The 63,410-nt window shown below is 37.7% G+C and overlaps 2 protein-coding genes and 1 long non-coding RNA gene across 5 annotated transcripts; all 3 read left to right on the top strand.

Annotated features, from left to right (window-relative positions):
- The first annotated feature begins 4,849 nt into the window (after positions 1 to 4,849).
- LOC120067519 lies at positions 4,850 to 5,296 on the top strand. The gene has a single exon (XM_039019069.1). The coding sequence runs from the start codon at positions 4,850 to 4,852 to the stop codon at positions 5,294 to 5,296; it is 447 nt and encodes a 148-aa protein (XP_038874997.1).
- A 1,250-nt stretch (positions 5,297 to 6,546) lies between these two features.
- On the top strand, positions 6,547 to 8,853 carry LOC120067825. Its single transcript, XR_005479027.1, has 3 exons — positions 6,547 to 7,001; positions 7,172 to 7,246; positions 8,617 to 8,853. It is a non-coding gene; the product is annotated as an uncharacterized LOC120067825 (long non-coding RNA).
- Positions 8,854 to 14,316: 5,463 nt separating this feature from the next.
- LOC120067090 (pentatricopeptide repeat-containing protein At5g47360) lies at positions 14,317 to 19,674 on the top strand. Of its 3 annotated transcripts, none has more exons than XM_039018489.1 (5): positions 14,317 to 14,577; positions 14,678 to 16,692; positions 18,277 to 18,333; positions 18,764 to 19,234; positions 19,467 to 19,674. In XM_039018489.1, the coding sequence occupies exon 2, from the start codon at positions 14,730 to 14,732 to the stop codon at positions 16,155 to 16,157; it is 1,428 nt and encodes a 475-aa protein (XP_038874417.1). In that variant the 5' UTR covers positions 14,317 to 14,577; positions 14,678 to 14,729; the 3' UTR covers positions 16,158 to 16,692; positions 18,277 to 18,333; positions 18,764 to 19,234; positions 19,467 to 19,674. The 3 variants fall into 3 exon arrangements, with proteins under 3 accessions (XP_038874417.1, XP_038874415.1, XP_038874418.1); XM_039018487.1 differs by having other exon boundaries at positions 18,450 to 19,234; XM_039018490.1 differs by lacking the exons at positions 18,277 to 18,333; positions 18,764 to 19,234; positions 19,467 to 19,674 and adding an exon at positions 18,022 to 18,270.
- The last annotated feature ends 43,736 nt before the right edge of the window (positions 19,675 to 63,410 follow it).

Genomic DNA, 63,410 nt, shown 5'->3' with positions numbered 1-63,410 from the left:
CTGAGTTAGGTTAAACCGATTTTATGAGCATGCGTGAGTGGTGTGAGGTAATAAAATTTGTTTATCACCTAGACATCGTAGGTTAAAAATCCAGTATAAAAGTTATACTTAGATGAATCACCTAGACTTAGGATATGTTTAAGTTAACCGAAATATGTCGCTAAGTATTTTATACCCTAACCGTCTAGAACACTTCAGCTGGATAGAAGTAATATACTTTTAGCTCTAGCGTCCCTAAGAGTTCACATCGTGAGATTCATGCTTGGCTTTGGGCCGCCCTGGGAGCAGACTCCATTCGGAGAGTGTTTGCATGAGTCAATACGAAGGTGAATAGGGGAAGTTGTTCATAGTAAGTTAGAGAAGGAAGTGTGTCAACACATCCTACAGTCTCTTCCATTAGGTCGCACCGTGAGATTCCTATAATGCGCCTGCATGTTTACCCTGGAGTGACCTTACCAATCGGAGGGTTGTATTATCGGATTCGGAACTCCGCGAACTCTAGAAATTGATAGGGTCTCTCAGGTTCGTTTTCATTCTTGTCTTTTCAACTTCAGAAGCATAATGATTCCGATCTTTGGGGTCTGAACATGGAGGGTCACACTTACGAGAATTACCAAGTGTTAGTAAATTCTTGACCAAAGTAGCGATAACTAAGTTACTATAGGAATAAGAGTTATTCTGATGATAGTATCTAGTCAAGATAGTCTTGGTTCAACGAAGGAATAGTTGATCATCCCTCAGTGAAGGTTATTCTAAATCGTTGAAATATCGTTGCAAATATAATAATGATGGGTACATTGTTTTTTTTTTGCTAAACTTGATTGGATTTTAAAGATTAATGTTTTTTTACTAAAAAGGATATGTTTTTCTTTTCAGTATGACTAGCTCTTTAGTTCAACTAATAGCTTATGAAAAACTTAACGGCGACAAACACTCAACATGGAAAATAAATTTGAATACAATACTAGTAATAGATGACTTGAGATTTGTCTTAACTGAGGCATGTCCTCAGGCCCCTGTTGGTAAAGGGAAGACTCCCATGACAAACAAGGGAAAGAAAGTTGCAGAAAAAAGAAAATGTTTCCACTGCAACCAAAATGGGCACTGGAAGAGGAACAGCCTGAAATACCTTGCTGAGAAAAAAGCAGAAAAAAAAGCACAAGGAAACTAGTTCCTGGAAAAAGCTTGAAGAAGGCGAGATCACCCTCAAGGTTGGAACAGGAGAGGTTGTCTCGGTCGAAGCAGTGGGAGACTTGAAGTAGTTTTTCAACGATAGATATATCATACTTAAAAATGTTTTGTATGCTCCTAAAATGAGACGGAATTTAATATCTATCACATGTATATTGGAACAAATGTATAAAATATCTTTTAAAATTAATGAAGCATTCATTTTCAGAAAAGGTATTCAAATTTGCTCTGCGATACTTGAAAATAACTTATATAAGTTAAGACCAACTAAAGCAAAATTTGTCTTAAATACTGAGATGTTTAGAACAGCCGAAACTCAGAAAAAAAGACAAAAAGTTTCTTCTAATGCCTATCTATGACATTTAAGACTTGGCCACAAAAAATCTCAAAAGGATTGAGAGATTGGTTAAGAATGGACTCCTAAATCAGTTAGAAGACAATTCTTTACCTCCATGTGAGTCTTGGTCCAAGTGGGAGCCTGTTGGATTCTATGTCCTAAAACTCGTAGTTTGTAAATTAATAAACATATTCTGTTTTGTTTTTCGATAAAATTGTTATTGAAATTGTAATGTTGAATCTAATAAACTAAGGTCCTGAGGCTGTTTAATGTAGACTTGAACTTTATGTGATGACATAAAACATGGATCAAGTTCGAGTATATAGCCTTAAATGGTCTATAGTACAGGGATAAGGTTGGGCGCCTTGTTCTGGGGACACTATGGATACGACCTACTTTGTAGTTAGTACAAACGATATGATCCTGAATCATTCATATAGAGATATGTGAGTGGAGACATCCTATGCAATGAGTTTGTATAAGACTGGACCACGACTTAGTCACTTTTGCTTTATAACACTGTTTACTGTATAAAACTGACTAATTCAAATTTGATGACCTAGGTAACTCGATCTCAATCCTGAGCTAACTATGAACTCCTGTTTATTTAGGATTATCCTTAGATCTGCATGGGTGAGAACAGTTTAACAACGCTGCTCAATAAGGCTCCCATTTCAGGGGTAAGATCGAGTAAATAGCTGGGGACATAGGGTGCAAGATGGACTTCACTCCTACCCATCTCTAGTGGTAGAAGATAGGTTGTTCTCTTAAGTACTGACTTTGAAATTAGAACAAGGGCCCCACCCTCTCACTAGGCTGAGAGGGACTCGATTTGTTGGTTGGACCACAAATCAATTGTTCTTTAAAGGTTCAGTGGGACTGAAGGAACAATAAGTGTTCTCCAGGGTAAAATGGTATTTTGACTTAGACAAGCCACGAACAACCTGTGAAAAATTGACTTACTAGTTATGGTTATATCAGATGGACAGAAATATATCTATAGTGAGGGGAGTGCAACTACGGGACTTTAGTGGAATGACCCGTTAGTTAACAAATGTTGATTAATTAGGTTAAAGATTTTACCGGTTAATCTCGGATTGTTGAAGCCCATGATCTGTAGGTCCATTAGGTTCCTCTTCTAGCTTGTATGGATTAAACTTAGAACAGTATGTTGGATTAATCAAATTGTTCGAATTAGGAAAAAGGATTAAAACCGACAAATATATGTGATATCACTATTGATTTTTTGTATGACACTCTATATCCAAATGTGATTTGAATTTTGAAAATATGAATGAAGATTCATGTTCGGGAGGTAAAAATTAGTCAAAAGGGTCAAAACTGTAAAAAGTCAAAGGGTTGACTTTTTCGTTAGGGAAAGTCAAAGTTTGACTTTGACCAAATGGAAGAAGACCATTTTGTCCTTGACTAGAGTTAATGGAATTATCCAACATTTTTGTTGGATAATCCCATTAACTTACGTAGACTATATGTAAACATTATAGAATGACACATAGCCCACTTTGGTTTAGTGCTTTGTGAGGTGTTGATTTTTGGTGAGTTTTTACATCCATTAGATACATGTAATTTTTTTTAAAAAAGGAAGTTTTATAAAACAAATTTCTTCTTCTTCTTTCTCTTTTAACAAGCTGATTTTTCTATAATTTTTTGTTTTCAAATTCTCACCAAAAATTTCCTTTTTCTCACATTAACCTTGAATCTCCCTTTATTCTCTTTTCATTCCTTCATTCACCGGGTCCCACAACCCGGTTCTGAGTCCAGAGAATAGCAAGAAAAATCTAGTGGTGGTCCGGTAGAGTTCGAATCGAGATTCAACGAGAAGAAGCATTTTTCGGGAGCTGCAAAGGTTGTACATTATCCCTTTTAGTTTACATTTTTTTTGTTTACTTTTGCATGCTAATTTCCTTGTAATTAAAAGCAATTAGAGTGTAATTAGATCCTTATTCCGCTGCGTATATCTCGTGTTCCATCAATTAAATAGGTATGTTGAGGTTAAATAACATGAGGTTGATGAGGAAATTTTAGAGGACTCAGGATTAAGTGAATGTTATATGTAATATGAAGCTAGATGAAATCTCTTTTCCTTTCTAGACTATGTGGCTGCATGAAAGTGATGTATGCCCGAGGGTGCTAGTATATGAAAGGGATGTACTAAGACTGTGTGTATGAAAGTGATACATACCTAGAGGGTACTCGGGTGTACAAAAGAGGTACACACTAAGTGGGTTATGTGTATACGAAAGAGGTATATACATAACCATGTGTACGAAAGAGGTATGCATCCTTACATTCATATAGAGAATCTGGGGTGTATGAAAGAGGTACACACTCAGTAGGTTATGTGTATACAAAAGAGGTATATACATAACCATGTGTACAAAAGAGGTACACAATCAGTGGGTTATGTGTATACGAAAGAGGTATATACAAAACCATGTGTATGAAAGAGGCACACACAGTTAGTGGGTTATGTGTATGAAAGAGGTGTATGCATAACCATGTGTACAAAAGAGGTACACGTCCCTACGATCATAGAGAGGACCTGAGGTGTATGTAAGAGGTGCAATCTAGGGGAAAGGAGAAAGAGTGAGCCATGTAAGGGAAATCTTCGTGTCCCATTAGTAGAGAGCTTCAGTCCATGTTGCATTTATTGGACATAAATGCTTAGCCTGACCCCAGTAGAGGGGTTACTTACTGAGTATTTTTTTATACTCACTCTTCTTTATGTTTTTTTTCAGGTAAGGGTAAGAGCATGCCGACGAATGACAAGCGAAATCTCGAAAAGTCAAGTCGTTACAGTTGGTATCAGAGCCCATGTTTTGGGTTCTGTAGATTGACTTACTACGTAAGTCTAGGTAGTCTCTGTGGCCCAATAACAAATTCCTCTTCATCGTCAGATATGTCCTACTAATGAAAGTTTTCAGTGCATATATGAGATTAGTGATATAATGTTTTAGTAGTATGATTTCTGAGAAAGACCCAGAGATAGATAGCTAATTTATGAGTTCATGACAAGACATGACAACTAAACCTATAGCAAGGAAGACTGTTAGAGGAGGGGTGTAGGAAGAGGGAGCTGAGAGTAGCCAGACTATTCCGACAAATCCAAATCCACCTATGACCCAAATCGATGAGAAGGCAATGGAAGCAAGAATTAGTGAAGCCGTTGCATCTTCCCTAATCGAAAAACTGCAGGAGCTGATCCGTAACACGATGGCAGGACAGACTATGAAGAACTAGGCTTAGGAGGAATCGGTACCACCTGAGCAGTTATAGCAGACTCAACCGTATAATAGAGACATGCAAGGCCTGTCTCTTGAGGCTAAGCATCTGAGGGATTTCAGGAAGTTTGACCCTCGCTCCTTTGATGGATCGTTGGGGGACTCCACTAAAGTAGAGATGTGGTTATCATTTATCGAGGCAATTTTTCGTTTTATGAGGTGTCCGAAAGAGCATAAGCACCAATGTGCAGTTTTCATGTTGACTGGCAATGCAAAAATCTGGTGGCGTTCAATAAAAAAAATGATTGATACTGGTGGGGAACTTGCAACTTGGGAGCAGTTCAAGGAGCATTTTTATGAGAAGTATTTTTCGGCCAACACCTGGTATAACAAGCAGATAGAATTCTTGGACTTGAAACAGAGAGTTATGTCGGTTGAGGAGTATGAGCAGGAATTTGATAAGCTGTCCCACTTTGCTCCTGAACTAGTAGCCACTGAGGCAACAAGGACAGAGAAGTTCATCTAGGGTCTAAGGAGTGAACTGCGAGGTATGGTACATGTCTTGGACCTCAAGACGTATGCTGCGGTTCTGCGGGCCACCGTGAGGATTGATGCTGACTCCCAGGTAGGAAAAGAGTGCAGGAGGTCGCTCGAGGTTGGGACTTCTATAGGTTAGAAAAGAAAGGCTGAGCCCAGGGCTCTTAAGCATCAGTTGAGGAACCAGAACACAATGAATGCTCCACATCAGTGGGGACAGTAGGACTCTCAAGCTGTGGCTGTTAAGGAAGATAAGTCGATTTGTACTACTTGCAGAAAGCATCCCTAGGGTCGTTGCTTAGCTGGAGCAGGGGTGTGTTATCGTTGTGGATAAGAAGGGCATATGACATATGGATGCCCTATCAGGAGCTCTACAAATGGTAGGGACCAACCTTCGGGCTCAGAATTAGGGGGTTCAAGTGGACAACAATAGCGAAATAGGAGCAATACAACAACTTGACACAAGACAGAGAGGTCAAACGTTGTGGTGAAAGGTAAATTTACATTCTAGATCTTGACACTCTAGTGTTACTTGAGACTATGGTTACTTGCCTTCTTTTGTATGCTTAGTTAATATAAGAGACCATGTATTTTCTATTACCCCTATGCAAAGCTATTATTTTGGGTATGGAGAAAGGAGGAGGCATGAAAGGTTTGCTGGCGTAATCAAGGATGGTTGTAACCTTGGTAGCTGGTTATGAAGAATTTAAAGTTATTTAGTCATAGATTGGTTGAGATGAGAGGTCAGTACCCAAAGATTTTTTTAGAAATAAACTTTCAAACTTTTAAGGATGAAAGTTTTTTAAGGAGAGAAGAATGTAACAACCCAATTTTTTTTTGAGTTAATCTTTACTTTAAATATCTTAAATTATTTGAGTGTTATTTTGGATTTTGAGGTTAAATTGGATTTTTGTAAATATATATACATATATTTTGAAGAAGATAGTTAGAATTAAATCAATTGAATTGAGATGATTGATTAAAAATTATTTTTATTATTTTTATTATTTTCTTTTTTTTTTCCAAAAGGATTTGGAATTTTATTTATTCATTTTTTTTTTAAAGATTTGGAATTTGAGAAGAAATTTAATTGAAAAGAAGAAGGAAAGAGTTTTAAAAATATATACAATTATATACATCTTTGGTATTGAAGGAAGCGAAAAAGAAAAATAAGTAAAAAGGGAATAAAATATAAGGAACAAAATAAAATAAACTTTAATTTATTTTATTAAAATATTTTTTTATTTCTTTTTCTTTTCTTAAAATAAAATTGTTCCCCTCTCGAGACCCTTTCCCTGGCGCACACCTAGCCACCGCACGCCTCGTCAGCCTCCGTGCACCTCCAGCCGCCATCATCGTTCACGTAATCACCGACCAGTAATGTCGCACGCCATAGATCTGCCAAGCCGCGCGTCGATCTCCATTTGCCGCCCCATCCACCAGGTCTGAAACTGAACACCAACCCTTGCACCGTCGCTTCAGCCCAATTGCGTGGTTGCCGCCGCTTCTCCAGCTTTTGTGCGCCACCAGATCGAACGGAGTCCCAGTCGCGCACCACTCCTCGTCGGGTTAGTCATCGGCGTCGACTGCCACCGGTCCGTCGTCGTGTCTGGCTGTCGTTCAAGCCTGGCCTCGAGTCCTCACTGTCGTCCCTTTGGGTTTCCGCAGGATTTTGGAGATAAATTGTATTTTGGGTAAGATTTAAATTATTTTGAACAATTAATGGTTTCTTGTGTTTGGTCTTGGAATACTCATAAAATTTTGGGTTAATTGAATCTAGACCCCAAAGGACTGATTTGAATTATGGGGATTCATTACTTTGGGGTCATGGTTGCTAAATTAAGTTCTGTAATTTCTGTTTTAGGTTTTTTCTTCAAGGTTTCCAAGAACCAAGAGGGATTTTAGTTGGTTGAATAAAATATCTTAGTCTTTCTTCGAGGTAAGTAATCTTACTACTGGAACCACTTTTATGCTAGACGATAAACTGTAGATTTAATATTGAGGATCTTGCAACTGTTTTCGAGGATAATTTTGATTGGTCTGAGGTTGAATGGACTGTTTAGGAAGGATATATGAGCATGTAATAATATATCTGAATATGATTATGTATGAGCTTCATTTATAATTTTATGAGTTATATTAAAATGATGATTGAGCATGACCTTTAAATTATGAGTTAAGTGACACTCCTACTGGAATGTCTTAAAGCTAGATGAAGATTAGACATTTATTGATCTATATAGTATGCGATTTATTATGAGAATGTGTAGATTGTACGATATATTATGACATTCCGAATACTTTATTATTTACATGATTTAGTGCATGAAAGTAATATGCTACAGTTGATCCATTTAAAACTAGATTAAATACGTATGCTGAGGTTAATTGACATGAGGTTGACGAGGATATTTTAGAGGACTCAGAATTAAGTGAATGTTATACGTAATATGAAGCTAGATGAAATCTCTTTTCCTTTCTAGACTATGTGATTGCATGAAAGTGATGCATGCCTGAGGACGCTAGTATATGAAAGAGATGTACTGGAGCTGGTATGTATGAAAGTGATACATACCTAGAGGGTATTGGGATGTACGAAAGAGGTACACATTCAGTGGGTTATGTGTATGTGAAAGAGGTATATACATAACCATGTGTACGAAAGAGGTATGCATCCCTACATTCATAGAGAGGATCTGGGGTGTACGAAAGAGGTACGCACTCATTGGGTTATGTGTATATGAAAGAGGTATATACATAATTATGTGTACGAAAGAGGTACACACTCAGTGGATTATGTGTATACAAAAGAGGTATATACATAACCTTGTGTATGAAAGAGGTACACACTCAGTGGGTTATGTGTATACGAAAGAGGTATATACATAACCATGTGTATAAAAGAGATATGCGTCCTTACATTCATAAAGAGGATCTGGGGTATACGAAAGAGGTACACACTCAATAGATTATGTGTATATGAAAAAGGTGTATATATAACAATGTATACGTAAGAGGTACACATTCAGTGGGTTATGTGTATACGAAAGAGGTGTATGCATAACCATGTGTACAAAAGAGGTACACGTCCCTACGATCATAGAGAGGACCTGAGGTGTATGTAAGAGGTGCACTCTTGGGGAAAGGAGAAAGAGTGAGCCATGTAAGGGAAATCTTCATGTCCCATTAGTAGAGAGTTTCAGTCCATGTTGCATTTATTGGACATAAATGCTTAGCCTGACCCCAGTAGGGGGGTTACTTACTAAGTATTTTTTTATACTCACTCTTCTTTATGTTTTTTTTTTTCAGGTAAGGGTAAGAGCATGCCGACGAATGACAAGTGGAATCCGTGATCGAGCCATGGGGACCAGACATATGCTTCCCTTCATGTTTTTTTAGGATTTGATGTCTTAAAGTTTCTAGATTTGATGTTTGGACTTGAAATTTTGGTATTTGTACTTTCAAAACTTTTCATTAGGATTTTCTAGTTTGTCTTATGGTGTTAAGGGTACTCTGCTACTTGAAAATTCAGTTATTTAGTTTTAATAAAATTATTGGTTTTATGTTATTTATTTGGTTTTACTAAGTTATAAAAAGATGTCAATTTAAATTCCATGCATGCATGTCCATAGTAACGATCCATGTTAGAGATCTCGAAAAGTCAGGTCGCTACATTAGGCTACACGATACCACCAACCTTTGGTCTTCTTCCTCGATGAGAACCGCATCTTCATACTTCAAAACTTCATCACGAACGACTTAACAAACTCAAACACTTTGAATTAAAGACTCAATTGCTTGTTAATTATGCCAAAAAACGTAAGGGCCTTTACAAATTAACACTTTGTATTCGAAAAGAAAGCTTTAAACAGAGGAAATTAACCCATAAACATTCATCAACATCCATCCACAAATGCATTTAACACTTAAATGCAATGCAAAAACCTTAAAACCCACCACGATTGTAAAAGAAATACAAAACAGAAGCAAAATTTGGAATATCAGAATAACTTGGCTCTGATACCAATTGAAAGAAATCAAGCATGAGGAATTCCATGAGCAGCGGAAGGATCGTTCCAAATTCCATTCGAAATTGAACATAAATAATTATAGTACAAGAACGGAAACTTATAGGTCATGCACAACAAGAAATTACAGCATGCATGCTTTAAGTATGTCAAGGGATAGAGTATGCATATCTTTGAAGAAGCATTCTTCAAACTCCCTCAAACAGACTTCAAGCATCCAAGAACAGAAATGCTTGAACTACAACAACCGTTGCAACACGTACACCAGCATGACCACAATGAACACAACGACCACGGACCCAACGAACGGCCTCCAGATCCTCGAAATCAACCGAGTTGAGTGAGGACACCACCATAATGGTTACCTTGGTATTCTCGGTGTGAGAATCCAGGAATTGTGGGTCGTGTATGGACTTGGTTTGAGAAAGAGACAGGAGAAACAACAATCGTATAGACGATCAAGCAAGTGGTAGATAAGAAGCTATCTATCATATAGACGATGTGCTCGATTATGTAGTAAATGGCAGCCTATCGTATAGACAATGCCACGCGATTGTTTAGCTACAATAAACTGAATGAACTATCGTATAGTCAAAATCCACAATCGTATAGTCTCTCTATGGCTATCTCTTAGTGAAACAATTTCACTTGATAGCCTTCTCTGTGAGTTTCTTTCCAAATTAAGTTACTCTTAATTTTAGGAAAACATTTTCCCTTTTATCTCACGGTTACCATAAAACCATCAATAACTTCCCACTCAATTGGTTATTAGAGAAAAAGAGATAATAATTAATATTATTATAAATAAATATGATAACCAACTTACCATATTATATTTATAACCTATAGTTTTAATATTTCATCTCATGAAACATATAAACCATATTTATTTTTCTATTTTATGGTACTTAATGTAAATCATATTTACATTAATCTTCCACTTGATGTATCTCATACATCATACCAATTATATCATATATAATTGAATTTCCTCTTGTCAGTTTGAATACTTCAAACTAACATAAAAAATTGATTCTCAACTTGAATCCATTGAGCTACCAAGAGGACCTTATGGACCTGTAGCTTGAAGCTTCAACGGTACGTGAATAACTGACTAAAGTCTTTAGTTACGGGATCCACCATTCGTTAACTGCCGGGCACTCCACTAAAGATCGACAGCTGCACCCTTCTCACTACAGATATATTTCTATGTCCATATCAATCAATCAACAGCGCGATAATCCTTCACAGATAGCTCGTAAGTGTAGCTGAGCCAATTTTCCATTTTGCCCTTATAGTTACATCTAACTCCTTAAATACCACTGATTCCTCCAATGAACATAAGTCATAGTTCTATTATGACTGAGTCCTCTCTTCCAAAGGGAGGATGTGACCACTATGTTTAATACCCTAATACCCCCACAATAACATAAAACTTTCAAAAGGTTTCGACTTTTCTACAATTCCTAGGAATTTTCTATGTTTTCGTATATAGAATTCTATACAAAACATATTTGACCTTCAAACAGCGAGACATATTCACCAGATAAGTCTAATCATAGTTTTGGAATCAATTGTTTTATAGATAAGAAAAATTTTCAACCATAAATATCATTGTTATGACATTTTTTGTCTTACATATATTTTTTCGTCTAATGATTGCCATAGATTTTCACCAAATCCACCACTATAAACATTATATAGTGTGTTACCTAGTCAGTTCAAAATGTAGTTCATGCATAACTATTTTGCATGTTTCTATGCCTCAAGTACATGCTAGCAATTTTCATTTGTCAGCTTCTCCTTCAGACATTACAACATCATCTTCTTTCACAAATCTTGCCACATATTGAAAGTTGTGAGGCAAAATAGAATCTCTTCTTGCCATCATTTGAGTCAGAATTTAAATTTCTCATAAATTTTCTTCATGATTTCCACTAGTATGTAATGAACAATTTGGCATTTTTTATGACATTTTTGTGAAATAGAACACCACATATTTGTGAAACAAAATAAATAACTTATCGAACAAGTTCTCACAAAATAAAATTAATATGTCAACAAATAAACTTGAGACATTATTCATTATACTTGAGACGTACAACGACATGAGGACATTAGCTTAATACCATTATGCATAATATAGCAAAATAAGCCAATAATATCAGAAATAATACAATAATACTCATGACTTAAATCATCTTTCTCATACACATAACTCTATAAATGCAAAACTAGTGCAGAACATCAAACAATGATCAATTGCACATATGTCAAATGGTGAATTCATATTAAAAGAAACATTGGTCTCGATCTATGGGGAAAAATATGATAAAAGGATAACCAGCTCTTCTAAAACAGAATATGAAATATCCCATTCTCAACATAAAAAAAAAAAAATTATGCGTAAAATAAAGGATAATATAACTTCACTTCCAGAACAAAATCTAGGCAAAAGAAGAGATTTATTATTTTTTGCTAAAAAAATTCACAATAATTCAAGTTTACAGAACAAAAAAACTTGAACAAGTATTAGTAACAATAAACAACACACTTGTATCTCATGTATGCATAAAGCCTGTAAAAGAAAAAACTAAATGCATATATCATTTAAAAAAAAAAAACGTAATAATTGCATTTCCATAAAACCTTTTTGAGAATAAAATAATAAGGAAAAAGCAAACATGCACATGAATACCGATGACCCCTCTGGAACAATACAAGATTTAATAAAAATCGCCTTGATTATTGGCGATAAATAAACCCACCATAGTTTTACATAAATTCAAATGAGTAAAATTATCTTTAAGATTATTTATATAAATAATAACCTCACCAAAAATCAGAAAATATAGAATCTGATATATCGGAAAAAATTTGTGTCCAACGACTTCACGTTATCTCTTTAAGATAATTTTACCCACTCTAGTATCTGATTTCTTGAGTAATTATCTCTCAAGATAGAACAAATTACATTTCTTATGAAAGTAGTACTTCGTTCACAAAATCCAACGAACTACACCTTGTGGAAATAAAACGAACTTCAAAAACTATATAAAAGGAGAGAAAGTTGAGAAAAATGTTTATGAAAAATTGTTCTAAAAAGTAATTTGAAGAAGAGACATGTTTATAGATTATTCGTGGTCATTCGAATAGCCACAACTCTTCTTTAAGTTGTTATTTTTGAAAAGACATGTTTATTCATGAAACAGTACAACACTACCCGAATGGTCACATATCATTTATTTCAACAAGTATATCAATGACAGAGGATATTTTAGACTTACATTTTTAAAGTTTGGGTTGAGTCGATGTTTTGTTAGATCTACAATATAAAACAGTGATGGCACGCTTGCAAATTTCATAACTTATTTTGCCATGCAGGTAACTATCCCCTTTTCATATGTTAATTAAGCTTTTCAAATTCCATAATTAAAAGTTAATGATCAATTATAATATAACTACAACTCTGGTTAGAAATTCATGCATTGGGAAAAATGCTCACAACATTTTTTATTTCATTTTTGTCAATATAATTGATTCAGGTGTGGTAAAAACTATGCTAATATGTGGTCTGAAACTATTTCAAAATAATTAGAGTAATTTCAAAGGAGTATCATTCACAAAACTCTTGTTGAAAAATATCAACAAATGAAAAGTATAGATGTATTGAGACTCATGATCCTGAATTTATGAAGGAAGATGTAATTGCACATTTTTCTTATTTTTTAATGTTTATCATTATTTGAGATTTTTTTCTTTAAATAAATACTCAACAATATATAATTTCATAATTTGAAAATATACTAACATTATTCTATTTTCAAACTATATTTGAAAAGGTGCAAAATACTGAAATTGTGATATTTCATTGAAATTTGTCATCAAGTTTTTTTCTCAGTCTATGAAGATTCAAATTACTCAAGTTATCAATACTAATTTATACATATTAATAAACAAAAAAAAATTAACCATAATAATTATAAAAATATGAAAAATTATTTTAAATGACAAAATTATTAAGAATATTTATAAATAATAGTAAAATATTACAATATGATAGATTGCAATAGACAACGATAAACTACCATATGTATCATGACACAGATAAATATAGATAATAGTCTATCGCGATCTATGATAGATAGAATGTGATATTTTACTATTATTTATAAATATTTTTGTTCATTTTTTTTATATTTAAAAAAAATATAGAGTAACATTTAAATATAAAATAATTACAATTTATTGTTACAGTGTTAATATTTTCCAGTGTTTTTAAAGGTAGGTATTTTTCATTTTCTACCGTGGGTCGTCTATGCAGACAAATTTCACAAAATGACCCAAAATCCAAATTTTTTTTTACCAATGACCTCTTTCTAAAAACTTTTCTACCACTATCCTTTTGCCCATGCGAAATACCAAAATTACCCACAATTTTTAAAAAGCCTTTAGATCATTTGGTAAACGCGCGTCTCTACAAATACTTTACGACGATAGGGTCTCCCTCCATTTCGTTCATTTCTTGAGAGAATACTAACTGATTGGATAGAGAATACTAAGCGAGCATTTCAATATTACTAAACGATCAGATAGAGATTACTAAGCAATCGTATAGGGAATACTAAGCGATTGTTTAGTTAACTGTTACGCAATCGTTTAGACATTTGTTATGCGATTTTTTAGCTAACTGTCATGCAATCATTTGGCTATCTGTTACGCGATCGTTTAGATATCTATTACGCGATCATTTAGTTTTTGTTACGCGATCGTTTAGATATTTGTTATGCGATTTTTTGTGGAATGTTGGTATTGTATTGAATGCACATCGAATGAAGGATTGAAGAAATCGTGGAAGGAAAAGAAATGTGGTGCTCTCTGAAGATTTTTTAAAAATTGAGAGTAATTTTAAAATTTCGGAGGAACAAAATGTCAATGGTAGAAAAGTTTGTAGGAAGAGGTAATTGCTAGAAAAGTTTTGGGGTTTTTTGTAAAATTTTTCCTGTTTTTTCGAGAGAAAACCCCAGCACCCCTCTCTCTCACGTTTCAGTCTTCACGCCGGCTCCTCCTCCTCGCCTCCGGGCCTATCGCGCTCGGTGCTGGCTTGCCGCCGGTCGCAACCTAACTTACCGTCTGCCCACCGCACGCCACAACCGCCGTCTGCTGCTTCCCGTTGCGTACTCTACTTTCGTGGACAACAACTAATGAAATCGAAACAAATCGAGCCGGATTGCAATCCTTGGTATTTATCGATTTATTGTACTCTTTTTTTGTTAAATATAGATTTTTTTTTTCAAAGAACAATTACTATGTCTTCAATATTTTATCTAAATCGTTTGCAGCTGCTGCGCGTTGTAAAAGAAAGCATATTGTTGCGCTGGAATAACCCCATCAATGGTTCTCTTTCGAATCTCTTACCTCCGATCGTCATCATTTCGTCTCAAGATCTCCACCTTATCTACCTTGCAGCTAAGTACAATCTCTTCTGCCGATTTATTCTATGACCATCTGCAGAAAAACAATGGTAATGTGGAGAAAACTCTTGCTAATGTAAAGACCAAATTGGATTCTAGATGTGTCAACCAAGTATTACATAAATGTTCCTTCGAAATATCTCAAATGGGTCTTCGATTTTTTATATGGGCTGGTCGACAGCCTAATTATAGGCATAGTTCTTTTATGTACAGCAGAGCTTGTGAACTGATTGGAATTAAGGGAAGCCCATGTTTGCTTTTTAATGTTATTGAAGATTATAAAAGAGAGGGTTACCTTGTTGATGTTAGGATGTTTAAGATTATTTTAAACCTATGTAAAGAAGCTAAGCTTGCCAAAGAGGCTTTGTCCATTTTAGGGAAAATGCCTGAATTTCATTTGCGTGCTGACACTTCAATGTATAATCTGGTTATAAGCTTATTTACTGAGAAGGGTGAGATGGATATGGCGATGGAGTTGATGAAAGAGATGGATTCAGTTGATATACATCCTAACATGATCACTTATATTTCTTTGCTCAAAGGATTCTGTGATGTGTGTCGTTGGGATGATGCTTATGGGTTATTTAAGGCTATGAAGGAAAGTGGATGTCCACCCAATACAGTGGTTTACTCTGTGCTACTTAATGCTGCCAGTCGGAATGGGATTATGGAAAGGCTAATGGCAGTGTTGGAGGAGATGGAAAAACAAGGGGGAACTTGCACTCCAAATACTGTCACATACACTTCCATAATCCAGAGTCAATGTGAACTAGGCCGGCCTCTGGAGGCATTGAAGATATTGGATAGAATGGAAGAGTTTGGTTGTGCTCCAAATCGTGTTACAATTAGCTGTTTAATCAAGGAATTTTGTAAAGATGGTCACGTGGAGGAGGCTTACAAGTTGATTGATAGACTTGTTGCAAGAGGTGGTGCTTCATATGGTGATTGCTATAGCTCACTTGTGGTATCTTTGGTTAAGATGAAAAAGATTGCAGAGGCAGAGGAGCTATTTAGAAACATGTTAGCCAATGGGGTGAAGCCAGATGGTTTGGCTTGCAGTCTCATGATCAGGGAATTGTGCTTAGAGGAGCGAGTGCTAGATGGTTTTAACTTATGCTACGAAATCGATAGGAATGGATATTTATCTTCCATTGACTCTGATATTTATTCTCTTCTTTTAGCTGGACTTTGTGAGCATGACCACTCTGTGGATGCTGCAAAACTTGCAAGGTTGATGCTTAAAAAAGGGATTCGTTTAAAACCGTACTGTGCTGAAAGTATCATCAAACATCTAAAGAAATCTGAAGACCAAGAGTTAGTTATGCATTTGGGTGGAATAAGGAAATGACAAGCAAAACTAAGAACTTAATTATGGGATTGGAGGTGTTAATTTTCACCAACATTTTAAACAAAGGCTTTTAGCAAGCTTAAGTTGATTCAAAACAACCAACATGTAGATTCACTCATAGTGGATATGGATGTCAACTCAGTAGTAATTGCAGGTTATAAGTTTGGTGGCATACCACTCAAGAGATAGAATCTGTGACCTTTCGTATGGGAGAAAAGAGGATTTTCATGACTTTGTGACCCTTAAATGTTTCACTCTACTGATGACAGCAAAGGTGTATCAAAAGTCCTTCCGAACAACAAATCACATCTTAGGAGTTGGAGGTTAATTCTGTTTCGGTAGCCAACCCGAAGTACATCTTGCTAGTTTCTCAAATTTCAATATTATTCAATCAAGTGAAGATGCTTTAAAAATTTTGATATAGTCAGCCTGAAGTACATCTTATTAGCACCGAGCAACTCTGACCTCATGTTCAGAAGGTGGCTGTTACCCAAGGTCCTGCTGCAGATTGCTGGAGTTCTGGATGTCTTAATATGTAAGCTGGGTTACGTTTTAATTGTTGAGAAAATGATTTTAAACTACGACTTTACTTGAATAAGATTGGTTCTATGGGTTTTACAATTGTGTCTTTGAGTTCGTTCTTTTTTTCTTTTCTTTTTTATTTTTTGATAGGAAACAAACATGTATATTCCTAAAAGGATCATAGGGTGGGCAAGGGGTTGAGGAGACCCCTCCCCAAAGAGCTGCGGTAGAAAAGCTTCCAATTGTTAAAAATCATGGATAGGTTATAATTATAAAATAAATTGGTATAATTAGTCCACCACCGGCTGTGTGTTGAACAACCATGCCAAAAGAATCAAAAGAACTGAAGAAGCACACTTATCTTAAAAAATTCTACTAATTCTTTTCTTCCAAATGCACCAAAGGAGCGATCAAGTAGCACATCTCCAAATGATTTTACCTTTTCCATCGAAAGCAAAGCAATCCAGCCCCTCAACCATCCAATCATCAACCCTGTTTGGCATGCAATAGTCCAACCCAAAAGTTCTAAACAGAAAAGTCCAACACTTGGTGGCAAAGTCACAGTGGAGGAACGAATGATCTAAAGACTCCTCAGATTTCAAGCAGAAACAGCATATGGAGGGGTAGAAGGAAGAGCTGTTAAGCTTCCTTTGCAATTTCTCATGAGTGATTAAGTTTCTATAAGCGAGGGACCACAAAAAGAATTTAACCTTTTTTTTTTTTTTTTTTTTTTGGAGATTTTGAGCCTCCACACAAGAGACACTAAAGGAAGAGCAGGGTTCTCTTAGTGAGGTTCAAAAAAGTAGCTTTTGTAATAAACTTCTCCTTTGCATCTAACTTCCATTTGAGGCGGTCATGAGTATCTTGAGGTGTCCAAGAGTTTAAGGTTTCCAATATAGCCACCAAATCACCTAGCTCTCTATCAAAAACTCGTCTTCTGAGGCCCAAGTTTCAGGATTAGCTAGACACACACCAGCAATCTCCAAAGAATATGATTTTAAAACCAGTGTACACGGGTGGGTGCACCCACTGACCCACTTCATATCTATTTCCAAAAAAAAAAAAAAAAAAATCAGTGTACAGAGACCTTTGGCACACATTTGTGGTTTTATCGTTGACTGAAGTGAGAATTGTCTAATTGTCAATTCTAGATTGACATTCATAATTTTTATTTGTCAAAAATATCAATGAGTCAATTGATATTTTTTGTAAAATTGATCGAGATTAATTGACTCAAACATTTGGAATCTTGAGAATGTAAAATCAACTTTATCCAGCTGTGTATGAAGAAAAGTGTTTTCTTGAAAATGTTAATGGATATAGGTTATTCAATTTAATGCAGGTATTTCTAAGGCATTTTTTTGTCGGCATTGGATTGTGTCGTTTTGTAGTTTAGATGACTACTAGAATGGTTTCATGAGAGTAGCTTGCCCCGTAACGAGGAAGTTCGTTGACTGCACTTACTCTTATTAGTTGTTTGTTGAATGTTGTAATTTGAGAGCATGTCCTCCAATATGTCAAGAAATCTTTTGAAGCTTCTCATTTCAAGTACGAAATTGCATTGATGGAATCTTACTACCATTATTCTAAACCACAGGCAAATTGGATCTCTCCTCTGATTGCGATTAAACCAAGTCAATCTTCCAGATTCCTGGTAAGAATTTTAGCATTGCACCCTCTATAATATTTGCCTTATTGTTTCTGACAATGGCTCCGATTCCCACATTATTATCTTCAGTTCTGATTTCAGCATCGGTTTTTCATTTGTAGATCTCTTGGTTTGGCGCTTTCCATCTGACCACGTCATTTTTGACCCTTCTGTTTTTCCTTCCTGAGCTCTTTGAGATTAAATTGTATTAGCTGTTTTTGAGCTCTTTAGGAATTATATTAGGTACTTTTGAGCTCTTTTGGAAATCTGCTCGGTATGATAGAAAGTGAATTTGGATAATATTGTTATTTTTATCGTTCGAAATCGTCCAGCTTATTGTCATAAAATGCTCCAAATTGTCCACTCTATGCTTAGGCTCTCCTGCATATTATAAATTAAATAAAGAAGGTATGAGCACTGTTCAATGATATTGCAGCATGTGGACATACACAAAATATCGCTCTATATAAAAATATCTGGAGAGGCCCCACCCCTGGAAGGATTCGTTTCTTTTTTTGGGAGGTCAGTCACAGTAGTATTGATACAACTGATGTTCTTATCAAGAAGGCTCCTTGAATTGTTTCTACGCCAAGCTGGTGTGTCCAACGTCACAAGAGAGGTGAATCTGTTATGCACATTCTGCTTCTGGTGTTTTGTGACTATGCTTAATCATGCTGGATGAGAATACTGCCCTACCCCAAGTATCATGTGGTTTTTCGAAATGACCCTCTCGTCCTTTTTAATATGCGCCTTATTGGCCATCCGTGTAAGAATGAGAATGCTATTATGTGGACCTTCATCATCAAAGCCTACTTTTGGCTCATATGGAATAAGTGGGATCAATTTGAAGATAAAGAATCAGATTTCACATATTTTTTTATCACCTTTTGTATACATCTCTCTCATGGTAAGTTATACTTCTTTTTGTGATTACAATTGCACATCTCTAGTTATATCTCAATGAAATAATATTATGTAATCTCTCGTGCCACTCATTACCCTTTTGTAATTTTATATAATCATTGAAATTATGATTGTTTGAGAACATCATAAAAGGAAAAAACGCATGTTCAATCATATAAACATTAAAATTCAAATTTCTTCATTCACAATCTTTTTCTTCCACAAATGTTTTGTAGGTAGATGAAACTCAGGGCAACATCTCCAAGCAAATACATTCAAGTAATTCATGCATCCCTTATGCGGGTGAACGGTGAAACATTAATTATAATTGGTAAACAAGCTCATTGACACCCATCATTCTTTAGTTCACATTTGATTCTTTGTTTTTGTGGCTGTTGAAAACCTTTTGTCTATAAATGGATGACGGAGAATGGCTGCTGAAAACCCTTTTATCTGCATTTTTCTTGTTATCTGCCGATTAATTTGTTCTGGCTGAAATTATGTGGGTTTGGAAAGATATCTATCCAAAGAAGATTGAATTTTTTTTCTTGGAAACTTAGTTTTCATGTGCTCAATACTACCAATCGTTTTTAACGTTGTATGTCTTATATGTCTCTTTCGCCTTCATGGTGTTGTATGTCTTATATGTCTCTTTCGCCTTCATGGTGTTCTATGTGTCGATGCAATAGTGGAATTCCTGTTTATCTTTTTGTGTATTGCCCTTTTGTTTCTTGATTTTGACAATCATTTTGGAGGCTTTTGGTTGGTCCATGCCTTGCTCTAATCGTATCTTCTATATATTTTCGCTTCCCGCATGGGGGTCACCCTTTTCTTGGTATTAAAAGTCGATTTGATTGGCTATTTTGTGTGCTTTTTCTTGGACTCTTTGGTGCGAACAAAATGACCGTATTTTCAGAGATTCTTTCTCCCCTTTCGATAGTTTTATGGATTTGGTATTATCTATTGCTTTTTATTAGTAAAAGGATAAGCACACTTTTTTAATCATGTTAGTTTGTCTTATTTAGTCTCGACTGGAGATGCTTCTTGTGATTGCTTATATGTGTGAGTTTGTTTGTTTGTTATGGTTTTTTTTTTTGTTTTTGTTTTTGTTTTTGTTTTTTTTTTTTTTTTTTAAAATTTGATTTGACTTTCTTTAGGCTGGAGGGAAAGGCTCTCTATTAAGTTCGAAACTATCTTTTTTTTTTTCCTTTCTTTTTTCTTTTTTCTTTTTTCTTTTTTCTTTTAAAAAGACTACCAGTTTACCTGCTTTTAAGTCTCTTGTTTCTTTTACCAATTAGGACATTGAAGAGTCTGAAAAAGGCTAAACACACTACAAGAGAAATAACAAATGAGAAAGATTCATTTGAAAATATGATAAATTATTTTGATAATTGGAGAAATAGCAAAATAATTTAATAAATCACTAATTAATAATTTACAAATGTTAAAAGTATCCTCAATGCGAACTTAAAAAAAAAAAAACATGATAACGGGATAGATTCTTTTTGGTTTTAAAATACCCTTCGGATAAATTATGGAGTTATTAAACAAATAAAAAAAAAAAAAATCATATTTTTGTAATTAAAAAACTAAGGTGTAATCAATTGACTTTTTGTTTTTGTTTTTGTTTTTTTTCTTTTTTTTAGAACTAAGCATGTGGACTAGTTTTTATCTCTAAATTTCTTGATTTGTTATCTATTTTTTAATTGTAAAAAATTGTAATAAATAAAATAAAAGATTTTTTTTATTTCTGTTTTTTTAATCTATTTTTTTATTTTATTTAAAACAGTACAGTTCTTTTGCTTTAATTGTAATAAACTTGGACACGTGACTAGGAACTGTAGGAACATGCATCGTTCTGCTGGTCAGGCAAACCTGACAGAAGAATCGTTAGTTGCCATGATTACATAAGTAAATGTGATCAGTGGTTTTGAAGGGTGGTGGATAGACATGGGTGCTACACGCCATGTCTGTCACGACCTTAGTGTCTTTAAAACTTATACCGAAACTAAGGATAAGAATATTTTATTGGGGATCACCACTCCACAAAAGTTTTTGGAACCGACGAGGTGGAGTTGAAGTTTACCTCCGGGAAGACCCTTAAGTTGAAGGANGAGGTGGAGTTGAAGTTTACCTCCGGGAAGACCCTTAAGTTGAAGGACGTCCTACACACTTCGGAGATAAGAAAGAACTTGGTCTCGGGTTATCTCCTCAACAAAACCGGATTTACTCAAACCATAGGAGCAGACTTATATACACTTACCAAAAGTAATGTATTTGTAGGGAAATGGTATGTAACTGAGAGAATGTTCAAATTGAATTTAGATCTTAATAAAATGAAATCTTCTGTGTATATGCTTGAATGTTTGACATGCTAGATTGTGTCTTGTTAATAAGAAATTAATTAGTAACATGATTAGTTGAGAGATCAAGATCCAATAGCCTCAACTCAGGCCCAAACCCCTTAGAGAATGCCACGTAGAGAACCATCACAAATTATCTTGTCATTTCTTCTTTTTTGTCTAACATGATTAGCCTGGAAATGATACCTAAGTTATCCATGAATGAATTTGATAAATGCGAGTATTGTAGTCAGGCTAAAATTACTAAAATTCCGCATAAATTTGTACTTAAGATTGATGAGCCTTTAGATTTAATTCATTCTGATTTATATGAATTTGGTGGCATCTTGACTAGGAACAGTAAAAGATATTTAATTACTTTTATTGATGACGACTCTGATTTTACTTTTGTATATTTACTAAAAAACAAAAGTGATATGTTTGATGCCTTCAAATTATTTGTTTCTGAAGTAGAGAATCATTTCAATAGAAAGATTAAAAGACTTCGTAGTGATAGGGAAATTGAGTACGACCTAGACAACTTTAATGAGTTCTTTAACTCTCATGGAATAATACACGAAAAGACTGTACCTTACTCTCCTGAAATGAACTTGAAAAGCTGAAAGGAAAAATAGAACTTTAGTTGAGCTAGTAGTTGCTATTTTACTTAGTTCAGGAGTCGCGTCTTATTGGTGGGGTGAAATCATCCTTACCGTTTGTTATGTTCTGAATAAAATCCCAAAGTCTAAAAGCACAATTTCACCCTATGAAATTCTCAAGAATAAAAAAACCAAATTTGTCATATTTTAGAACATGGGATTGTCTAGCTTATTTAGTGTTCCAGACCCTAAAAGAAAAATGCTAGTTAGTAGAGCCTATGAGTACGTCTTTATAGGTTATGCCATAAATATTAAAGCCTATAGGTTATATGATCTAGGAAACCAAGTTATCATTGAGTCAAACGATGCTGATTTCTTTGAGGATAGATTTCCTTTTAAATCAAGAAATAGTGGGGGCTCAGGATCAAGTAGTCTAACCTCTGTTAGAAATCCTACCTCTATAGAGGAAACCGACCCAGAACCTAGAAGAAGCAAAAGAATAGAACCACCAAGGATTTTGGGCTTGATTTCCAAACCTATAATGTAGAAGAAGATCCCAAAGATCTAAAAGCTGCTTTGTCCTCTGTAGATGCCAACTTATGGCAAAAAGCCATAAATGATGAGATGGACTCTTTTGAGTCAAAAAGGACTTGGCACTTAGTAGATCTACCTCCAGGTTGCAAGGCAATAGGGTGAAAATGGATCTTAAGGAAGAAACTTAGACCTGATGGAACAGTTGACAAGTTTAAAGCCAGGTTAGTGGCAAAAGGCTTTAGACAAAGAGAAAACGTAGACTTCTTTGACATCTTCTCCCTTGTCACTAGAATTACCTCAATCCATGTCCTATTTTGTCTCGCTGCCCTTTATAACCTCGTAGTACATCAGATGGATGTAAAGATCGCCTTCCTAAACGATGAACTTGAAGAAGAGATTTACATGAAACAACCTAAGAGTTTTGTAGTCCATGGTCAAGAAAATAAGGTGTGTAAATTAGACAAATCTCTCTATGATCTGAAACAAGCTCCTAAGCAATGGCATGGAAAGTTTGATAACCTAATCCTATCTAAAGGTTTCAAGGTTAATGAAAATGACAAATGCATCAATCATAAGGTTGAAAATAATCTTTTCACTATCCTGTGTCTATATGTAGAGGATCTGTTAATCTTTGGGTTGAACTTGCACATCATAAATGATGTGAAATCTGGATTGAATGCAAACTTCGACATGAAAGACTTAAGAGAAGCTAGTATAATCCTAAGCTAAAAGTGACTAGGTCTGAAAAGGGAATCTCTTTGGATCAATCTTACTATGACGAAAAGATTCTAAAGAAATATAATTACTTTCAATATGAACCAGCCTATACTTCTTATGATCCTCGTGTTAAGTTGTTCAAGAACACTGGTGACAGTGTTAATCAATCCGAGTATGTGTGTTAATCAATCCGAGTATGTGAGCATCATAGGCAGTCTTAGATACGCTGTTGACTGCACTGAGCCTGACATAGCTTATGTTGTAGGATTACTTTGCAGGTTTACAAGCAGACCTAGTAAAGAGCATTGGAATGCTATAGATAGGGTTATGAGGTACTTGAAGAAAACCCAAAACCTAGGATTACATTATCAGAAGTTTTCTACTGTCCTAGAAGGGTTCAACGATGCTAACTGTAACTCCCTTTCGGATGATTCAAAGGCTATAAGTGGCTATATCTTTAATATAGCAAGCGGAGCTGTCTCTTGGAAGTCCAAGAAACAGACTATTTTAGCCCAATCTATGATGGAGTCAGAAATTATCGCACTAACGACAACTAGTGAAGAAGCAGGCTGGCTTAGAAGTCTGCTATAAAGGTTCCCTTATGGGAAAAGTCGGTACCAACCATATTGATCCATTGCGATAGTACTTTAGCATTCGCAAAATTTTAGAACCGTTACTACAATGGAAAGAGACGAAAAATACGTCGAAAGCATAGTACCATTAGAGAGTTTCTCACTACTGGTGCAATTAGAGTGGATCATATACGGACTGATAAAAATTTGGCAGATCCTTTGACGAAAGAATTGGCCAGAGAGAAGGTTTCAGAACCTCAGAAAGGATGGGACTCATGCCTATAGAAAGATGAATCACTGTGAGGAAAAATCAACCTGTAGACTGAAGATCCCAAGAAACAAGTTCAACGGATAATAATTGATAACAAGTGATATGTAGTGAATCATGCTAAAACAAACATAGAGTTCCATTCCTATGACTTTAGAGATTGAGCATGATATTCTGAAGCGTAAAAGAGGTTGAACTCAGTTCTTAATGAGATCTATATTTGATGACAAGTGGGATACCTAGCTACAGGAGTACTCTTGATAGATTCACCTATGTGAATGGAGAAGTGGGGGCTGCTACCTATGGAGTTTTTAGGCTAACTCTCTAGAATGTTCACTAAACTGGGATACACGTGTTAGGCCTTAAAGCACAGGCTTTTGAACTACACACTAGTGACACTATGTGTGAGATGTTGTTAGAGATAAGAGTTTAAAACCAAGGGTTACTCTAGTATATTCTGAATCATCTATACTATGTAAAGGTTCAAGTCGTATGATACCTTTGCTTATGCATAGTGTTGTATAGACTGAAACTGCTCGATGAAAAATTTGTTTCTTCTTATGTTTAAATTTTCAAGTGGGAGATTGTTGGGTGAAAATTTAACTTTATTTTTTAAAAAGAAAAAAAACTAAAGGGAACCAACCTTTGGTTGAGAATCCCACATTGGTAGATTTTGAAAAGGGAGACTCTTTTGTGTACTCCAACCTTGGGCTATGGGTTTGGGCCCCAAAGGGTACCCATGTTCTGAAGGGAGTGATGAGATAGACCAATGTGGGTTCGCTCCGCCGTCTGTCCGATCGGACGGGCATGCGTGTGTCATTATTTTTCAATAAAAGAATATTATTTTTTCATTATTTTTATTTATTAAAAAGAAAATTTTTTTGTCAGTTGGCCTTCTCGGTCTTCCGCCCCGCTTTTTTCGTCCGCATCTTCTGGTTGTCTGCCTTCCATGCTCACGTTTAGAGGCTGAACACGTTTCGTCTCATGGCAGTTCAGCTCTGAAGGCCTATAAAGGCACATCTTTCATCAGTTTAGAGCACAACATTCATTTTTATTCTCTTCCATTCTCGATCGCTCTCCTCTGTTTTTTTCTTTCCCCCTTTTTGTTTTTTCGAGCATTCAGTCGAAAGGTGTGTGTTCTAGTCAGTAACGGTGCATTTTTTATCGAGTTTTTTTGTTGTTTTATCCTGGGACGTGGGCAATAATTCTTGACCTGCTTGCACACTTGGATAGAGTTGCGAAACGTCTTAAAGAGAGCGAGCTCCACGAATCAGCCTATAACGAGCCTTTGTTTTGTAGGTTTCGCTCCAGACTGTTTACTGCTATCCTGATGGTGTTGCCATTTACAACAATACTTGCTCAACTCAAGATCAAAAGAAAAAAAAAAAAGAGAAAACAATGGAATGAGGATGCTCAAAATGAAGAAACAAGTTGCTATTTATAGGATAGCAACTTACTAACTCTCTAAAATAATAAAATAAATACAAAATTGAAACATTTGTCAAATTTAACTCAATTGAGTGTTTGTTGACCAAAATCAAACATAATTCATTAAAATTGAAGAAACTACAAATTTAACTTCCATATATGTTAAATTTGTACATGAAACGTCATCTAAATTGATGGTTTTCAATCTAATTTTGAGCTTCTAAGCATGAATTTAATCTACACAATCAAATCTTTTTTATGTTTGAATATTCAAGAATGTTTCATTTTCTTTCACTGCATTATAATTATCCAACAACCCCCATATGAAAGAAAGTGAAAAAAATAATAATAAAACAAAAACTGTTGAGAGGAAACAAATCAAGCTATACATCAGGAAGGTGTCGAGGTGTTGTTTGCATTTAGGCTGGAATTCTTGAGCATCTGAGCTCGGACTATGTGTGCATGAATGCTTGTCTACTCAATTGCTTATTTGTGTTATTATGATAGTTGATGAAACACCTTCCTTATGACTTTGTTTTCTTGAGATAATGTTTGAAGAGAACAAACATGATTTTGAGCCCATTTAAAATTTTTTTTTTTAACTCTCATGCAAGTCTAAGTTTTTTTTGTTTATCTACAATGGGTCATCTTTTAGGCTTAGAGTTATAATGTTTGACCTATTTTTTTTTGTTGTCACTTCGAAAGGCCTTGGTGATATATGTTAGGTTGTCCAAACATTCAATTTAGTGATACATGTATAGAAACTTAACCAATCAACCTCCTTATTTATCTATTTTAAAAAAAATTGGTTCAGAATAAGAGAAGAACATAAGTATTTAAGAGAGGACTACTCTTTTTTGGAGGTACAAGTAGCCATGGGTGATTATGACACCCATAGTTTCTTTTGCACGAACATGTCTTCGAAAAATGAGTAAGTTTAAACGTCTTTAAAGGATATGCAACCCTTAGTTGGATGTGAAGAGATTGAATCCCAAGCAAAAGTGCATAAATGCCATACGATTTTAATTTTAGTTTGATACATGAATGAAAATGCAGAGAAAAATATAAAGAATATTTTTCACAGAATAAACACAAAGGAAAAATTGATAGCATGCTTGAGAGGAGAAAAGTGAAGAAATTCTACTTACCCTTGTAAAATGCACAATCTTCACGTGTCCTCTCCCGATTTCAGGAACGGTAACGATCCTTCCCTGATCTCATCTTCACAACCGCAACAAAGGAGAAACAACTAATGGGCATCAACACAAGGCCTTCCCCGTTATTCTCAAGGTTAAGAACCGAAGCGGAGTTTTGGGCTCGCTTTGGTTAATTTTTGGAAAAAGGGGAGTAGATCGTTTTGTGAGAGAAAACCACCAGAGATTTTTCACATAGCGTTTTTTCCCTGAGAGAAAACGTAGGAGGAAAAAGAAGAAAAATTCCTCATAGAGTTCACTACTTACTCAAGATTCAGGTCAAGTCACCTATTGTCATATTGGTGAAATGTAAGTCTCTTTTAGCAACGGTGTTATAAAGAGAGATTATTCATTTCGTAGTTTGGTCTTATACAAACTCTTTGTATAGGATACTCCTGCTCACATGTCTCCACATATATGATCAAGATCAGATCATTAGTAGCACTTTACAACACTCGTAACAACTACAAAACGAGCTATATCCGTAGTGTCACTAGGATGAGGTACCCAACTTTATCTATACTACAGACCATTCAGGTTATCATTTAAACATGATCAACCTGTATGTCTTTACATACATGTTTAAATTAGATAACTGAGGATCTTATTTTATTGGATTGAGCTAATGCACATAAAATAATAATTATTTTATTAATAACAATTTGTTACAAAAGTTCATAAACTACGAGAATACAAGAGATTTAGGATACTAATCCGAACAAAATGGTCATTAACATAACCTATGTAGGTAAGCCAAAACAAAATTGATGTATCCAAACAAGGTCTCTTCTCCAAATAAATAAAAAAGAGAATGATGAAAAGGAATGAGACCCATTGTCTTTAAGCATGTCATTTCCATTTTGAGTCTAAGAAGCTTTAACACTAATTCTTTCGAGTCATAGTAGAGGAAAAACATTGAGAATCATACAAAACCATTCCAGGTGTGTTAGATTTAAGTGGAAAGGTTTTACACTCATTCATGCATGAATAGGTTAGGAAAACTTTTAAGGTTGCCTCATTGATTCATGAATGTTGTTGAATGACATTGTCTTTTGCAAACTTGATCTTAGACGAATGTTAAAAATTTGAGTAAATATCCTTGTAATTAAGTGCACCTATCTTGTGTAATTGTGTGTTTGTACCTTGTTTGAGAGTGATCAAGAATCAAGTTGGGGTGATTTGATATCACTTATAATGTACTATCTCATTCTATTTAATACGAGTCCATTCATTTGTTTTATATGTTTATTTTGTGAGTTTGTAAGTCTCGGGCGTAAAGAAGGTAGAACGGGCTCTTAAAGAAAAAACTGGGCTATAAAGAATCAAAATGGGGCCCTAAAACATCAATCGAGCAAAGAAGAAAAAAAGTATGACAATGCCCTTGAGAGCAAGTGCCACAGTGCCTTGGACAATAGCAATGCCAAGCAAGGGTGTTGCAACGCCCTTATAGTAGCTGCAAATGAAGACAGGGGCAACAGTAGTGCCATGACGATCGGGAGACGATGCACGCTACATGCAGTGCTGCAACACCAGTGCCTGCACGTAGCACTAGATTATATAAATGTTTTTAAGCCAGTTTGGTCATTTTTAATCAGAAACTCAGGTCCCTAACCTGAATATTACCCGTCATATTTCGCTTTTAATCTATTCTTTCCATTTTTTGGTCTGTATTAATGCACAAAGACTCTTCCCCATTGATTTTGAAGACTTTTATGGGCTAAACAAGTAAGTTCTAGCTTCGATTTTAGTGGTTTTACCCATTTTTTAAACTTGTGAGATTTTACTAAGCTTTTCTAGTTTCAATATTGTCTCTGAATTTTCTCCTTGCCGAATCTTCATGATTGTATTTTCTTAAGAATGTCTGATAAATTAGTCAAGTGGATATAATCAATTGCTATAGATTTACACTTAATTTGTGTCTTTAAGTCACTAAATTATCAAGTAGCAAAGGTTAAAAGTAAACTTGTGGATTGTATGACAATCATCCGATTAACATTTTTTAATTAACCTAGAGGAAAATCGTATTGAATGGATAAATAGCTTAATCCCCTATCTTAATGAGGTTAGCTCATGTATTTAGCATGGATTTCATCTTACATGTTAGCTAATTAGGTATTTAGGACATCCATTTAGCATTACTAAATGAATTGGCTAAGCTTAGGGAAGAAATAGGAATTAATCTACATGAACTCGATGATCAAGTGAAAAATTTGATGATACCTTGAAAGCCTGAGCTAGATGCTTTAATCGATAGTATTTTCTCATCATTCATGCCAATGCCTATACTTTATTTTTAAGCATATACATTCCGATCACTTCTAAATTCCTAAACATAATCAAACAAACCATTACTTCGAAACTATAATGATTCGTAGCATATATATTCCAATCACTTATAAATTCATAAGCATAATAAAAAAAACCCCTCCTGGTGGATTGACCCGTACTGCTTTTGCTACATGTTTTAGTAGGCATGCAATTTATTTGGTTAAGGATATTTGACAAACCTTTGTGACCAAATTGGCGCTATTTCCAGGGAACCTTATAGTTTCTCAATTAAAAGGCTTACGATTTCTTGTCTGTTATTTTACATATTCTTTTGATGTATGGCCCAATCCTCTGAAGATTCTAGATTGTTGCATTTTGTAAAAATTTACAGAGAGGAGAGGAGAATCAAGAGAGAAATAAGAGCGCAGGTGGCACATAACAAAAAAATCCTTGTTGAAGACACATAATAAGAAGATTCAATGAAAAAAGAAAAGAAGAGACGGTGATGGTGACCCCTGAGTGTACCTTGAGAGATCTAATAGCTCTTGACATGGCTCAACAACTATTGTGCATCACTGAGCTGCACCTAAATTGCGCGTTATTTGTCTTGGATTTATAATAGTTTTATATGATTTTGTTAGATTTGTTAGTGATTTCTAGGTTTGTATTTGAAATTGAGATTCAATGTCAAAATGAGCTAAAAATGACCCAAATATGTTCGAGAAAGTCCAAACCAAGCCAAAAATTAAAAGGAGAGAAGAAAAGAGGAGAAAAATTAAGGTTTTTCGAAAAACAGGGTAGCACCACGACATAATTTCTAGTAGCATAAAAAGTTGGAGGTCTACGCAGCGCCTTCGTAATACTGCGATGTTGTCCAATACCACCACGGTGGAAGGGTTTATTTTAGGAAAATGAAATTGTTTTGGAAATTTTCTTCTATATAATGTCCTAGTGTTTTGGCTGTCAAATCAATTCATTACACCACGAAGTAAGAAAGCCTTAAAGAGTGTTTTAGTTAGAAAATAAGAGTTTAGAAAGGGAGGTTCGTTTGGAGGCTGTTTGAGATTTGGAGGTGCCAATTAAGGTCATTCCGATGTGTCCATCGACGGGTTTCACCATGAGAGTAGTGTTTCTTTTCACTTTAGTCTCTTTTGCAGATTCATGGTTGTTGCAATATATGAGAGTATGTAGCAATTATAAGTGCCTAACATTATGGTTCTAGGGTGTTGATGAACTTATTATGGATTTAAGTTAATGCATATTATTTCCTATGGATGTTGTGTTCTTGATTGTTTTCCAATATTATTGTGCTTAATTCATTGTGTTCCTCAATGCACATTAAATTAAATGTTCAATTTGATAGGTTGTATGTTTAATTGGGTCTATAATATTAGATTGTTATCAAGCTATCATGAAAATAGTTAGGTTGGTGATGAAAGTTGATCATGACTATTTTTAATGCCATGCTCCTTAATTTTGATTTCAAGTGATTAGTAATCAATTATGTTTGCATGAGAAAAGATTGTTATTGAAAGATAATAATCCAAAAAATAGTTTCTAGACTTGAACATATCATTAACACAATAATTCATAGGAATCTTTGCATGACTTAATGAAATAATTAAGGAAATCAACACCCTTGAACGTTTTTGTTCCTTGAATTTCACACTTGCCTTTACTTTGTTTTTATTTACTTCCAAAATTCAAAATCACACATTGCAAGATCAATTCTTAGATAAAATCAACACAATTTTGGAGTAGTTAAGCATAATTCTGACATTTGATCTCCAGAGGACGATACTTGGTCTCTCAATCGTTTTACTATACTACAACTTGATACGTGTTCTTGCATTACTATACTATAACTTGATACGTGTACTTGCGTTACACCAAGTTTGTTGGCATCAATTACATACCTTGAGACAAAAGACACATTCAAACACAAACTAGAGCCTATCCACTTACTACCTAGTTTCCATGGTCGTGCAAGAGAGGATTGACACATGCACTTAAATAATTTCATATTTTGTTCGATGGTATGAGACTAAACGGTGTTATAGAGGAACAGTTTGAATATTGAGCCTTCTGTTCTCTTTGAAGGATCATGTCAAGAACTAGCCTTACTACCTACCATTGGGGAGCATCACGACTTGGAACGATTGAAGAAGTAATTTTTGAAAAAGTTCATTCGAGGCTCCAGAGCAGTTAACATATGGAAGAAGATATTTAAGAGAATATGCACCAGTTTTCCCATCATCAAATTTAAGACCAACTATTAATTGAATGTTTCTATGAAGAATTGTTATGGTAGGACAGGAGCACGATCAATGCTGCCAATGGAGATGCACTAGTGAACAAAACTCCCTTAGAAGCGAAAAAGCCTTTTTCCACCATGGCGGAATTTTCTCAATAGTTTGGGACAAGAGCTCGGGGTAACACTACGTCCAATGCCGAGGTAAGTGAATTGTGCACTCAAATTTCTAACTATACTTGTTTGATTAAACAGGTAGCATTTGATAGAGCTTAACCAGGCCAAGTATGTGGAGTTTGTCGTGAAGGAACTCTTAAACAAGAGAACCATTGAGTGGAAGCAAGATCGTTCCAAACTCATTCTGAATGAACAAAGCATTTACAAACAAACAACAACAGTATTGCATCTTCAAGTAAATTACAACATGCTTTTAAGTTAAATACACACGGAATCGAGTTACATACCATTGAAGAACTCTCCTTCGAGTATTCCCTCGATCAACACATGTCCAACATCCAAGCAAGCTCGATCAAGTGCACGAACGAAATGAACAACTAGTTAATAGCACGAACTGTCAAAACCTCGAACACAATTGAGTAAAACTCGACCCTCGACCCTTGAACAGAAAACTCGACACTACCAAGAGGCTACCTTGGTATTCTCAGTGTGAGAATTCAGGAGGTGTGTGCTCTGTGTTGATTTAGTAGAGGGAAGGAGGAACTAAACGATCGAGTAAGTGCGAGAATGAGAAACATCTATCATATAAAGTTAGATACTCGATCGTATAGCAAACGAGGAGCTTGATCGTTTATTCTCTCAAAGGCTATCATATAGCTTTTCTCTTCACCTGATCGAAATGAATTGCCTCTTCAAAAATGAACTAATTTAATTATCATATATAATCAAATTCCCTCTTGTTAATTTGAACACTTCAAACTAACCCAAAAACTGATTCTCATCATGAATCCATGAGCTACCAAGAGAACCTTATGGACCTGTAGCTTGAAGCTCAAACGATTCGTGAATAACTAACTAAACTCTTTAATCACGATATCTACCATCCGTTAACTTTCGAGCACTCCACTATAGATCGATAACTACACTCTTCACACTATAGATATATTTCTATATCCATTGGATATAACCAATCAACAGTACGATGACCCTTCACAAATTGCTCGTAAGTAGAGCCAGACCAATTTACCATTTTGCTCCTGTAGTTACATCTAACTCCTTAAGTATCATTGATTCCTCTAATGAACAATACATCATAGTCCCACTATGAGTGAACACTTCTCGGGTCATGAGAATGTGTGGCGTCACATTGTTCAGGCCCCGAAATCAGCCCTTAAGGGAGCAATTTATCTACTTACCCCTACTTCGGGAATGAGTGAATTCCGTCTTGTGTAGCTGAGTTCCCAGCTCTCCAATCAGATGAATCCTCAAAGTGGTAGGTTTGAGTCGGCAATCTGGCCACTTTTACACCCATGAAAAGCAAAGGATCGCCCTCATAAGTAGGAGTTCCCAACGCACTCAGGATTAAGGTTATGTTACCTATGGTCATCTTAGTGAAATGAAAGTTTCTGTCATGAATGGCATTATATAACGAGACTAAACATTTCATGGTTCAGTCTTGTACAAACTCCTTTGTATAGGATACCCCTACTCACATGTCTCCACATGAATGACCAGAACAGATCATTTGTACCACTTTACAATACTTGTAGCATCTACAAAGTGGGCCATATCCGTAGCGTCACTAGGATAAGTATTCCTTCCTTTATCCATATACTACAAACCATTTAGGTTATCTCTTAAAGCACGATCCACTTGTATGTCTCCACATACATGCTTAAGTTACAAAGATAACTAGGGATCTAAGTTTATTGGTTTGTGGTTAATGCAACTAAAATATCTCATATTTTATAGACAGTAGTGAATACAATATCTCATATTATTACAGTAAATAGAGTTTGTTCATACAGATGTTTACAAACTATAGGACCCTATGAGATTTAGGGCATTAACCCCAAAAATCTCCCACTTGTCTTAAAGCTAGTGAGGTGTACAAGATGAGTACAAGTACAAAACAATAAACTAAAAGGCCCAGTACAACAATACTCCCATTTGCCCTAGTTCAACCGCAGTTGGTCCCGTAGACCCATGCTCTGTAGGTGACCCTCAAACACTGTAGCCGTGAGAGCCTTCATAAACGGATCAGCAATGTTGTGCTCCGAAGCTATCTTTGTGACAATCACGTCCCCTCGATGCACAATCTCTCTGATGAGATGGTATTTTCACTCTATATGCTTGTCACACTTGTGACTCCGAGGCTCTCTGATATTCGCCATAGCACCACTATTATCACAATAAAGGGTGATGGGTCTAGACATTTTTGGAATAACTTCCAGATCAGTCAGGGACTTCTTGGGCCAAACGGCCTTCTTAGTAGCTTCACAAGCCGCTACATACTCGACCTCCATGGTGGAGTCATTGATGCACCCTTGCTTAATACTTTGCTATACTATAGCTCCTCCATTAAGAGTGAACACTGATCCTGAAGTGGATTTCCAAGAATCCTTATCAATCTGAAAATTAGAGTCCATGTATCCTGTAAGGATCAAATCCTTAGAACCATACACAAGCATGTAGTCCCTCGTTCTCAGAAGATACTTGAGGATGTTCTTGACGGCTGTCCAGTGACCCTATCCTGGATTAGACTGATGTTTACTTATTATCCCCACAGCGTAACAGATTTCAAGTCTAGTATATAACATCGCATACATTAAACTACCAATGATAGATGCAAAGAGGACCTATCTCATTTCCTCAACCTCTTGAGGTATCTTAGGACACTGCTCCTTAGACAAAGTAACCCCATGCCAAAAAGGCAAAAGGTCCCTTTTGGATTTTTGCATCAGTACTTAATCAATATCTTGTCAATGTACGATACTTGAGACAGTGCTAGCATTTTGTTCTTTCAATCCCGAAAGATTTGAAACTCAAGAGTAAACTGAGCCTCTCCCAAATATTTCATTTGGAATTGGGTCGCTAGCCAGTACTTAACTGAAATCAGTAAACCTACATCATTCCTAATGAGTAGGATATCGTTTACATATAACACTAGGAAAACTACTGAACTGATGATGATTTTCTTGTAGACATAAGGCTCATCAACATTTTGGTCAAAGCCGTAAGATTTGATCGCAGTATTAAACCTTATGTTCCAAGATCGAGATGCCTGTTTCAATCCATAAATAGACCCATTCATGTTGCAAACCTTTTGCTTTTGACCTTGGGCTATGAATCCCTTGGGTTGCACCATATAAATGGTCTCCTAAAGATTACCATTCAGAAAGGCAGTCTTGACATCCATTTTCCATATCTCATAGTCATAATATGAGGAAATTGGTAGGAGGATGTGGATAGACTTCAACATGACAATAAGCGAGAAAGTCTCCTCATAGTTAACTCCCTCCACCTGGGTATAACCCTTTGCCACAACTCCAGCCTTGAAAGTTTACACCTTCCCATCAGCACCCCGTTTCATCCTGTAGATCCATTTACAACCTATAGGTTTAACCCCATTAGGTTGATCTACAAGATTCTATACAGAGTTGAAGTACATAGACTCCATCTCAAGATCCATGGCTTTGACCCATTCATCTCGGTTAACATCCTCTATTGCCTTCTTATAAGACAACAGATCCTCAATCTCGCCATCGGCTACCATAGCCTGGATTTCAGTTAAACCCATATAGCGAATAGATGGGTTCACAACCCTCCCACTATGTCGAGGTTCTCTCAACTCTTAAGATGGATTTGAACTACGAGATGAACTTCCATCAACAACTTTCGTTGATGTAGTAAGCTCTTCAACAACTCTTGTTAAAGTTTCAATAGTTTCATTGGAAAGCTTATGTAACACGAGTTTGCTTCTTGGACTGTTGTCACACCTCGCAAAAATGGCTTTTCAAATTGTGCCAATAGAAGGCCCAAGGCTTCTTTAGCACCGCCAAGAAGGAGTCATGACCTGTCGGAAGGCCTCCCCAAGTCGCTACACATGGCCCACAAATTGTGCCAATAAAATGTGGCATGCCAAGACACAGATAGGCACATGCTCGGACAGGGGCCCAGCCAAGCGTCCAAGGCAGCAGACACGCGCACGGCCATCCGCGCAAGCGTGCACGAGACCAGGCCTGTAGCCGTGCGCGCGCGCACATCGCCCAGACACGCGACCGAAGGCCCAGCGTGCATGAGTCCAGATGCACATGCCCCAGCATGAGTGCACCTGTGCACGCATAACCCCCAGTCGAGCAACCCCCCATGCGAGCGACGGATGCACGCACAGGAACAACATACGCCTCCAGACGATGTTGGCGACCTGAGAGCACTTTAGACCGCCTGAGAAGCTGCTGGAAGTCTCTAGAAATGGCTAGATAGACCTAGATGACGCTGGACAAGGCCAGCATCCCTCATGAACGCCCGAGATGCGTCTGGACGGCCCTAGACGATGCCACACGGTGCTAGAATATCTTGGACAGTCCCGGTAACCTCTAGAAGACCTGAGAAGGTGCTAAAACGTGCTGGATGGTACCATATGACTCTAGACCATGCTGGAAGGCCCCAACAATCAGTCCAAATGTACATACTCTAGAACATTCTATAAGAGTAGTCTAGAATAGACTAGGAGTGACTAGAATATTCATGTATCTACTTGATAGGTTGTAGAATGGCCTTGTATGGCCTAAGATGTATCTAAGACACATATAGAAGTGTCTAGAAGGGTCTAAATTATAACTTGTAGAAATACAAGTAATTTATGCTGCCTTATTTAGATATTGCGGTAAAAAATGAAGGAATATGCGTCGATTGTATGAAAATTAGCTCAGGAATACAATAATTATAAATTATCGTAATTACACCCACTAACAACATCAAGATGGTAGAAGAGGATATTTCTATTCTGTTTTGCAGGAAACCAAGTCCCGCTTGTGATCAAGGCTCAATGAGAAACTGAATAATGCATCTCCGTCACATTGCGCCCGTCAAACCACAATGAAGAGACGATCAACGCAATGACGGCGCAGTGCGACAGTCGATCCCAAGCTGAATTTCAACCGCATGCGGTAATAAAAACAACACCGCATGTGAGCAACCAATCGAAAGATACAGCTGAGCAACGTAAACGCGGAGGATTGTGACACGTGTACAACTAACCGTTGTGTAGATTTGACGGTCTGATTGCATAACAGAAGGAATATTTATTCCTCCATCTTCGGAATTTCCATAACAATAAGTGGGGTCCACAAGGCAAGAGTCAAAGCTTTCACCTATAAGTACCCCCATAGATTTCAGAGAAGAATATACTTGATACGAGGCTAATTGATGCTAGATTATTGAGAGAAAGGCTGAGCTGAGTACTGAATGGAAGAAATCTGGGAAGAAGAAGAAGAGACAAGGCCGAGAGGTGAGTCTTAGTGCGATTCTGCCAGATCCCCACCGTGAAGCTCTGTGCTTAGATCCCTGTTACCGGTTGAGCAAGCCTGAGAGGGAAACTCATCCTTCAACTTGATCCAATCACACCGGCAAGCAAATCTCCATCCAGATCGGTGCCAAGACGTTGGCGCTTATTTGTATTTGTTTCTAACTCTATTTCATCAACTGTATTTCATTCTCTTAATCTCTTCCTTCACAAATCATGTCTCGGGCGCTAAATAATTTTATTGAATGTCTTGATCCTTTCTATTTCCACTTCTCTGTCTATTTCCGTTCTTCCATTAATCGTTTTCTCCATGAAGTTTTCTTAATCCCTTGGTAATTAATATGAATTAAACGAGTAACTTAATATGTGCTAAAGAGGTAAATGTGTTTAGCTAAGGCATGCTAGACGACATCTTCACCTGTGAGAGCAGATGTGAAGATGCCATTTTGATCTGTCGAGAGAAGGTTAGAAGAATGCGTTAAACGAGTAGCACTTCCAAAGATGGAAGCAACCTTGTGTTCATTACGTTCGTCCCTGTTTCACCATAGAGATGTGGGAACGCGGTCGATCACTGATAGATGTATGCCAAGGGAAAAGCGGAACCGTATTTATGCCTTTAACGCAATTAAGGAACTTACCTGTTTATATTAGTTATCTTTTCTATTTCTGCTTCACACATAAGACTTGTCAGTGCATTACACGATCTTTGTATAATCTTTACAGCCAACCTTAACCTCGGTATCTTGTATCATGAAACCTGTATCTTGTATCATCATAGTTTAGGTTTATTTTATCGCAATTTACCTTATTATTGCATCTTTAACGCTTACTTTACTTTATCGCATGTTTAATTACTTGTACACAAAACCCTTTATCAATTTGAAAAACCTCTGGTCGTATATAACACAAACATAACGCAATAACCTCAAACAGTCCTTGTGTTCAACCTCGGATCACACCGAGAAACTTGCGGTGAAATTATACTTGGTTTCAACTCAAGGAAACTTGTGACAACGCACAACATACTACAAGAACATTCATTAATAACACATATCTAGAAGTAGTATCGCATATCCTTGCATCAATTTTTTTGTCATCAAGTTTATGGCATGAATTTGCATCATAGTACACAATTATTGCATTACAAGTTTATGGCGCCATTGTCGGGGAACTGGAACGGGAACAAAGGCTTGTATCATGCATAAGATATCATAGTGCGTGTGCTTAAAATAGAACCCTCAATTATTGCGTTACAAGTTTATGGCGCCATTGCCGGGATTGGTTAACGATTTATTGTTTGAGTATGTTTGTGGTATTTTGCAGGACAGATCTCTTTGTACTGGTTGTTAAACGTGAAGAGAAGTCTGACGGCTTAGAGTGCTGGAGTGATCCAGAAATTCTAAGTGGACCCAGAGATCAAGTGTATTATTCGGGCACAAGCACATCAGGGCCGAATTAAGTGGTGAAGAAGCATGGCTGATAATAACGAGGCTTCCGCAGGGAATTAAAGGGAAAATGAGCCAGTGCAAGGCTCCATATTTCTTGTTGCTAATCATAACGTTCCAATGAGAGACTATGCAGGGACGGATTTCTATAACTTCTCACCAGGAATCGCAAGACAAACGGTTGAGGAGAATGTAAGCGTTGAAATAAAACCAATTATGCTGCAGATGATTCAGAATATGGGTCAATTTGGAGGATTACAAGGAGATGACCCACATGCGCATTTGACGAATTTTGTAGACATGTGTAGCGCATTCTCCACGCCTGATGTGACTCAAGAAAGACTTAGGTTATATCTTTTCCCGTACACACTGCGGGATGAAGCAAAGAGGTGGGCTCAGTCATTAGAGCCAAATGAGATTAAATCATGGGAACAGTTGGTTGATAGGTTCATGAACAGATTCTTCCCTTCAGTCGTCAACGCAAGGAGATGGAGGGATGTGCTGAATTTTGAGCAAAAGTGTTATGAAACCTTGAGCACCGCATGGGTGCGAATCCAACAGTTAGTGAAGAGCTGTCTACATATCGGGATTCCCGATAGTATTCTAATGGAAACCTTTTACAATGGCTTAGATCAATCAACGCAAGCAGTTGCCGATGCCTCCGCAGTAGAAGGATTAATGAACAGATCATATACGGAAGCAAAGAATATCTTGGATTGCATCTCACGACATTCTGATGAGTGGATTGTTACCGGGCTTGAGGTAAAAGGTCTAGAGCAAGAAAGAGTAGAAAGTGTTGATGTGTCAACTGATACAATGAGCGCACTGGTCGATCAAATGACCATAATGACCTCACTCCTCCAGACGGTGGCTAACCAACAGAGAACACTCTCTCAAGAATCAACACAAGTTAATGCATTGACTTACGTGGTCGCAACGAATTTTGTCCAATGTGGAGAAGGACATCCAGTAGAAGTCTGCCCATGGAATTAACAACCCGTATATTCTGTCTATGATGAATCGTTTGGCAACATCTACAACCTTGGTTGGTGGGATCACCAAACTTCAAGTTGGGACGAGAATCACAACCAGGGGGGCATAGTTTCTATCAGAACAGTTATCAAGGGGATAGAGGCAACTCTCTGGTCTTCATTACTCCAGACTGTAACCCAGGTAATTCTCAAGGTATACCACCCTGTGACCAACCGTTCTTATATGATACCTCTTGCAGCACCTCGTCTTTGGAGACATCGTTAAAACATTACATTGAAAAGAGCGAGGCAATGAGACAATCACAAGCTGACTCCCTTAAAAAACTAGAAGAGCAGATAGATCAGCTTACGAGGGAATTAAAGAAGAAAGCACCTGGTACGCAGCACAACAACTCAGAAGCATCGAGGCAGCGAGGTAAAGAACAATGTCACGCAGTGACATTGAGAAGTGGCAAAACAACAGGCCCTATGCCATCAGTACCAGATGTGACCAGTAGATTTGACTTTTGATGATGACCAATCAACTAATAATGGAAAAAGTACCAGTTTAGAAGCAAGTTCACCTACAAAAGATGAAGCTCCTCAAGACTTGAATTCTCAATCAACGCAACCTCCAAATAATGAAACACAGCAAGAACAGGACCTCAACAAACAACCAACACAATAAGAAGTAAGGCGGGATCCTCCACCTTTCCCGTCTAGGCTGAAGAAGAAAGACGATAGTAAGCAATTTCAGAGGTTCTTGGACGTTTTCCAACACCTACACATTAACATTCCCTTAATAGAAGCACTAGAGCAGATGTCGAGTTATGTAAAATTTCTCAAGGATATACTTGCCAATAAAAGAAAGATCGAGGAAAATGAAACAGTTGCGCTAACATATGAATGCAGCGCACTGTTTCAAAACAATATCCCCACTAAAATGAAGGACCCTGGGAGTTTTACATTGCCCTGCACGATAGGAGGGAAGATGGTCGGGAATGTGTTGTGCGATTTAGGGGCAAGCATAAATCTAATGCCCTTGTCGATTTTTAAGAAGCTGGATATCGGCAATGCAAGACCAACCACGATCACATTACAGTTGGTCGATAGATCAATAAAGCATCCTGGGGGAAAGATAGAGGATGTACTCGTGCAAGTGGACAAGTTTATCTTTCCGGCAGATTTTGTCATATTGGGTTATGAAGCTGACAGAGAAGTCCCTATCATCTTGGGTCACCCATTTCTCGCCTGTGCAAAATGGGGAATTGACTTCATGGGCCCATTTCCACCATTAGAAGGTCATCACTATATCCTGGTTGCAGTTGATTATGTATCAAAATGGGTTGAGGCTATCGCATGTACAAAGAATGATGCGGCCACATTGGCGAAGTTTCTTAAGAAGAATATTTTTGCTCGATATGGGATGCCACGGGCCTTAATAAAGGCTCTCACTTTATCAACCGCATAGTTGCCAACCTGTTGACTAAATTTAACGTTAGCCATCGAGTTGCGACTACTTATCACCCGCAGACTAATGGGTAGGCAGAGATTTCTAATCGAGAGATCAAAAGTATCTTGGAGAAGGTAGTCAATACTTCCAAGAAGGATTGGTCACCCAAGCTTGATAAAGCACTGTGGGCATACAGAACTACCTATAAAACACCAATTGGAATGTCCTCGTATGCCCTGGTCTTTGGAAAGGCTTTTCATCTCGAGTTGGAGCATAAGGCGATATGGGCATGCAAGAAACTGAAGTTTGATTTAGCAAGTGTGGGGAAAGTCCGGAAACTGCAACTGAACCAGCTGGTCGAATAGCGAAGGGACGCCTATGAAAATGCCAAGATCTATAAGGAGAAAACCAAGAAGTGGCATGATGACCACATAAATGATCGGACATTCACCGAAGGTCAATAGATATTACTATTTAATGCTCGTTTGCGATTGTTCCCAGGGAAGTTGAAATCTTGCTGGTCTGGGCCGTTCAAAATCAAGACTATCTTTCCTCACGATGTAGTGGAATTAACAACTTTAGACGGGAATAACACGTTTAAAGTCAATGGTCAACCGATTAAGTCGTACTATAGAGGCGACTTCGAGCGACGCATGGACGCCATTGACTTGGGCAAGCAAGATTAAACCGCTTGCGAAGGAAGCGATTACGGTAATTTTGAGAACTTCTTTCAATCAGCATCCCTATCTATGTTTACGTGCTTTCTCTACAGTTTTCTTTTACTGCTTTCTAAATCTCGTTATTTACTGTTTTTTTAGAAGTAGCATTTAATGCTTTCTGTAATTCTCTTCAATTTAAGTTTTCATGTCATTTTAATTCCTTTAATTTGTATACATTAGTAGCGATGTTCTTTAATTACTGTGAATGATTGGATGAAACGTTAGACACCGCAAAGTTTTTCGACTTGCGTTTTTTATGATTTAAAAAGAAAAAAAAAGTTGGTATGTAATGCGATGATAGGTGTATTATGTGTTAACAAGAGATACCTTGCGTCCATTACACTCAACTGCATTGCGTTGAGGGGTGTGTTGCGCACGTGTGTGTCCTTTGCCGGTCCTTAGCAAAATGCACTATGTTGAGGTAGTGTTGCGCTGGAAGCAATACCATGTGCCCGATCCTTAAGAAATGCGTTTAGTTAAGCGGTGTGTTGCGGGGATGCATGCGTTATTGCCCGTCCTCAGCAAAAATGTATTTGCGTTAATGGAAGCACGATGTTAATTTTTAATCGTGCACCCATCTAAATCAAATTCAAAAGACAATTTCAATTCATTATTTTTTCTAAGTTAATGATATTCTTCGATTCTTTGTACAAACGAATTTTTTTGGTAATGTGTTAATTTTTAATTATTTGTATACTTTGTTAATATTCAATACAAATGAGTACATATTCACTCCTTTTTGCCTGTACACTTTCTCTTTATCATCTTTGACAATATTTGCGATGTTCTGATCTTTTACTTTTGCATTATTCATTGCGCTGCCATGATGTAATATATGTTTATACTTAGAAACATTTACCATACTTTGTAAATTCTGACTAACACTTAGTTAATTCTTAGTTTAGCAGTACTTTACCTTTTATCTTTCAAAGTTCTGCTCAAAACTTCTTTTTGAAATTTTCTTCTAAGTGTTTATCTAGTCTATCCAAATAATGCAATGAGAACCTTGCTCATCTTTAAATTTGGGGGTGGGGAAGGTCTGAGCAGATAAAATCAAGAATATGCGATCTTCAAGAAAATGCGTTCATATTTCCAAAAAAAAAAAAATTATGCCAAACTCCAATGTCAACGCAAGGGAAAACCTAAAAAATAATCCCAACCTGATAAGAATTTAGTTGTGAAAGGAGCCTGCTCGTAGTTGGATGTTCATATGACACCTGTAGGAGCAAGCCAAAATGAAGGTGGGTTTCCAAGAACAACGTAGTATGAAAAATAAATAAATAAAAGAATGCAAGAGACAACTCCACTGAATATCATGAGTTAAAGTTGAAATTGGCATACAACCATAGTTGGATGTTCGCATGACACCCGTGGGAACAAGCCAAAACGAAGAGTGTAACCATGACCAACCGTCTCTAATAAATGACGCAAGATTTGACCACCGCATATAGATATATCAAGTTTTTTTTTAAAAAAAGAGATAACATTCTATTTTTAAGTTAGAAAAGCATCTTTGAGCAGAAATTTGTTAAGAATAAAGTAGAGAATAAAGTAAGGCTTGTTAAGAATTAGCAAGGATAGAAGGAAATTGCGTTGTTAAGTAATGTGCCTAAGTGGAGCATTCGGAGCAACCAATCGACACAAGAATATAGGAGAGGAATTGAGCTTTATTGCCTTAGTAGAAGATATGCTTGAGGACAAGCATATATCTAAATTTGGGGTGTGATAACTTGTAGAAATACAAGTTATTTATGCTGCCTTATTTAGATATTGCGGCCAAAAGTGAAGGAATATGCGTCGATGGTATGAAAATTAGCTCAGAAATACAATAATTATAAATTATCGTAATTACACCCACTAACATCATCAAGATGGTAAAAGAGGATCTTTCTATTCTGTTTTGCAGGAAACCAAGTCACCGTTTGCGATCAAGGCTTAAAGAGAAGCTGAATAATGCATCTCCGTCACATTGCGCCCGTCAAACCACAATGAAGAGACGATCAACGCAATGATGGCGCAGTGCGACAGTCGATCCCAAGCTGAATTTCAACCGCATGCGGTAATAAAAACAACACCGCATGTGAGCAATCGATCGAAAGATGCAGCTGAGCAATGCAAACGCGGAGGATTGTGACACGTTTACAACTAACCGTTGTGTAGATTTGACGGTCTGATTGCATAACAGAAGGAATATTTATTCCTCCATCTTCGGAATTTCCATAACAATAAGTGGGGTCCACAAGGCAAGAGTCAAAGCTTTTCACCTATAAATATCCCCATAGATTTTAGAGAAGATATACTTGATACGAGGGCTAATTGATGCTAGATTATTGAGAGAAAGGCTGAGCTAAGTACTGAACGGAAGAAATCTGAGAAGAGAAGAGACAAGGCCGAGAGGTGAGTCTCAGTGTGATTCTACCAGATCCCCGCCATGAAGCTCTGTGCTTATATCCCTGCTACCAGTTGAGCAAGCCTAGAGGGAAGCTCATCCTTCCGCACGATCCAATCACACCGGCAAGCAAATCTCCATCCAGATCGGCGCCAAGACGTTGGTGCTTATTTGTATTTGTTTCTAACTCTATTTCATCAATTGTATTTCATTCTCTTAATCTCTTCCTTCACAAATCATGTCTCGGGCGCTAAATAATTTTATTGAATGTCTCGATCCTTTCTATTTCCACTTCTCTGTCTATTTCCATTCTTCCATTAATCGTTTTCTCCATGAAGTTTTCTTAATCCCTTGGTAATTAATATGAATTAAACGAGTAACTTAATATATGCTAAAGAGGTAAATGTGTTTAGCTAAGGCATGCTAAATGACATCTTCACCTGTGAGAGCAGATGTGAAGATGCCATTTTGATCTGTCGAGAGAAGGTTAGAAGAATGCGTTAACTAAAGCGAGTAGTACTTCCAAAGATGGAAGCAACCTTGCGTTCATTACGTTCGTCCCTGTTTCACCACAGAGATGTGGGAACGCGGTCGATCACTGATAGATGTACGCCAAGGGAAAAGTGGAACCGTATGTATGCCTTTAACGCAATTAAGGAACTTGCGCTGTTTATATTAGTTATCTTTTCTATTTCTGCTTCACACATAAGACTTGTCAGTGCATTACACGATCTTTGTATAATCTTTACAGCCAGCCTTGACCTCGGTATCTTGCATCATGAAACCTGTATCTTGTATCATCATAGTTTAGGTTTATTTTATCGCAATTTACCTTATTATCGCATCTTTACCGATTACTTTACTTTATCGCATGTTTAATTACTTGTACACAAAACCCTTTATCAATTTGAAAAACCTCTAGTCGCATATAACACAAACATAACGCAATAACCTCAAACAGTCCCTGTGTTCGACCTCGGATCACACCGAGAAACTTGCGGTGAAATTATACTTGGTTTCAACGTAAGGAAACTTGTGACAACGCACAACATACTACAAGAAAGTAGTATCGCATATAATTGCATCAATTTTTATGTCATCAAGTTTATGGCATGAATTTGCATCATAATACACAATTATTGCGTTACAAGTTTATGGCGCCGTTGCCGGGGAACTGGAATGGGGACATAGGCTTGTATCATGCATAAGATATCATAGTGCGTGTTCTTAAAATAGAACCCTAAATTATTTCGTTACACTAAACCGACCTCCCAAGGTCGGCCCTAAGCCCCTAGGTCGGTGGGGCATGTATATAAATAGCATAGTAGGGATCATTTGTAAGGCATCCCTTGGACAATTCAACAAAGCTCTCATTCACTCAAACTCCAAAGCTCCCTTGCCTACTCATCTTAAAGCCTCCCAAGCGACTTTCCTTGAGCCTTGTATAGGCCAAAACGCTTCTCAAGGCTTACTTGGTGCACTCTTTGACAAGTAAGAGCCTCCAAGTGCCGTACGTTGGTCGTCTCAAATGTTGACCGCGTGACAGGTGGTATCAAAGCCATAAACCTTGGCAGGTGATATCAAAGTTGTGCTCTTTGAACCCAAAGAACACCCACGTAGCCTTAAACTTTGCCAAACATATATGGCATCCGAGGAGGGACACCACTTGCCAGTTGAGCAGCAAGTGGAAGGACCAACCACTCGAGGAAGAACTGAGCAATGCAACACATCCAAATGATCAAAGTCTAAAGGCTCGGCAACGAGGGATCATGTCGACACTCACCTGGCCACCCTTGAGATAGAGCTAGAGGATGTGAAGCTCTTGGTTGGCCGGTTGAGTGAAAATTTCGATGAGTTTGTCCAAGAGAACAACGAGATAACCCTGGCAGCAAAAGAGATGATCAGGGCCCTCAGACAGGGATTCAAGTCGGAGGTAAGTTTACTCTCGACTGAAGTCTCTAACATACGTAAGTTTGCAGAAGAAGAAATCCATAGACTGCGTAAAGAAATTGATGTTGTTCGAGCCGATTCTCGAGCACATCAACGCACTAGCACTCCCGCCTCTACTAGTATGCTCTCCGCTGCACACTCAATATCGGGCATCAAAGTCCCAAAACCCGACATGTATGATGGCACAAGGAATGCCACGATGGTCAAGAATTTCCTGTTTGGCCTAGAGCGATATTTTAAGGCCTTAGAAGTATTCCCTGATGTCGCCCGCATAAACCATGCCCCAACATTCTTGAGGGATGCGGCTCAGCTTTGGTGGCGAAGAAAATAAGCTGAGCAGGAGCGTGACCAATGTCGCATCAGCACTTGGGGTCAGTTTAAGGCCGAGCTCTGCAAACATTTTGTCCAGTACAATGCCGAGATAGAGACTCGAGGAAAACTTAGACGGTTAAGGCAAACCGGTTCCATTCCCGAGTACATCAAGGAGTTCACTACACTTATTCTGGAAATCAATGATCTGTTAGATAAGGATGCCCTATTCTACTTCAAGGATGGACTTAAAGATTGGGAGAGGATCGAGCATGACAGACGCAATGTCACAACGTTGGATGATGCCATTTCCGCTATCGAGTTGCTCACAGATTACTTTTCCCATGAAAGGTAAGAAGCCCATTCCTTTTAATGGAAGAAGAAGGAGAGTCCGAACCAAAGAAGGATCACGCCCGAAAGAATGAAGGGGACTCGAAAACGTCGAACGAAAAAAAGGGGCGAGGTTCTGCCACAGGGGAAGGAAAGTCTCCTAAGTCCACACCTCCTAAGCCCTATTTCATTTGTAATGGGCTGCATTGGACAAGAGACTACCCGAGGAAGAACGCCCTGAGTGCTATCATAGCACAACATCGGGACAGAGAAGGCTGAAGAGTCCACTGCATACATGGGCTCGCTGCAGCACATATCGGCCATTTTCGAGGCATCTGCCGATAAGAAATAGGACAAGGGCCTATTATATGCGGACGCCACAATAAATGGAAAGGACGCAACCATGATGCTGGACATGGGAGCTACACATAATTTCATGGATGTGCAAGAAGCTCAAAGACTTGGCTTAAAGTATACGAGGGATGAAGCATCAATCAAAGCCATCAACTCCGATGCCGAGCAAGCAAAACGGATAGCCTGGGGAGTCAAGACAAAGATAGGCGATTGGCACGGTAAGCTAGACTTTACAATTGTGTCTATGGATGATCATAAGACAATACTTGGTCTAGCCTTCTTCAGAAAAGCCGATGCCCTATTGGCACAATCCCATAATGCTCTCTTGGTGCTTGAGGATCGCAATATCCGAATGATCTTCTTAAAGAGCATGGAGAAACCTGAGTCCCAGGAGATGACAGCCATGCAAGTGATTAGGAGGGGCACTGCAAGAGAAGAAGCGCAATGAGGACGTTGTGAAATCAAGTGGGGGAGGGTATCACACCCCACGAAAATGGATTTTCAAATCTCGCCAATAGAAGGCCCAAGGCTCCTTTAGCACTACCAAGAAGAAGTTATGACCCGTCGAAAGCCCATCACGAACGCCCAACATGTCAGCATACCAAGACACAGGCAGGCACATGCCCAGACAGGCACCCAACCAAGCGCCCAAGGTAGCAGATAGGCGCACGACCATCTGCACAAGCTTGCGCAAGACCAAGCCTGCAGCCGTGTGTGCACGCGGCCAAAAACCCAGCGTGCACGAGTCCAGACGCGCACGCCCTAGCATGAGCACGCAACACCCAATCAGGCGACCCTACATGCGAGCGACGGACACACGTGCCTCCTTGCACCTGTCTCTTATACACATCTAGATGTGTATAAGAGACAGCCCTAGCATGAGCACGCAACACCCAATCAGGCGACCCTACATGCGAGCGACGGACACACGTGCCTCCTTGCACGCGTGACCCAGCGACAGACGCCTCCAGACAATGCTAGGCGACCTGAGAGCACTTCAGACCGCCCGAGAAGCTGTTGGAAGTCTCTAGACAGGGCTAGAAAGACCTAGACGACGCTGGGAAAGGCCAACGGCTCTCATAAATGCCTGAGATGTGTCTGAAAGGCCCTATACGGTGCCATACGGTGCTAGAATGTGCTAGACGGTCCCGGTAACCTCTAGAAGACCCGAGAAGGTGTTGAAACGAGTTGGATGGTACCAGATGACTCTAGACCGTGCTGGAAGGCCCCAACACTCAGTCCAAATGTACAGAATAGACTAGAAGTGACTAGAATATTCATGTATGTACTTGGTAGGTTCTAGAATGGCCTTGTATGGCCTAAGATGTATCTAAGACACATATAGAAGTGTCTAGAAGGGTCTAAACCGACCTCCCAAGGTCGGCCCTAAGCTCCTAGGTCGGTGGGGCATGTATATAAATAGCATAGTAGGGATAATTTGTAAGGCATCCCTTGGACAATTCAACAAAGCTCTCATTCACTCAAACTCTAAAGCTCCCTTGCCTACTCATCTTAAAACCTCCCAATCGGCTTTCCTTGAGCCTTGTATAGGCCAAAACTCTTCTCAAGGCTTACTTGGTGCACTATTTGACAAGTAAGAGCCTCCAAGTGCCGCACGTTGGTCGTCTCAAACGCTGACCGCGTGATACTGTGCTCCTTAAACGATCCTCCTCAAGGAAGGTAGCATTTGTCGTTACAAACACCTTGTTTTACTTAGGATCATAAAAGTAACACCCTCGTGTCCCTTTGGGGCAGCATACAAATAGGCACAGCCTCGAATGTGGTTCCAATTTCTTAGGATTAGCCTCAAGCACATGTGCTGGGCAACCCCAGATGTGAAAATGACGCAAACTAGCTTTACGCTCGTTCCACAACTCCAAAGGTGTTTTGGCAACACTCTTGGAGGGAACACAGTAGAGGATATACTGCACTGCAAAACCTGAAAACGAGTCCGGTAAGGAAGGGTAACTCATCATCAACTGAACCATGTCTAACAAGGTTCTGTTTCTTCTCTCTGATACACCATTCTACTGAGGTGTATCAGGTGCTGAGAGTTGGGAAACAATTCCATGTTCTATCATATAGTTATGGAACTCAGAATCTAAAAACTCTCCACCTCGATCAGATTGAAGTGTTTTAATCCATTTATCTAATGCGTTTTCAACTTCAGCCTTGAACTCTTTGAACTTTTCAAAGGATTTTGGCTTAGTTGCATCAAATAAACATACCCATATCTCGAATAATCATCAGTAAAAGTGATGAAATACTTGTAGCCTCCCCTGGCTCGCACATTCATCGGACCACAAAGTTCTGAGTTCACTAATTCTAGAGGCTTTTTGGCTCGATATCCTTTTCGAGTAAAAGATCTTTTAGTCATTTTGCCTTTAAGGCATGACTCACACATAGGTAAAGAATTTTCCTCCAACTCATTTAGAAATCCATTCTTCACCAATCTCTCAATCCTATTGAGATTGATGTTCCCTAATTGAAGGTGCCTTATAGAACCCCAATTATGTGGCAATATCAAGAAAGAAAGAATAAAGGGGAGGCGGTTGAATTGGTTAAGAATGACTTCCAATTCTGTTGAGAGAAGTGGAGGTTTAAAAGAAGAAGGAAACGGAAAGAGAGGCAGTGAATTCGAAGTATCAGAAGTGAGGGAGAGGAGCTCTCGAGAGTGGGAGTTCGGAAGACGCTGTTGTGGAGAAGCCATCGCTGTGTGCCGCTCATCGTCTACTTCCACTAGAAGATCGTGTAGTAAAGCTCAGCAATCGTGTAGCATTTGATAGGCGATCGTATAGCAAAAGTTAGGCGATCGTATAGACACTGGTAAGCGATCGTATAATAGATTGTATGTGTTCGTGTAGGATGGTGAGCGATCGTTCAGTAACACTGAGCAATTGTGTAGAACTTGTGAACGATTGTTTAATGTTTGGTAAGCGATCGAATATCAACTGTAAGCAACCGTTTAGTCTTGTTTGTCTCTTATCGTTTAATAAAAGAGTTGTTCATGATTTAGTTCCATTTCTGAAAATTGTATCGACACATTACAATAGTAAATATTTCAAGAATTAGTATCCTAATAAATTGGTACAGAGCAATCACCTGGGCAAGCACGGTTCGAAAGGTTTTGAAGAGAAGCTGAAATTACTAGAACAAGAGATATTGGGATTCAAAGTTGAAATACAGAAGGTTTCGACCATAGAGGAGAAGTTGGCGTCGATAGTGAAAAGCATTGAGAGATTGGAATTGCAGGTAGAGAAACATCAAGAAATGCTCGTTTCCCATGTTGCGAAAATGACCAAAGAAAAAGAAAAGGTGACGGAAGAGGCAGAAGGATCGAATGCCAATAAAGGGTGCGGAACGAACAGTTCATTGAAAACATCCGGTGAAGAATGGAATGGCGATCGGAGTGAATTCAAGAAAATAGAAATACCAGTGTTTAGCTAAAGCAATCCAGATGCATGGCTATACAGAGCAAACCGCTATTTTCGAGTTCATAAGTTGATTGGATCTGAGAAGATGACGGTGGCGGTTGTGAATTTCGATGGCATCACATTAGACTAGTACCAGTCAGAGAGAAACAGAGAGTCATTCGAAGATTGGGAAGACTTGAAGAAAAGGATGTTAGCTCGATTCTGATATTTAAGAGAGGGATCAATCGTGGAAGATTCTTGGCTATTAAACAGGAAATGTCTATGGAAGCATATCGACCTGTGAAGTATGTATATTTCTTTCCATTGAAACACCCTTTAAATGTAGGTATTGAAGTAGATACATTTTGTAGAGAAATGATTAATCTGCACAAGGTGATGAAGTCCTTTGTCACGAACCAAGACAAGGAGTTGGTGAATAACTTTTGGCAAGATTTGTTCCGACTGTCGGGTACCAAACTCCATCACAGTTCAGTTTCTCAACCTCAATCGGATGGTCAGACAGAGGTGGTGAATCGCAGCATGGAAATGAATTGGAGGTGCTGCTGTGGTGAACTACCAAAAGATTGGATTAATTGGTGCCATGGGCAGAATATTGGAATAACATTATGCATAATGCTCCTACTAGCCTGGCTCCTTTTCAGATTGTGTATGAACGACAACCTCCAGTGTTGATTTACTATGGGAATGATTGTACGACCAATGCGACTTTGGGCCAACAAATGCGAGACATAGGCGCTGCATTGCGCATGCTTAGGGTGCACTTGAGGGTGGCTCCAAATAAAGTGAGGAAGTTTGTTGACAAGGATCAACATGATGTTGGAGTTTCGCAAAAGCAGAATGGGAAATTATCTCCCAAGTATTACGGAGCACATCATGCAAGAGGCAGAGTCGGAATAGTAGCTTACAAGTTGAACCCTCAGACAATAGTGTCAATACATTCAGTATTTCGTGTGACACAACTAAAGAAATGGGATGGACAACTAGAGCTTTACCTTGAGGACAAGGTAAAAGTGGAGGGGGGAGGTAATGATTGGACCCCAATTATGTGGCAATATCAAGAAAGAAAGAATAAAGGGGAGGTAGTTGAATCGGTTAAGAATGACTTCCAATTTCGTTAGGAGAAGTGGAGGTGTAAAAGAAGAAGGAAATGAAAAGAGAAGCAGTGAATTATGAGTATCAAAAGTGAAGGAGAGGAGCTCTCAAGAGTGGGAGTTCATAAGATGCTGTCATGGAGAAGCCATCGCAGTGTGCCGTTCATCGTCTACTTCCACTAGGCGATCGTGTAGTAATGCTCAGCGATCGTGTAGCATTTGGAAGGCAATCGTATAGCGAAAGGTAGCGATTGTATAGATACTGGTAAGCGATCATGTAATAGATTGTATGCATTTGTGTAGGAGTTAGTGAGCGATCGCGGAGTATTTTGTAAACGATCGTTTAGTAACGCTGAGTGATCGTGTAGAACTTGTAAACGATTTTTTAGCGTTTGGTAAGTGATTGAGTATCAACTGTAAGCAGTTGTTTAGTCTTGTTTGTCTCTTATTGTTTAATAAAGAAGATTTTCATCGTTTAGTTCCTTTTATGAAAGATTGTATCAAAATGTTACGATAGTAAAGATTTCAAGAATCAGTATCCTAACAGTGCCAAAGTTGGGCATTTTCTTTAGAAGAAACTTTAAGTCATTTATTTTGAGTTACGGCGGTTTTAAACATCTCTATGTTATGGAGGAATTTATTGCTAATGGCCTTAGCACATACAAATTATTTTCTAGCTTAGTTGAACATATATCAACACCATCTTTCAGAATAAACACTTTATTCACTGAAAAGTTGAGAGAATACTTACATTCAAGGAAGCATTTTACAAAAATTAAGTTCCTCTTTAACTCGAGAACAATATGCACATCATTCAAAATGATAAATCTATCCTGTAAAGTCAACTGGAGGTCTCCCACTGCCACAGCTGAGACGACGTGCCCGGTCCCAACTAGCATCATCATGTCACTAGCCTCAAGCTGCCGCCATGATCTAATCCCCTGAAAAGAAGAACAAACATGGTTAGTGGCTTTAGAGTCTATAATCCAGACAGAATCATCATTCTCCACTAAACAAGTTTCCAAAACCAGTAAATCACATTTACCTTATTTGGTCTTGGTCTTGGCCTTCTTCTTCTCCTTTAACCAGCATGGGCAGTTCCGCTTCTAGTGCCCATCCTGGTTACAATCGAAACATTTTCCTTTTTCAACCGACGCTGGTCACCTACCTCACTGAGCGGCAGGTTGTGGGTTAGTCAGTGCCTTCCTCTTCCCCTTACTACCCTTCTTCTTCTTCCACTTGTTAGTGTTGGAAGTAGAAGGTGCAAACTTAGTTTCTGAGGTCCAACCCAATGGAACTTCTTAGATGATGAAGCAACATTTGCCTCACCAACCTTCTTCTCCTTGCTTTTCAACAAGGATTGGAATGTCTGCAACTCGTTGAGGAGAGTTGTATGGGTGTAATCAACCTTGTTCAGAATAGCGTTGCTTACGAAGTAAATGAAGCTTTCTAGCAATATGTGCAAAATAAAGCTAACCTGGTTGCCCTCATTGATGCGAGCCCCATTCATCTTTGCCACATTAAAGTGGGCCATCATGTTCAGAACATGTTCTCGAACAGAAGTACCCTCCTCCATTTTGGAGTTGAAGATGCACTTTAGAGCTTCATGCTTGAGCTATCCGGACGATTTTACGAACATTCCCTTTAGGGACTCCATGATCTTACGAGCAGAGACCATGGGCTCATGCTTCTTGGCCAAGACGTCGTTCAGATTGGCTAAGATGTAAGCTCAAGCCTTCTCGTTCGCCCATGTCCATTTCTCATATGCCTCTTGAACATTTTGAGCGGCAGTCTAAGTTGGAATAGGAGGACACTTCTCCGTAAGAACGAAACGGAGGTCATTGATGATAAAAATTATGTTAATCGTGTTTTTCCAACTAGTGTAATTATCGCCAGTCAATTTTTCAGCGGCTAATAGAGCTAAAGTAGCGGTTGCCATTTTAAAAGTTGCTGAAAACAGGAACAAACTTAATAAGTCTATTTGCATTACCATTTTTAATACCAATTTTAGGTTTTAGCAAAATAGTTCTAATCTACCCTAAGTGAAATGACATCTATTTTGCAATGATGCCCTAGCGAGGCAGGACAAAAGTCACCGTTGGGGTGATCAACTGCCCCTTCACTGGGATGAAACATTCTCAACCATTAGACAGAAACAACTCTTGTAATTGACTCTAACAATCACCATTTTTTCGGTCCAGAATTTATTAACAACGTTAACAATTCCGCAAAAGTGTAACCTCTCATTTTAGGCCCTAGAATCCTGCCCTAATGCACCCACTGTAGGGAAAAAGCAGATCAGGACAAGAGACTAAAGCAACCTTATCCTTTTCAGGAGATCAGATAAAGAGTTGTGCAAATACAACCTTCCTTTAGGAGGACACTCCTAGGATGCCTCGAGGTGATGCACAAAAACGTTATCTAACCTAATGAGACAGACCGTGGGATATATGGTCACATGTCTCGCTCCTACTTACTATGAACATGCTCTCTATTCACCTTGGTATTGACCTACCCAAACACCATCCTTTTGGGAGACACTCCCAGGGTGCCTCAAGGCCGAGGATAGATCTCACGGTGTGAACTTTTAGGGAGAAACATGTGGAGGTTTAAGTGAAGTATCATATACCCCAAATACCTTTTACTGAATGTTCTACCTAGGGTTTCATTAACTTAGACAATCCGACTACCGATTTTATCTAAGTGTGAGTTTAATTTGCTAAAAACAACTTTTGCATTTGATAATTAAACAAGTTCAAATCAAGTTTTATTAAACACTTTAATAGACTATCATCAAATTTGCATGCATGCAACAAATCTATCTAATTCATCTTTCTAATAGGTTCCTAGGTAGCGATGTTCCGTTTTCGTCGCTTAAATACCTAAACCTAGACAGAATCTGCCTTAGAAAAAAGGTCCCTTATAGATAGATTTGGTACATATTTAATCTTTTATTGTCAATTTAATCCTATTAAACTGATTAAAAGATTAAACTTACATATATAATCTTATTAGAACCGTGATCTTAGGTCTATCTCAATCAAATTTTAAAACTCTTTTAAAACATGATATAAACCTAAGTTTGCATGCATGTTTTTCTTATTGATTTTAGTTCTAATTTCTATTATAATTCTTATAAAAAGAAACAACTAAAACCATCCACATTGCTAAGAAAGACTAGGTATTTATAGTATAAAGATGATGCATGAGTTGTTAGAGTTAGAAAACATGCAACGGAAGAAAAACGGATCATTAAGCATTCTAATTCATTAATTTTGGCTTTGAATCTAAACATGCTCATAAAATATAAAGTGAATTTCATGACATATCTTTGAAGAACACCTTGAATCACGATTCTCAGCTGCAATCTTCTTGAATTCAACTCGTGAACCACCTCAAGACCTTCTCTACTATCCTCTTGGTGTCTTGGATTGAATTGTGGGACTCAAAATAAGCTTGGATTAAGAGAATTTTTGGAGGAAATAACACTAGTTTACAACAACATGAAGAACTCTTCTTAAAGAGAGATTTTCAGCTAAAATCCACCCTTTTGCATGCTAATTCCACTGAGACACTTCAGTATATATTGCATGACAATCATGCAAGAAGAATTGTTGTATGAATTGTAGCTCATACTTGGATTTGGCTGAGAATTGCGAAGTGGATTATGAATAAGCTCTTTGAAAAATTAGTGGAAAAATCAAGCTTTTTGGATTTTTGAATTTTTGAATTTTCTTTTTAATTCAAATTTGATTTTCAAAATCAATTTCCCAAATTAATTTTATTTTCAAAAATGAAATTTGATTAATTTTACAAAATTATTTCAATAATTAATTTATCTAATAAAATTAATAATAAATAATAGTTAAACAATTTAATTAATTCTAATTAATTTAATATCAAATATTAAATTAATTTATCACCAATTCCACTATCATGAATTCATATTCATGAAATTAATATTTAAATCATATTTAAATATGAATCGATTCTCCAATATCGTTCAATTCCGAAATTAAACGCGTAATTATATCTCATATAATTACTAATTCCCTTAATTCTAATTCGAACGTTTCAAATCAACTTATTACGTTACTCTAAGGCCAAACCATTTACAAGCTATTAGGGGGACCTCGTGGACCTACAGATCATGGGCTCCAACAATCCAAGATTAATTGGCTAAACTCTTTGCACCAAATTAACACCCATTCGTTAACTAATGGGTCACTCCACTAAAGCCCATAGTTGCACTCCTCTTACTATAGATATATTAGGTCCACTTGATATAACCATGATTAGTAGGTTAACCATTCACATGTTCGTAATAACGGCTGGGTCAAATGTCTGTTTTACCCCCGAGATTACCTCTTGTTCTTTAAGTCCCACCGATCCTCTAATGAACAATTGGTTTGTGATCCGATCAACAAATCGAGTCCCACTCATGCCAATGAGAGGGTGGGGCCCCTTATTCAAGACCCGAAGTTAGCACTTAAGGGAACAACCTCTCTACTATCCCTGAAAGTGGGTAGGAGTGAATTCCATCTTGCACCCTATGTCCCGAGCTATCTACCCCGTCTTCACTCTGAAATGGATGTTTATTGAGCTGACGATGTTGACCCAACCCTCACCTATACAAATCTAAGGATAATCCCGAATAAAAAAGAGTTCATAGTTAGCTTAGGATTTAGGTCATTGCTTTGTAATAGTCAGTCTTAAACAATAAACAGTGTTTAAGATCACATCATCTGTCGCACTTTACAACTCTTTTTAACAACTACAAAGTGGGCCACATCCTTTAGTGTTACCAGAATAAGGCACCCAACCTTATTCATATACTATAGATCATTTTGACTATTTACTCGAACCTGATCCACGTTTATGTCTCCACATAAAGTTCAAGTACTCATGTAATAGTCATTGGTGTTTTAGTTTATTGGATTTCTAAAACGAAATAAGCAATTCATATATTCAATAACAACTTATTGAATTTTCAAAATAAGTTTGATTGTTTACAAACCACGAGTTTTAGGACATAAAACCCAACATGAATATGCTCAATGCATGCATATATTATAATTCTTATATTATATGATGCATGAGCATGCTTCAATGTATAATCATGTAAACTACTATATTATAACTCTTATAATATAAAGATGATGCATGAATAAATGCATAACCTGGACCGGGATGATGTTCCTGAAGAACTGAAAATTAAAACTATCTATTATATAAACCATCGAGTCAACCGATTCAAACAGGCGAACTGGGTCTTGAATCGCCCGGGCGAAGCCTCGTTCATCTGATCGTGTAGCTTTTCCTTGTGATCGTCGTGTAACGTTGGTCGAGTAACCACGATTGTGTAGCATGGATCGAGTGTCTTTGACTATATGATGAAGCATGAAGGAGACTCGATCGTACAACACACCGATTTTAACACATGCCTAAACGATCGAGTAGACAACAACTATGCGATGAAGCATTATCGTCTAAACGATCGAGGAGCAAGCGTCGAGTATCACATACCGTGTGATCAAGTAGCTAGTGACTATGCGATGAGCATGCTTTCCTATTCGATCGTTTAGTTTACGCGCCTACCATGCAACGAGTATCCTATACTCAGCGATCGTTTACCCTTATCATTTACACGATCGAGTAGCTAGTGCAACACGATCGAGTAAACTCTTTACTCCATTGCGTAGCACTAGCCATGCGATCATTTAGAAAATACTATATGATCAAGTACAACTTTTCTACACGATTGCCTAGCTAAATCTAAACGATCATTTAGCCTGGGCTACACGATCTGACTGATAACGGGCAGAAATGCACGTTATCATAATGCTAAGTTCTTAAACAATGTTGGATTGCGTTGATGAGATATGTTAAATTGCATCCATTAAGCATAAATTCTATAATATTGCGGTCGCATGCGTCCAACGCATTAGAGCAATTGATCTTTACATTTTTGTGCAAAATATGCATTAACGCAATGCGAGATTGCGATCCTAGGAATACATTGGTCGACGTGCAACTTCACCGCAAGACTTTGCGGTGATCATGCTCGCAAACATTCGCCCAAGAAGAATCACCGCAACTTGGTCAGCACAACATGGTGGACGCATCTGGGTGAAAGGATAATTAAGATCGATGGGACAGATAGCTGACCGCAGTCGGATCCAAATTAAGTTGATAGCCGATAACAGTCACAAAGTACATTCAGGTTTATCGGTGACAATTATCCGGCACATCAGTCAGGAATTACAGCTGTCCCATCTGTACAACCGGGAGAGAGAAGCTGCCTTTCACCTTTGATGCCCTATAAATGCTAAGTGCAATCTTCAGAAAGGGGGTTGATCAGTTAACGAATTCATTAATGCTTTTGTTCATAGTTTTATTTTCCATTTTACGGAAAAGCAAGAGAAGAGTGGTGACGCTAGAGATCGCCCAGGGCAGCTCAAGAGAGAACCTTGGGGCGTAAGAGCAGAGAACGGGTTCGACTCTCACGAGAGAGAGAGAATATCTTTAGGACACAGTAGAAACAGTGTAAACGCCTGGCAGCAAGAAATTCTCCAGGCTCTTTACTATACTTGCATTGTTATTTTGTACTTCATCTCATACTATTCAATGGAAGTTCTATTTCTACATCTGCTCACTCTTTTAATACGCATGAGTAGCTAAACTAGTTGAATGGGTTGGAAAGAATAAGCTAACATTGACCTAGGAAGTTCATTGCTTACGATTGTCTTGTTTTATGCTGTGCCAAATACCCTCTAGAGTTACTCGAAAGAGAATCTAAAGAAAGAACCTAATGTCTAGAGAGAGCTAAGTTAGAATCTGAACTCGAAAGAGCAAGATTAGGCTTGCATAAAGAAGAGATAGGGACTTAGAGATAAGCTCTATTTGTCAACTTACATCGCATGCATCCTAGGAATGGGAAAGATATTATGTGGTCGCATATTTGTGTGAACGTCATGTTGTCATCGCATAAATAGAGATAGAGGTTTATGTGTAAACCCTGTAGACTTATCGCATATTTATCGCATGCGTTCTAGCCTTAGAAGCCGTAGCATTCACACCGAGAGGTGGTTTACTATTGTATGCATGTTGCATGATCGCAAAGCATGAATGCACTCTAGGGAGTGTTAGCTGAAACTTTTCTCAACCCGTTCACCGCATATTCATCGTATTTCCCGTTTACCAACTCTTTTCAAACTTTGACGCATTCGTTATTTATTTTCATCAACGCAAACAACAACCCAACGCTTTATTTATTTAACTGGTTACCACAAGTTTTCATAAGAATCACCAATGCAACTATTTTCACAAGTCCCTATGTTCAACCCTAGACTTACTAGGAAACTCAGAGGAATTTACACTTGAATTTCAATTGGAAAACTTGAGTGCACAATGCAATCCACCAATGCATATCATCCGTATTTCCATTCAATAAAATTAATGCATCACTGACCAACCCTTGGTCTTCTTCCTCGATATGAACTGCATCTCCATGCGTTGTCACGAATAACTCTTACAGACTCAAATACTTTGAATACAAACTCGATAACAAAGTAATTATGCCTAAAAACACAGGGGCCCTACAAATTAACTTTGAAATGTAAAAGACAGTAGTAAACAGAGGTAATCATCCAGAACATCCATTAATTCACATCTATAACTACATCTAACAATTAAACGCAATGTAGATATGGTTAAAACCCACCAAGACTGTAAATGCAAATACATTAATGGAATTTGGAATATCATAACTACCTGGCTTTGATATGAATTGAAGGAACTCTTAAACAAGAGAATCGTTAAGCGGAAGTAAGATCGTTTGAAACCCATTGTGAAAGAACAAAGCCTTTACAAACAAACAACAACAATTATTCATCTTCGAGTAAATTACAACATGCTTTCAAGTTAAATACACGGGGAATCGAGTGACATACCTTTGAAAAACTCTTCTTCGAGTATTCCCTCGATCAACACCAGTCCAGCATCCAAGAAACTCGATCAAGTGCAATAACACAACGAATAACCAGTGAATAGCACGAACTGTCAAAACCTCGAACACAATCGAGTAAGACTCGATCCTCGACCCTCGAACAGCAAACTTGACACTACCAAGAGGCTACCTTGGTATTCTCGATGTGAGAATCCAAGAGGTGTGGGCTCTGTATGAATTTGAGGGAAGGAGGAACTAAACGATCGAGTAAGTGGGAGAATGAGAAACCTCTATCGTATAGAGTTGGATACTCGATCGTATAGTAAACGAGGAGATATCGTCTAGTTACAAGGAGCTTAATTGTTTACTCTCCCAAAGGCTATCATATAGCTTTTCTCTTCACCCGATCGAAATGAATTGCCTCTTCAAAAATAAAAATGATTTCTCCCTTTATCCATTAGTTATTAAAATTGATAAAAAAAAAAAAAAAAACTTCCCACTCAATCAGTTAAAGGAGGAAAAAATAACCACCAACAATTATCTCATAATTGTTTTATTATAAATAAATATAATAACTAATTTATCATATTATATTTATAACCTATAGTTTTAANATAATTGTTTTATTATAAATAAATATAATAACTAATTTATCATATTATATTTATAACCTATAGTTTTAATATCACATAATATGTAATACTTAAACCATAGTTATTTTTCTCCTTATGACATTTAATATAAATCATATTTATATTAATTCCTCCAATAAAAAAATGTATCAAATACATCAAATCAATTATTCCCTCTTGTTAATTTGAACACTTCAAACTAACCCAAAAACTAATTCTCAACATGAATCCATTGAGCCACCAAAGGGACCTTATGGACCTGTAGCTTGAAGCTTCAATGGTACATAAATAACTGACTAAACTCTTTAATCACGATATCTACCATCCATTAACCATTGAGCACTCCACTATAGATCGAAAACTGCACTCTTCGCACTACAGATATATTTCTGTGTCCATTAGATATAACCAATCAATAGTACGATGACCCTTCACAAATCATTCGTAAGTACAGCTAGGCCAATTTTTCGTTTTGCCCTTGTAGTTACATCTAACTCCTTAAGTACCATTGATTCCTCTAATGAACAATACATCATAGTCCCACTATGAGTGAACACTTCTCGGGCGATGAGAAGGTGTGGTGCCACGTTGTTCAAGCCCCGAAATCAGCCCTTAAGGGAGCAATTTATCTACTTACCCCTGCTTCGAGGAAAGAGTGAATTGTGTCTTGCGTAGTTGAGTTCCCAGCTCCCCAATCAGACGAATCCCCAAAGTGGTAGGTTTGAGTTGGCGGTCTGGTCATCCTAGTGAAATGAAAGTCTTTGTCATGAACGGCATTATATAACAAGACTAAACATTTCGTGGTCTGGTCTTATACAAACTCCTTTGTATAGGATACCCCCACTTGCATGTCTCCACATGAATGACCAGGATCAGATCATTTGTAGCACTTTACAACACTTGTAACATCTACAAAGCGGGTCGTATTCATAGCGTCACCAAGATAAGGTTTCCCTCCTTTATCCATATACTACAGACCATTTAGGTTATCACTTAAAGCACGATCCACTTGTATGTTTCCACATACATGCTTAAGTTACAAAGATACCAGGGATCTTAGTTTATTGGTTTGTGGTAAATGTAATTAAAACATCTCATATTTCATAGACAGTAGAGATGTCCATGGGGCGGGACGGGGCTGGGGATGCCATTCTCCATCCCCGTCCCCATTTCCTATTTCATTCCCCATCCCCGTGAAATTCTCCATGGGGATCGGGGCGGGGATTCACCACGGGGAATTTTTTCCCGTTAATTTTTTTTTGTAAAAAGTCCATTGATTTAAATCACTAATGTGAGCAAATTTTAATTAAATAATGAACTTTATCACTAAATTGTTTATTATGGTTAGTTTTGAATGACAATTTGAATTTAAAGATAAATTACTCAAATTTTAGCCTAAAAAAGCTAATTAATTTTTTGGTAGAAAGAAATAAAATATAAATCAAATTATGTACATATATAGTCTAATTTAAACATTCAATTTAAACATATTCATGATCTTTCCCAATAAATAATCAAATTTGAAATTTAAATGTAATATCTATATAATAAATAATAATAACATATCATTAGTCATTAGATAACTATACTAAATAAATATGTAAAAGCTAATCGGGGCCGGGATGGGGAACGAGGCGGGACGGGCCGGGGCCAAGGCTAGGGACGGGGAATGTTCCCCGTCCCTATCCCTGTTTAGCTCACGGAGATTTTTTTACCCCACTCCTTCTCCCATTCCCCGCAGGGCCCATCCCCGTGGGAAAATTGGACATCTCTAATAGACAGTAGTAAATAAAATATCTCATATTATTACATCACATAGAGTTTGTTCATACAGATGTTTACAAACTACAGGACCCTATGAGATTTAGGGCATTAACCCCAACAATCATCCACCCTCCTCCATGCGTCCAACCTCTTCTTTGTTTGTCCATGATGGTGTTTCCAAAGCATGCTCCCTTAGATTTGGATGTATGGTTTCTAAACTTGGCTTTTGTTCAACTCATATCTTCCTCCTAGGTCTTAGGCAAGAGCATGCACCTAACTACTTCAAACATGCGCCCATTTCCCTCAAGTATGTACCTATCTCCCTCAAGCATGCGCCCAACTAGGGTTTTGGCTTCCTTGGTGTAACTCTCTCTCAAAGATGTGTCTTATGCTTTCATCTTGCTCCTCCTAAATTCCAAATGAAGTTTACAAAGCCTCCCCATGCTAACCCTTGGTCCTATGCATTCATCTCTCCCCCATGTGCCCATATTTCTTCTTTTTTCCTTTTTCCTTAGTTTCTATTTTCCTCTTCAACCCATAGCCTACTTTCCTATGCACCCAAAGCTTCATCTATGCACCCAACCTTTCTCTTTTAGGGTTTGCTCTACTTGTGATGTCCTATGTTGTCCAACACCCAGCCAACTTTTCCCCCTTTAATCCCCTATGTGCCCACCATTCTTTCCCATTCGTTAATCCCAACTTCTCTCCCTTGGTGGGTGCATACACATGATCTTCCAATACAATTACTTTTTCCTTTAGGTTTCCACTTGATCCAGAACATCTCACTATAACACCGCTTATCTGCCCAAAATTCTCATGGTATGCACCCATCTTACTTCGTGATGTGCCCATTATGCTCTCCTATGTACCCATTCTAGTGTTCAATGCATGTTTCCTCTAAACTCACAACCTTATTTCATACCGTAGCTTCCACATCCCCTAAACATCCAAAGTTTATCCAAAACTCCCCTTGGATGGACCTACTATGCGTCCAACATGCTTTGACTTTGACAACTATACTGTCAACTATGCTATGACTTACTTCCCCTATACTATGCATTGATCTTATCCCAAATTCCCCATCCTCTCCTATATTATGATTCTAACTCTTATCCATACAACATAGTTTGGACATTTAGCCAAGTTTTTTACTCCAAAACATTATGCCTCTAACACTTAGAAATTTTCTTCTTTTAAAGCATAGTTTAGGGACTTAGACAAACTTTTCCTTCTAAGGTTGGCAGTCCAAGCTTTCCTTTTTTTTTTTTTTTTTTTTTTTTTTTTTAACCTTTCAGAGAATCCTATAAGGATGTGAGAAATAAACATGACGTTAGTCTACATATAATCCTAGATGGAGGTATCATCCCAATTTCAGATGGAGAAGGAAAAACTAGCAAAGCCAGAAAAACAAAGAAGCTTCATCTAGTTTAGGTATATCTCTTGAAGAAATTGTCCATAGTTTGGCTGATAGTAGCATGACATTCAATAGGAGACAGAAACCAATATGAAGCATTTAGGGATTCAGGTCTCCCATCTTGCTACCACAGTGAGCAAGATGGAGAAGCAAGCAAGCTACCATCCTAGCTTGAAGTTAACCCTAAGGAGAATGTCAGTGCCATTACCCTTCACAGTGGCAAAGAACTCACCACACCTGTAGTAGTCCCATTTATAGAGGATTCCACTCCCACTCAACTAGCTGAGAAAGATGGGCCACTTCCTAAGTTTAAATGGGGA

Source organism: Benincasa hispida, chromosome 12 (genome assembly GCF_009727055.1).
Source record: "Benincasa hispida cultivar B227 chromosome 12, ASM972705v1, whole genome shotgun sequence".
In the NCBI taxonomy this organism is placed as follows: Eukaryota; Viridiplantae; Streptophyta; class Magnoliopsida; order Cucurbitales; family Cucurbitaceae; genus Benincasa; species Benincasa hispida.
This window is presented reverse-complemented; position numbering and strand designations above follow the sequence as displayed.

Bases quoted from the DNA above. Each gene is read 5' to 3' on its own strand.
- LOC120067519 (XM_039019069.1), top strand. From the start codon at position 4,850: ATGCAAGGCCTGTCTCTTGAGGCTAAGCATCTGAGGGATTTCAGGAAG.
- LOC120067090 (XM_039018489.1), top strand. From the start codon at position 14,730: ATGGTTCTCTTTCGAATCTCTTACCTCCGATCGTCATCATTTCGTCTC.